General features: G+C 37.4%; 1 protein-coding gene across 1 annotated transcript; it reads right to left on the reverse strand.

Moving 5' to 3' along the window:
- Positions 1-5,967: 5,967 nt before the first annotated feature.
- SGPP1 (sphingosine-1-phosphate phosphatase 1) lies at positions 5,968-58,619 on the reverse strand. The gene is made up of 3 exons (XM_036735191.1): positions 57,766-58,619; positions 21,607-21,696; positions 5,968-11,294 (listed from the first exon to the last, which is right to left on the reverse strand). Exons 1-3 carry the CDS (start codon positions 58,435-58,437, stop codon positions 10,743-10,745), a joined length of 1,314 nt encoding a protein of 437 aa, XP_036591086.1. The 5' UTR covers positions 58,438-58,619; the 3' UTR covers positions 5,968-10,742.
- Positions 58,620-72,089: the final 13,470 nt, after the last annotated feature.

Consider the following 72,089-nt stretch of genomic DNA (forward strand, 5'->3'; position numbering starts at 1 on the left):
GCAATGCATTATTTTCCCCATACTGTTTTCCCATAGCCCCTCCAGCATTTGCCATTTTCTATTTTTACCACTTTGTCAGCCTGAAAGGTATGAAGGAGAATCTGAGAATTGTTTCAATCTGCATTTGTCTGTTAATGATTTAACGCATTTTTGCATATGATTATTGATAATTTGGATTTCTTCAGCTGAATACTGTCTATTCATATCCTTTGATCATTATCAATTAAGGTCCCCCATGTATCTTAGAAATAAAACCATTATGAGAAAAGTTGCTGCAAAGATTTGTTTCTTACCAGTCCTAGTTAAGTGCATACCATCCCGTCAGGAATTGGTCACTGATATATTTTAAGCTGTGTTCCATAAGTCCAAATTCCTTTATTTTTATTTTAAATATATTTTCCAATTACATGTAAAAACAGTTTTAAACATTTTTTTAAAATTTTGAGTCCCCAATTCTCTCCCTCCCTCCTTTCCCACTCTCCCTGAGATGACAAGCAATTAGATATGGGTTATACATATGCAATCATGCAAAACATATTTCCATAATAGTCATTTTGTAAAAGAAAACACAGACCACTCCCCACCCCCCCCCAACACACACACACAAATAAAGCGAAAAATAGTATCCTTCAATCTGTGTTCAGATGCCACCAGTTCTTTCTCTGGAGGTGGATAGCATTTTTCATCATGAGTCCTTGGAATTGTCTTGGATCATTGTATTGCTGAGAATAGCCAAGTCATTAACAGTTCCTGGTTCTGCTCCCTTCATTTTGCAATAATTCGTCTAATTCTTTCCAGGTTTTTCTGAAAACATCCTGCTCTTCATTTCTTATAGCACGTAGTATTCCATTACAATCATATACCAATTATAAACAACTTGTTCAGCCATTCCCCAGCTGATGGGCATCCCCTCAGTTTCCAATTCTTTGCTACCACAAAAAGAGCTGCTATAAGTATTTTTGCTCAAATATGTCCTTTCCTTTTTTTTTAATCTCTTTGGGATACAGACCTAGTAGTGGTATTGCTGGGTCAAAGGGTATACACAGATGTATAGCTCTTTGGGCCTCATTCCAAATTGTTCTCCAGAATGGGTGGATCAGTTTACAACTCCACCAACAGTGCATTAGTGTTTTACCACTAATGTTTACCATTAAGTTTTACCACATTACCATACCAAACAGTTATCTTTTCTTCTTCTGTTACATTAACCAATCTGATAGATATGAGGTAGTACCCTTGGACCTGTTTTAATTTACATTTCTTTAGTCAATAGTGATTTAGAGCACTTTTTATATGACTACAGATAGCTTTGGTTTCTTCATCTAAAAACTGTTCATATCCCTTGACCATTTATCAATTGGGGAATGACTTGTATTCTTACAAATTTGACTAAGTTCTCTGTATATATGAGCAATGAGGCCTTTATCAGAGACACTTGGCTGGAAAAAAAATTTACCCAGTTTTCTATTTTCCTTACAATCTTGGTTTTGTTTGTGCAAAAACTTTTAAAGTTAATATAATCAAAATTATACATTTTACATCCTGTAATATTCTCTCTCTTGTTTGGTCATAAATTCTTCCCTTATCCATAGATCTGGGAGGTAAACTATTCCATATGAATTTGCTTATGATACCACCCTTTATATCTAAATCATGTACCCATTTTAACCTTATCTTGGAATGTGGTGTGATGTTGGTCTCTCCCTAGTTTCTGCAAACTGTTTTCTAGTTTTCCAGCAGTTTTTGTCAAATAGTTCTTGTCCCAAAAGTTTAGATCTTTCGGTTTACCAAACACCAGATTACTACGGTCATTACTTACTGTGTCTTATGTACCCAATCTATTCCACTGAGCCACTACACAGCTTCTTAGCCACTACCAGATCATTTTGATGATTACCACTTTATGATACAGTTTGAGATCTGGTATGGCTAGCCCACCTTCCTTCACATTTTTTTTTCATTAATTCTCTTGATACTCTTGATCTTTTGTTCCTCCACATTAATTTTGTTATTATTTCTTCTAGCTTTATAAAAGTTTTTGGTAATTTTGTATAGCACTGAATAAATTAATTTGGGTAGAATTGTCATTTTATTATATTGGCTTGGCCTACCCATGAGCAATTAATATTTTTCCAATTGTTTGGATCTGATTTTGTGTGAAAAGTGTTTTGTAATTGTGTTCATGTAGTTCCTGAGTTTGTCTTGGCAGGTAGACTCCTAAGCATTTCATACTGTCTACAGTTATTTTAAGTGGAATTTTTCTGTCTCTTGCTGTTGGACTTTGTTGGTGATATATAGAAATGCTGTGATTTAGGTGGGTTTATTTTATATCCTGCAACTTTGCTAAAGTTGTTAATTATTTCAACTGGTTTTTTTAGTTGATTCTCTAAGTATGCCATCATATTATCTGCAAAGAGTGATAGCTTTGTTTCATTTGTTGGTGTTGTTCAATTGTTTCAATCATGTCCGACTCTTCATGACCCCATTTGGGATTTTCTTAGCAAAGATACTGGGAGTGATTTGCCATTTCCTTCTCCAGCTCACCTGACAGATGATAAAACTGAGATAAACAGGGTTAAGTGATTTGCCCAAGGACACACAACTAGTGTCCGATGCCAGATTTGAACTCACAAAGATATCTTTCTGACTTTAGGTCCTGCACTCTATCCACTGTACCACCTAGCTGCAGTTTTCTCATTGCCTATTCTAGTTCTTTCAATCTCTTTTTCTTCTTTTATTGCTAAAGCTAGCATTATTTCCCCCAAGATTTTTAAAAATAGTATTTTTTTCTCTAGTTACAGGTAAAGACAATTTTAACATTCAATTTTTTAAAAATTTTAATTCCAAATTTTTTCTCCCTTCCTCCCCTCCCCCTGAGACAGTAAACAATTTGATATATTCAATTATGAAAACATATTACCACATTGGCCATGTTGTGAAAGAAGACACAGACCCAAAGGAAAATAAACCATGGAAAAATACAGAAAGTGAAAAATATGTATGCTTTGATCTGCATTCAGATCCTATCAGTTTTTAGGAAGTGGATAGCATTTTTCATCATGAGGTCGTTGGAATTGTCTTGGATTGTATTGCTGAGAATAGGTAAGTCTTTCACAGTTGATCATTGTATGGTATTGATGTTTCTGTGTACAATGTTCTCCTAGTTCTGTATAGCTAGTATTTCTAATACATTATTGAATAATAGTGGTAATAATGGACATCCTTGCTTCACCCTTTATCTTATTGGGAAGGCTTCTAGCTTATCCGCATTACAAATAATGCTTGCTTATGGTTTTAGATAGATACTACTTATCATATTAAGGAAAGCTCCATTTATTCCTATGCTCTCCAGTATTTTTTAATAGGAATGGATGTTGTATTTTGTCAAAAGCTTTTTCTGCATCTCTTGAAATAATTATATGATTTTTATTTGTTTCGTCATTGATATGGTCAATTATGCTGTTTTCCTAATATTGAACCAGACCTGCATTCCTGGTATAAATACCACCTGGTCATAGTGTATTATCTTTGTTTTGTTGCTATAATCTCCTTCTTGATATTTAAATTTTTTTGCATCAATATTCATTAGGGAAATTGGTCTATAGTTTTCTTTTTGTTTTTGCTCTTCCTAGTTTAGGTATCAGCACCATATTTGTGTTGTGAAAAGGAATTTGGAAGGACTTCTTTGCCTATTTTTCCAAATAGTTCAATATTGTAATGAATTGTTCTTTAAATGTTTGGTACAATCCACTTGGTTCTGGGAATATCACTTGGTCCATCTGGTCCTTAGGATTTTTTTTAGGGAGCTCATTGATGGCTTGTTCAATTTATTTTTCTAAGTTAGAGTTAAGTATTCTATTTCCTCTTCTGTTAATCCAGGCAACGTATATTTTTGTAAATATTCATTTCACTTAGATGGTTTGATTTATTGGCATATAATTGCAAGGCAACTCCTAATAATTGCTTTATTTCATCCTCATTGGTGGTGAATTTGCTCTTTTCATTTTTTGTACTGGTAATTGTTTTCTTCTTTTCTTAAATCAAATTACCAATGGTTTATCTGTTTTACCAAATCCCTTTCACAGATACAACATTCTCAGTCAGTCATGCAGGAAACAAAACCTGGGCCCCTGTCAGTTTCTTGCCTAAGACTTCACAATCTTTGGTGATCTTCAAAATTCTCTTTGAACAGTATCATTTGTGAATCATTGGAAGTTGGTAATAAGTTATCTGTTTTGAAAATTCTTGGAAGTTTCTCTATTATGTCTTTGATATAAGCCCTGTTATTATCAGGCTGACAAGTAGTTGCCTCCATACCTCAGAGTAGAGCATCTCCAATAAGCACCTACTCCTCTCTTCTTCCTCTGTTCCTTACTGAATGATGCTCTGTGGCTTTACTCTGTCACTTCTCAGAGGACAAGCAGCTGCTTCTTCCTTAGAGCTTCCAGTTCATTCTTTTTCAAAAACCTCAAATTTTTTTTCTTAAAAATTCCAAATATATAGTTGCCCTTTTATTATCCTTCTTACTCTGTGACATTCTTCTGTTCTCTAGCTGGCTAACAAATGTTTTCCCCAGCACCAGTCTTGATCTATCCCACTCCTCCCCCATTGAAGTCCTGCTACCATTTCTTTCAATTAAATGTCATGCTACCTTTCACCCTGCGGTGGGGAGTGGCTTTGTCTTCTCTAGAAGGAAAACTAGCCTACATTTATTTAGACCTCAGATAGCTGATGGAACTCTCTAACAGAGGAACAAGTTGCCTTCAAAACTGAGTACCCTGCTACTGGAAGTATGCCCCCAAAAAAAGCCATATGGCTTACTATCTGTCAGTGATACTATAAGTTATTCCTGCATTGGGTGGAAAAATGAATCACATGACCTCTAAGATCCCTTCCAGTACCTAAAATTCTGTGATTACTCAGGACCTAAAGACTGAGCTAGAAAGAAAAGGCATTCAAATGGAAATTTCACATAAGCATAAGAAAAAAATAAAATTTAATTTGATTTCTTAAATTGGAGACAATAATTATTCCTGTAGCATTTAAATTATTCTCTACATTGCCAGAAAGATTGGTCTTTGGAAATTTATATTTCTTAAAGTTACAAAATGCATAGAAAATAGTGAGGGATTGATTAGAAGTGCAGTTTCTTCATATCTGTTATTTAGGTTTACCACATTTCTATTAAAAATCCAAATTCTAATTAAGCTGGATTTTCATGGAACATTTGCTTGTTATTTTCTGAGAATATGAGATATCCTTTTTGAAATTAAAGAAAAATACAGAATGTGGTTTAAGGAAATCTCTTAACTATTGATATTCACAATGAGGATAAAATTTGAAGCTCTTAGGGATTTAGCATTCATTTTGTCTCCATTTACTTAAGTATAGAGATAAAATAGCATAGGAGAAAGAATAGTGGAGTAGGTCAGGAGATCTGGATTTTATTGCTGGCTCTTATCAACACGTCATAATGAAATACTGGGAAAGTCACCTTTTCAAGGCACTTTAGTCTATAAGATGAAGGGAACTGAACTAGATGAGCTCTAGAGTTCCAATGACCTTTGGGGTCATTTTTTCCCTGTGACTCATCTTAGGTATCCTTTCTATTAGCCTCCTTATGACATTAAGAAAGTCGCCAGTCTAGTATTAGGGGAAACTGTAGCCTACTAAAGAAAAGTCCCACCTGTGGATCCTTCTCTATTACTTTTCAAACTCAAAAAAGCCAAACCAAGTTCCAAAAGTAGTGTCTAAAGACAGGATTAATGTTGCTTTAGGGTCCTAGAAGCCTTTGACTTTGCATGGGACCACAAAAGAGGGAAAAAAAACCTCAACCTGGCACCCAAGTTTTGAATTATTATTGCTAACCCTATATATTTTCTGTATAGTTTTGGTCTTCACTAAAAATTCAAGTCTGAATTGTATAGGATTGACATAATTAGTTTTAAAATGACACACTAACCAAAATTTTAGTTTATATTAAGTAGCTAGTTTATTGCATATTGGTCAATCCCATAAGATTTTATTTTCAATTCAATTCAACAAAGGGACTTAGAAGACTTACGTTGAAGTTGAACAGCTGTATTCCCGTATGAGTTGAATGTATTTTTCTTCTGTAGATCTGATTTAAACGTTGAAGTAAATAGGCAACTTAAAACTGATTTGGATACAAATCACACTTTGTACAATAGATCTATTGTACTTAGTACATGCAAAGCTTATTTTTAAGTACCTGAATCACTGTCAGCCCTTAAATATTTACATACCCAAAATGACAAAAATCTTAAAGATACAGAATCTGAAGTATTTGTTTACAAATTGCAAATCAGAAAAAGTCAACTGTTTAGACTAATGAATAAAGAAAACTCAAATCTGAAAAATAAATACTGCTGTGGTTATTTTTTTTAAACCTCCCTAGTATATAGCAAAACCACTCAGATCCGCAACAGAAAAATAGCAGAGTACATTAAACAAACTTGAGAGAAATCAAAACACTCTGGTTGGTTAATTACCTTGAATTTCTTTCTTAGTTTGTTATTATTAAAGTGTGAGCAATGAATTATCTTATACATATTACAGAAATTTCTTAAAAGTTTAAGCTGCTGTACAACTTTTAAAGAAGAAACATAATGAGATTATAGACAATATGAAACTAGTTATCAGAATTCATTTTTGAAAAAAAAAATCTTGTTCCCATAAGGAAAGTGGCTGGGAAAAACAATTATAGAATTCCCGTACAATTCCTAGAGGATATGTCCTAGAGATTCCTGAGAATATAGTGCTGAATAGAATTCTGCAAGGGCAAATAGCTAAAGCCCCTTAAGAAAGATTTTAAAAAGCAGAAAGCGTCTAGTCTACTTAATAGGAAACTTTAAGCAAAAATAACTTTCCAGCAAGGAGATTCAAAAATGAATCAAAGAAATAAAATGGTAGTTATTATAATAGCAAAATTAAGCTTCTGCTTGTCTGTACCTTTTACCTACTAGTTGTTTGGTCCCTATGGAAGAAAAGTATAGGTAGCAACCATGAGGAAGCTGGTCCTAGGGCTTAATAGGAGACAAAAGTATCAGGTGCTATCTCTCCAACAGCAGATGTGTCTCAAGTAGCTAGGAGAAGAGCCTTCAAGTAGGTACTTTTTAATATGCAGAAGCTCTATGTACAGGCAGTTTTGAAGAGGGAGAAAGGAAAGCATTCTAGTCTGTAGTCCCACAGTACAAAAACAATCACATTCTTCGTATGTTATAAAAAGTAATATAACAATGCAATGTACAGTAGAGTCTAGTGAATGTAAAAGTATCCAAAGTTAATTTTTTAAGAGGTCTCATTACAGTGAATGGGAAAAGAATATAACACACCGAAATTATTTGAAACCCCAGAGGGCTTTCTATACAGGGTTCTATAGACCTTTCCAAAAGTGCCCCTTAAAATAGCATGTTAATGCCTTTTCTTTTTGCTGTGCTAAATTATTTACATTTTATGTAATCATTAAAATTAGGTGCAAAAACTCATTTCAGTTTAAGAAACTAAAAACAAACTATTTTACTCTGAATGGAGTTGTAATAGTTTAAAAACTTGACAAACTGTCCAGTTTAGCAACCTGGAAATCTTTCAGATTGCCTCACAAGTTTCTTCAATTTTTCTTAAAAAGTCCTCTAATCGTGTTTTTAAAAACTATTCATTAGCAAGAAGGCCTAGAGCACTACTTCACCTTTAAAGCTATATTTAAAACATTTTTGGTATAAGCTGACCATATATGTTCATTAACAGGGATAAAAAGGCTTTGAGTAATTAAAAAAAAAAGCTCAATGTATTTCTAGTGATAAGAATTAATTACACACAGCATTTACCAAGTAATTTATGATGTTTGGTTGTGATTGAATTAGGTTCACTATTTGTCAAATACTTTGTTACAGATTTTCATTTTAATTCTGTACAGATCGTTGGATCACTGGCTGTACATTGTTATTCTGTCCTTAAAAGATATATGTTATCTTTTATAAAAGATCTTATAATTTCACTTGTTATGAAGTAGACATAATTAATAATTTACATAAGATCTTAATTTAAGTTTTCTGCATTTCTTCAAAAAACACAGGTTCTAGAGTCATAAGATATGAGTCTGAATCCCAGCTTTGCCATTAGTAAATGGGAATAATACAATTTATATATCTATTTTCACAGGGTTATTATTGTGAAGAAAGTGCTTTGTAAACCTTAAAGGCCTACTTTGCATTGAGTTATCATTTTTCAATGATACCCTTGTAAAACTAACATTTTTTCCAACTCCTCTAAAAATCCCTCTCATTATAGCTTCGTTCTATTTGCAAAAACTATCTTTTCTCAGCATGCTGATTAAATTGGGGCATTCATAGAATGCTAGTAATATCAACTACAAATACCAAAAATCACAATTTTGGAAATAAATCCATATTCTTTACTCCTGTAACTGTTAGCCAAAGATCTAACAATTTTTTTAAAGAGAGGCTTTGAAACAATGCATTTCACTACAATACAAGGCTATTACAAAAGAATAAAAGGGAAACTCATTGGATTGCTAAAGGAAGTCCTTCACTTCCCATCAAAAAGATGGTTACTACTTCTGAAACCAAGACAAGTTCATCCACTCTTAAGGGCCTCAGTTAGGCCCTCCAGTGCTTAGCATAGTGCCTGGCCTATTGGCAGGTGCCATATGAATGCTAATTAACTAATTGACTAACTTAGTTTCCTTATCAATAAAAGGAGTTGGACTAGATCACCAGAGATCTCTTCTAGGTATAGAACTACGATGTGACAATGACAAAAACTAACGGTTTAATCTTGAATGAGCTACATATGGACTGTTTAGGGAAAAAGCCTTTACCATCCATTCAAGATGTCTACCAAATAGCACAGAAACAAATCTGTAGAAGGAAGAAAATCTTAAATTTGGTTTTTATTTTTAGATACATTCAGCATAGGATAGAAAAAATAAAACACAATGAGTATGTTGAATCTAATATTGTTTTAAACTCGATATAAATGCATAGCATAGTACAGAACTGAATCGTGGAAAATATTCCCTTGAATTCATTTTCTGAACTCCAATTTGGAAAAGAAAAGTTACTTTCTCATCTTTAAAAGAACAGATATCAATCAGTGCCTATAAATTTTAATGCCTGAATTGTAGTTAACAGATTGATTTTTAGGCCAGTTGCCATAAACCCAAGTTTTCAACTGGAAAACTCTTAAGTGTTAGCTGTCAAAGTGTTATCTGTCAAAACAAAAAACATTTTTAAGGCTACACTCCTGGGTCTACAGTACAAATACTGCAATAAAATCACCAATACGTTATCCTGATGTTTATGTAGTAATTTTCTCATATTTGAAATTTAGTCCTAGGAAATAACTGTTAACCTAATTTCAAAGGAAATTAAACTTCAAACTATAAAAAGTAAACAGAATAAATGACAGTCTAATACTGTATCCACATTTTATAAAGAGGAAAAAATAAAACTGAAAAATTATAAGATCTGGAGATACTGGCAACTAGTTTCTTTTAACTTATTTATTCCATCTTAAGTCACTAGTAAATGGTTAAACCAGAAAAATCAACATTGTCAACTATAGACCTTTGGAAATAATTTAAGAATGTTATAAATGCACACTGAGTTCATGTTCCATTGCCCCAGTCTAGATTTCAATTATATTTCCACCTGCTAGAAATACTAACCTGCAATACAATCAAGACAACGTGCAGAAAAATAATCTTCTTCCTGTAACTTATAATGCAACAACAACCAAAAAACCCTATAGACTACATAGTCCATTAGCTGTTAAGTCACTGAGAAAGTTTAGTTCATTCTATTTATTAATATGCAAGCTACAGTGTAAAGCACAGTTTACTTCTAAACTCCTCAGAATTTTCTCAACATAAGTTTAAAAAAATATTTCCCTAATTATGGGTCATTGAAGATAAATTATCAGTCCTATTTTTTTACATCACAGCATACATGGCATTTCTTAATTCAGCAACAAAAAGGCACAATTAATAAGCAGTAAAATACAGTACCTGAATCATTATAGAGATATCTAGAATGAATGCAAACCAAAGTATTTTACATTGTACACAGAACTAAAAGAAAAAAAAACCAAAAAATTTTGAATGCAAAAGTTAATTTTACTTCAAATTTGGTCCATTAAATGCCTCCTAATATAGATCAACAAGCATAGCAATTAAAGTAGTAGGAGGAGGCAATAAACAGATAAGTGGTTTGCATACTAATTTTGTTTTCATTAACTATGTAATTAAATTAGGAAATGGCTCACATTCTAGACAAAGGAAATTTTTTTCTCAGGTTATCACAACATACCTGGGGTTAAATCCAAATACAAAGGCATAATTGTATGCATATTATTTATGTTTATTTATACAGTCCCATAGTTTATTAAGACTCATGTAATATATATTAGGTACATGATATTATGTACCTAATATATATTATATATAGGATCCATAACCCAAATTATACAATAGCAATAAAACACTCCAAAACATCATACCTAAGGGGTATCTAGAACTTTCTCTGTGTTGAAATTGCTCAGCATTCTCCAAAACAATATCTAGATGCAGTGGTAAGAAGCATTGTCCGTTTTACATTCACTTAAATACTTATTTAAGTAAAATTCCTGCAAAAGCATTGATCTGACTTTTGCCTTAGAATTATTCTCACATATTGCCATCCTTTCCCATAAGTGATAGGCCATCAAGAAAGGCCAATAAAGTAAAATAAGCAAGGAACCAGAAATGTGATAGAGAGGCCAACCATTCCATAGGTTATATAACGATAAGTAAGTTCAATTTCCATGTACTGTCTTGCTTTTCGAATATCATCACTTTTAATACCAAACATTTTACAGGCCAATGGAATGGTGATCTTTTTCATTACAATTCTCATCAGCAGCAAAAATACCATTCCTATTAGAATCCGTAATATGACTTTTCCAAAACGAGTCACAGTGATGGAGGGAATAGTTAAAGGTAACATATCAAGAGGAGGATCTGACACGAGACCAAGCTGGTAAGCAACATGAGATCCACATGCAATTCCTGCACCACTGCCCAAGATCTCAGCTGTGTCTCCTCGTGATGTACTCCAAGTGTCAAGTGTGAAGGAAAAGATGCCCAGGGCTAAATGCAAACTGATGATAATTAGTGGAGAATATTTATAAATTTGGTTGAAGTTATCAATCAGCTCCACATATGGATAGAAGACAGCTAAGATAAAAATAGCATACAGGAATCCAGCAATAATGTCCTGAAGATAGAAAGAAAAAATAGTTTTAGTCAGGTGTAATTTTGCTCTTTTAAAGATAAGACTTTTTTAAAATTCAGAAAACTGAAGGGCTTTTAACTTTAAGAAAACAATAAAATGCACAAAACAAAATCTACATAATGATTGTAAAGAAGAATAAAAAAAAAGAATTCTGCCATTTTTATAATTAACTAAAGCTTGATAGACACAATCTCAAATAAATGAAATTATTTCTAAAATTTAGGATAAGTTGACATAATAAAAGGAAAGTCATAGATACATGAAGTGTTAAAGGATTTCAAAGAAAATTTCATTTTCATGTTTCAAATATAAGTGTGAACATAGTAAAATCATATAACCAAATAGGTCTTGTTTTTACTGTTATTGGGGCAGAGGGGAAGATGATGTTTAGAACATCCCCACAAAACTTCAACTGATATTAGTCTGGACAATGCAGTAACAAATGAGGGACTGAATCTTTGAGCTATGGGCTGTCTGGAGGAGGGATCTGGTTCCTTCTTTGTCAGACCTGTTCTGAGGTTCAGGCCAGCTATGCTTGTGGACAGTCTTAATCTCACTAAAAAATGTTAAGAGTTAAGAGGTAAGAGAAAGAGGGAATAATTACCATAGTTATTCATCATTTTATATTAGAATGATGATTTCTGCCATAATTTTTTTCTTAAAAATATATCAAAATTTCCTTTTTTTAGACATCACTCTCAAATTCCAGTGATCCTCCTCGCCCTGTCCCCCCTCCCCAACTCTCCCTCGTATAGCTGAATAAAACAAGTCAAACATATGGCTCATCATTCCCCAAATGATAAATGGTTAAGGAATATGAACTGCAGTTTTCAGAGAAAGAAATCCAAACTATCAATAACCATAAGAAAAAAAATGCTTTAAGTCACTAATAATTAGATAAATAAAAATTAAAACAATTCTGAGATTCCACTTCATACCTTTCATTCAATAAACATTTATTAAGTGCCTACTATTTGCCAGGCACTGTGCTGAGATCTGAAGATAAAAAAAGAAGCAAGAGAAAGTCCCTGCCTTCAAGGAGCTTACTATTAGATTGGCAAAGGTGACCAAACAAAGGAAGAAAAATAACAAATGCTGGTGGGGCTGTGGGAGAATAGATACAATAATGTACTGCTCGTCTGACCATTTGGAAACAGGCCCAAAAAGCTATTGAATTATGCATACCCTTTGACCTAGCAATACCACCACCATTAATAATAATATACAGGGGCAGCTAGGTGGCACAGTAAGTAGAGCAGTGGCCCTGGAGTCAGGAGGACCTGAGTTCAAATCCAGCCTCAGACACTTGACACACTTACTAGCTGTGTGACCCTGGGTTAGTCACTTAACCCCAACTGCCCTGCCTCCTCCCCTCAAAAAACAACAAAATCAACAACAACAAAAAAACAAAAAAAGAAATGGAACAGTAGAGATGAATGAAAATAGCAAGTTAACAGCCAACTTTTAAAAGGCTGGTTCTTTAAAAATAATTTTAAAGAATGAAAAATTGTGAAAAATTCACACATGTGCCTACCCTTAAATTGCCCAAGAGTTTTATATGATTAAATTCCAGAGCTAAAGATTCCACTGTTATAATTGCAAACACTCCTAAGTTTAATCCTATAAAGTGCTTTACCTACATTATCTCATTTGTTCCTAATGACAACTCTGTAAGGAAAGTAGGGCAAATATTAAGAGGATGAGTGGTCAATGTTATCCAATTCTATTTTGTGGAGGAGGAAACTGAGGCTCAAAGAAATAAAGGTGACCTGTCCTAAGGCACACAGCTAGTTGCTTGTCCTACCTGCAATTTTGAGGCTTCCAAGTTCAATGGTCCGGTTTCCACTCTACCATGCTCTCTATCTATTCTGTTTCAAACAAAACTTTACCTGCCTGCTTCAGCAGTCTGAGAAGGAAATACTGGTAATATGAAGCTCTAGCTCTATTCTTTAAATCTCAGACTCCAAATACTAAAAACAAACACATAAACAAAAACCCCAAAATTTACTCTTTCACAAACCCACATGTGACTGTCCTTTGTTTACCACAGTATCCTCTCCTACCCACTATGTGATTTTCTATGGGAGAAAAAGAGACAGGCAAATGTGTCTGAATATTTGGTTATAGCAACAGAAAGCTGTTAGTTACTTTTTCTTCTCAACTTTGATGATGTTTTAGATTTTAAAAACATATACTGTGCTGAAAAATTTAGTGACCTAATTTTCATACGGAGACACTGTGTGCTTGTGGTCTCAAAATCAAGAAAACCTGGGAATATGTCCTGACTGATGCATTCCACTTTGTGACCCTGGCTTAGTTACCCAGCAATCAGCTCAGAACACAAAGAGTTCTAAACACGTCTCTTAAGGCTCTAAGGTACAGAGCAGCTGCACATCTGTACTTAGAGGCAGTATTTCCTTACCTAAATTTTATATAGCAGATATCTAATATCTAGTTCAGGGGTGGGGAACCTGCAGCCTCAAGGCCACATGTGGCCTTCTAGGTCCTTGGGTGTGGCCTTTTGCCTGAGTCCAGGTTTTACAGAACAAATCCTTTTATTAAAGGTATTTGTTCTGTGAAGTTTGGATTCAATTGAGCCTAGGTCCTAGTTCATTCTTCACATATTAGCCATCACAAGGATTTATACTTCCATGAAACTACACATATTACAAAATACATGTTTTATAAGGTTAATACAAATGAAATTAACCTACATTAAGAATTTTTTTTAAACTAAATGCCTATCTTAGGTAGTATGTATTTCCTCTAAGGTTTGTTTCATATTACCTTAGTAAAAGTTTTTTTAAAAACCAGACTTATTGAAATGTCTTAAAAAATTTTTTTTAATCAGTGAACTTTCCATTAGAAACTTTCAAAACTGAAAGCTAGTCAGCTGATTCAATTTGTACTTTTACAACTGTATTTTTCAATATGACAAAATTCCTTATTTTTTTATGGTTCCACGAAAAATTTTCACAACGAAATGTTATATTCATTATGCTACAAAAGCATTTTACATAAAAATATTGTCTGGTGGCTCTACTGGTTAAAGTATTTAATTATTTAAGACAGTGTCCTTGCCTGTGGGAACAAAGTAAGCTTTGATAAAATTGGCCTAAAACCAAGGAACAATCAAGTTCATATGATGAATATGAGGGACTCTGTATTTGAGCCAGTAAAAAGTCCATCTGACATCAAAAACTGGCCAGAAAGCATAAGCTAATAATAAAAAAAAACTCTCTATTTTAGTTAATAAGATTTCTACAAATAACCCAACAATTAAGTTTATAATTTTAAAAAAGTTTTTAAAAAAGTGAAATTTACTGTATATAGTTAAGTAATATGGAAAACTCTTAACCTCTAAATATGATCAGAGGGAGTCCCAGAATGAATGAGCTGGAAAGCTTTAGAAATCATTTGTCCAAATAGTAAATCATAAACCTTCTGTATGATTTTTCCGACAAATTATTCATCCAGCCTCTGTTCAAATACCTTCAGAACACTATTTATCCCTATAAAATGCATGGTATGATACTGTTTCCAAAAATGTCATATCATAGATCTCCAGAAGATTCATGGAATGTTAGGGCAGGGAAGGACCTAAGAATCATCTTATTTTACAGATAAGGAAATTGAAGCCCAGCAAGATTTATATATTACTTTTTTTCTGTCTCTATGAATGAAATTTCTGATAATAAAGTATATTGTTAGAAGATAGCTCCTTTATTATGAGGTACTACCACAGCTTGACAATTCCAATATCCATAGCTATTTTCCTAAAACATTTTTCTCTCTTGCGTAACCATATAAAACTTTTAATATGCTATACTTGTAGGCCCAATGTAGAATACATTAACATTCAGTCATAATGTCACAAATGCAGAAGTACAAAATGATTCTTTGGAGATGACTCAATTCAAATAATTTTAAAATAAGGTTTGATTTTTTTTTTTTTTTAGGAAATTAAAGTTTGAAAGCTTGCTTTAAAAAGTTATACTAAAGCTCTTCTATTATTTTCCTGTAGACCATGGGAATGGTTACAATTATCAGCAACAGTGAGGAAATACAATAAATGATTATATGTTGTTTCCTCTCAAAAAATGTCCTTCAGGACAAGAATTTCTTCATTTTTGTCTTTGTATTTCCAGTGAGCAGCAGTACCCCTTAGTAAGAGCTCAGTAAATACTTGTTCATTATATTTTAATAAAAAATAGAGCACAAAATAAATTCTGCATAAAGTTGCCACTGTGGAATTTAGAGAAGACTGTTACAGCTCTTTAACCATCTAATGTAGCTCAGATGACTCCTCTAAATAGTCACGTAGCCATTCATTAATAAATTATAGAAAAACCCCTGCTTGCTCTTCTGAGCAAATTTTAGAGTAAACACTGAGGAAAGTTTAAAAATATATTAATGAAATTGGTTTGAATTAGGAAAGATGTTAAAATTTAAAGTATTAGCAATTTAGGAAAAGTTATCATTTGTGGTTCTATCAAGTGCCATAATGTAAAAATAAAAGAGCTTATCAGTAATAACTCAAATATCCAGTTATAAAAGTGGTAAGATGCGGAACCTTAGTGATTTTGCACAGTCATGTATGCACAACTATTATTCTTAATATTTTCAACTTCCCTTGATCTAAACTTTTTAAAGTCAAGAAAATAAAGGACATGTTCCATTGGCAATAACACACAAAAGCCCAATAGTAGCTCTCACTGATATGCTGTTCTGCAGAACTGACAGTCAAAGGGAGAAGACAGTCAGAACCATGGGTGATGCTATCATACATGTGCTTTATTCATACATCTTTTTCAACTTGTTCAGAAACTTAAGATCATTGAAAACAGGAAAAAAAAAGATCTTGGATCATAGGATCAGAAATGTCTCATTACTTCACTAGAGGAAGTACACACAAAGCATAATCTTAGAGAACTATGTCAACGTCAATTTATATTTTCTTTCTTTCTACTAGCTGTTGACCATGTCTGAGTCTCAGTTTTGCCACTTGAAAATTGGGGATGGGGAGGGGCAGAGCCAAGACGGCAGCTGGAAAGCAGGGACTTGCATGAGCTCCCCCCCAGCCAGGTCCCTCCAAAAACCTATGAAAATGGCTCTGAACAAATTCTAGAGTTGCAGAACCCATGGAATAGCAGAGGGAAGCAGGGCTCCAGCCCAGGACAGCCTGGATGGTTGCTGGGTAAGGTCTATCGCATGGAACTGGGAATGGAGCAGAGCAGAGCCTAGTGTGGGCTGTGCCTGGACCAACCAGACCGGGAGCCTGGTGGAACAGGCCCTAGCGCCCTGAATCAGCGAGCTGTGGCAGTTACCAGACTTCTCGACCCACAAACACCAAAGACAACAGAGAAGGTTAGTGGGAAAAGCTGCAGGGGACAGAGTGAAAGGAGTTCGAGGTTCAGCCACCACCCCGGGGGCAACTCTGAGAACAGAACTACAGCTGCAGCTGCTTTGGGCCCCAGGCCCACCTGGTGGGAGGCATTAAGTGGCAGATCAGAGCAGGAGTTCAAAGCCTGCTTAAGATCTGAGTCTGGTCCAGGCTGGTGGTTCTTGGGGAAGGAGGAGCGCTGGTGTGGCAGAGCTTCCTGTGTAGAAATAGCTCTGAAAACAACAGCGCAACCCCTCAAGCTTGGGACAAAGTACTGTCTACTCTACAAGCAGTCATACCCCAATGAAAACCTCAAGGGTCAAGTAGTTGGCTGCGAATATGGCCAGGTAGCGAAAACAGACTCAGATTCAGACTCAGACTTTGGAATCTTTCTTTGGTGACAAAGAAAACCAAAACATACAGCCAGAAGTCAACAAAGTTGAAGAGCCTGCATCAAAAGCCTCCAAGAAAAACGTGAACTGGTCTCAGGTCATGGAAGAGCTCAAAAAGGATTTGGAAAAGCAAGTTAGAGAAGTAAAGGAAAAATTGGGATGAGAAACAAGAGTGATGCAAGAAAACCATGAAAAACAAGTCAATGATTGGCTAAAAGAGACCCAAAAAAATACTGAAGAAAATAACACCTCAAAAAATAGACTAACTCAAATGACAAAAGAGCTCCAAAAAGCTAATGAGGAGAAGAATGCCTTGAAAGGCAGAATTAGCCAAATGGAAAAGGAGGTCCAAAAGACCACTGAAGAAAATACTACCTTAAAAATTAGATTGGAGCAAGTGGAAGTTAGTGACTTTATGAGTAATCAAGATATTATAAAACAGAACCAAAGGAATGAAAAAATGGAAGACTGTGAAATATCTCATTAGAAAAACCACTGACCTGGAAAATAGGTCCAGGAGAGATAATTTAAAAATTATTGGAATACCTGAAATCCATAATCAAAATAAGAGCCTAGATATCATCTTTCAAGAAATTATCAAGGAGAACTGCCCTGATATTCTAGAGCCAGAGGGTAAAATAGAAATTGAAAGAATCCACAGATCTCCTCCTCAAAAAGATCTCAAAAAGAAAACTCCTAGGAACATTGTCACCAAATTCCAGAGCTCCCAGATCAAGGAGAAAATTTTGCAAGCAGCCAGAAAGAAATGATTTGAGTATTGTGGAAACACAATCAGAATAACACAAGATCTAGCAGCTTCTACATTAAGGGATCGAAGAGCTCAGAATATGATATTCTGGAGGTCAAAGGAGCTAGGATTAAAACCAAGAATCACCTACCCAGCAAAACTGAGTATCATGCTCCAAGGCAAAATATGGACTTTCAATAAAATAGATGACTTTCAAGCTTTCTCAGTGAAAAGAACAGAGCTGAATAGAAAATCTGACTTTCAAACACAAGAATCAAGGGAAGCATAAAAAGGTAATCAAGAAAGAGAAATCATAAGGAACTTACTAAAGTGGAACTGTTTTGTTTACATTCCTACATGGGAAGATGATGTATATAATTCATGAGACCTCAGTATTAGGGTAGCTGAAGGGAATATACATATATACATACATACACATATATATATAGACAGAGGGCACAGGGCACAGAGGGCACAGTTAAATATGAAGGGATGATATCTAAAAAAAATAAAATCAAATTAAGGGATGAGAGAGGAATATATTGAGAGAGGGAGAAAGGGAGAGACAGAGTGGGGTAAATTATTTCTCATAAAAGTGGCAAGAAAAAGCAGTTGTGTTGGGAGGGAAGAGGTGGCAGGTGAGGGGGAATGAGTGAATCTTGCTCTCATCAGATTTGACCTGAGGAGAGAATAACATACACACTCAATTGGGTATCTTACCCCACAGGAAAGAAGAAGGAAGGAGATAAATAAGGGGGGATGATAGAAGGGAGGGCAGGTAGGGGAGGAGGTAATCAAAAGCAAACACTTTTGAAAAGGGACAGGGTCAAGGGAGAAAACTGGATAAGGGGGGATAGGATAGGAAGAAGCAAAATATAGTTAGTCTTTCACAACATGAGTATTGTAGAAGGGTTTTACATAATGATACATATGTGGCCTATGCTGAATTGCTTGCCTTCTTAGGGAGGGTGGGTGGGGAGGGAAGAGGGGAGAGAATTTGAAACTCAAAGTTAGCAGATGTTCAAAAAAAAAGTTTTTGCATGCAACTAGGAAATAAGATGTAATGGCAATGGGGCATAAAAATCTATCTTGCCCTTCAAGAAAGGGAAAAGGGGATGGGGGGGAGTGGGGTGACAGAAGGGAGGGTTGACTGGGAACGGGGCAATCAGAATATATGCCATCTTGGAGTGGGGGGGAGGGTAGAAATGGGGAGAAAATTTGTAATTCAAACTTTTCTGAAAATTAATGCTAAAAACTAAAAATATTAAATAAATAAATAATGATTTAAAAAAAAAGAAAATCGGGGATGAGATTTACATGACCTACTTCACGCAAATTGGTTATTATAATTCCTACCTTTTGATTCAAAATTTAAAGGAGAACGTAAACTCCTTGAGGACAGAGATCATTTAATTTTCATAGTCCCAGTGTCCAGAATGGGACCTACCACATAATAGGTGCTTAATAAATGTCCATTAAATTTAAAGAAATATTACAACCACTCAATCAACAAACATTTAGAAGCACCTACTATATGCCAAGCACTGAGCTAGGTGCCTGGGAAACAAAAACAAAAATGAAGCAGTCCCTACCCTCATGGATTTTATAATCTAAGTCAGGGAGACATGTACACAGACAGGTAGATGAAAAATACATGCAAAACAGAAGGTAGTTTGGAATGAAGTCACTAGCAGCTGGGGGAATCAGGAAAGGCTTCATGTAGAAGTTGGCATTTGAGCCAAGGCTGGAAGAAAACAAGTAATTCTAAGAGGCAGAGGAAAAAATGAGTACACTTCACAGGCATGGGAAATGGCCAGTGCCAAGGCACAGAGATGGATTTACCTGAAGGTAAGTAATATGTTATAAAGCTTGAAAGGTTAACTTGTAAAGGGCTTTAAAAACTAAACAGAGGAATTTCTGTTTATGGCTTAAAGTAACAGGTAATCACTTGAGTTTATCAAGTTGAGGAGTGACATGGTGAGACTGTGCTTTAGGAAAATCACTTTGGCAGTTATGTATGTGGAAGTTGGATTGGTGGGGAGAAATTACACTTAAAAGTGGCAGTTATCCTTGAGAATATGCAAGTTTCAAAACCAGATTTCTTACTACTTTGGGCATGTTCTAAAAATAACTGTCAAATCATCAATTTAAAAAAGAAAGAGCCCTATTAGTCATTTAATCCCACATGCTACCCAAGAAATGCCTAAAACACTACCTACCCACCTACCTATTCTATTATAAAAAATAAAAAAAACTTTCTATACTTGATTTTCTAGAAATCCGTTATATGCAAACTTTGCTAATTTTCAGAGAAAAACTAAAATAAGGCACACAGGGTATCCAGATTACACATTCACCAGCTGAAACATACATACATGATAAAAATTATTCTGACCATAAGCTTAAGGGAGAAAAATCAGGAAGAAAAAAAGTATACCTAAAACAAAATGGCAATTTAGAGGATTTATAAATATTATTTATAAATAATTTATAAATAAATAAATTATTTATAAATAATTAAAAACAAACAAGTTTGTCATTAAAGTAGGGTTTGATGCCTTCTAGAGATCCCTAAGTGATAGTAAATGCCACCTGGGAGTAAGGAATCTGAATGAGAATTGTGATTGAAAGAGACATTTTTAAAGGAAAAAAAGTATTAGAAAGTATTTTTTTTAAAAAGAGCAGTATTAGATTGTTAAAGCAAAGAAACACTGATTGTGGCAAATAAAATGTCAAGGATAATATATTTAAGAAAACTAGAACTCCTCGGAACATAATCTCTTCATCTGCAAAATGAAGGAGATGAACTAACTCTAAAGTCCCTTTCATTTCTAATGTTTTATGATTCTAAGCACAGCCACAATGCCTGAACCCTTCCTGTGATTACTGCTACAGAAGCTGAAAACCATGTGCCCACTAATTACCTGATGCTCTGTCTGACTGATAGATAGCATGCAGTTGCAAAGTCACATAAAAGTTCTCACCTACTAGAGAAAGTACTATTGCCAATTAGCAGTACCTGAAATGAGATTTTTAAAAGTATCCTGATACTTGGGGCTCACTTTTTCAGCTAATCACTGAGATCAGAGCTTCCCTTACATTGCAATTGTCAGTCAACTGGACCAGGGTGAGGCTTGAATAAAAAAGAGAAATAAAATCTGGAAGATTTAGGGGATATCTGTAGGGGGAGGGGAATGTGAAAATTTCTTCTTCATTCACTGGGATTACCCTTCCCCAACTGATACTGGCTAATTGTTACTAACAAATACTTGAGTATCCATAACATATAAAAAGCTAAAGTCTTTACCTTTGAGAAGTTTATATTCTAAATGAGACAAGGCAGATACACAAGTATCAAAAAAGTGCTTTTTCTTCTGTTCCTATTTTTTCTTTTCACTTTAAATTTTCATTCAGTTGCTTTAACCTACAAAAAAATTTGGATATCCAAGGATATGTTCCCATTAGATTTATCTTAAAATTATGTAAGTCAAATTTTCTTTAAAACTTTGGCACAATTAAAGTGTAACTATTGATTGACTTCAAAAGTATTTCCATCACTGATTCAGAAACCTATTTAGTGAAGGTGAAAGATTTTAATTACTGTATACAAATCTTGGCAAGCTGCTCTACATGTTGATATTTTTGGAAAACAAAATTAGAAGAATTACAAATTATTTTCTCATTTAGATTTCATATGAGTTTATCATCATAATAAAATTACTTGTTAACTTTACAAAACATAAGAGGTATGAAGGGCAACATTTTCCTTACCAGAACGGAGTGCATTCCCAAGTAAATTCTACTTAGGCAAACCAGAGAACACCAGCAGGTGGCAATAACCAGTCCATACATAAGAGGATACTAAAGAGGAAAAAAAGAAAAAAGATTTATATTTGAACTGAGCTTAATATAATAAATATTCTGATATTCTAAGATGTAAATTAACTAGAATCCAACTACTTTTTAACATTTGTTCCTAGGAAGGGCTCCAGACAGGGGGACAGGAAAAATTAACAGGCAGGCACAATAACAAGACTGGACTTTGGGGAATCTTGTAGAGATATGACATAAAAGTGCCTCAGTTCCTTAGTACTCTTGGCATCTTGGCTTCCTTTGATTTCCCAGGTCTGAATTTTTACTGACTAACAAGTCTATGTGCCCATCTCTCACTCAGCCTTTGGATCCTAGTGCTCTCCAGATAATCTGGCCTGGCTTCTCAGTTTATACTTTCTTTTCTTTTAACGCAGATGCTTTCTCCTTGGTTCCAGGCACAGATGGGCCCTCCTCTTACCTCTGGGATTTGCCTAATGACAAACACTTGTCTATAATGCCTTAGGTGGGATATGACATAAGTAGAATATAGATATCATCCATGATTAGTTGTACAACTTATGAATCATAAAAAACATCATTAAAGAGGTGTAGGGACTGATTAGAGCAGTCCTCATTCAATGTGATGAGCTTCCCAATCAATCTGATGAAACTTGTTAACTGAATCTGTGTAACTATGTCTGAAAGTGAGTATCAGCTATAGGAACTCTGGATCTTCAAAAATCCTGTTAATTTGAATTGAGGAGTTCCTAAGAACTGAGTATCTTATAGACTATGGGGAAGGCAATCAAGAAGAAGACAACTGCTGGAGCCTCATCAAGTTAATTAATAATAGCTAGCATTTCTAAAGCCCTTTAAAGTGTGCAAAGCACCTTACCAATATTTTCTCATTTGACCCTCACAATACTGGAAAGCAGGTACTAGTATTATCCCTGTTTTACAGATGCAGAAACTGAGGCAGACAGAGGTTAAATGACTTGCCAGGGTCACAAAGCTAATAAATTTCTGAGGCCCGATTTGAATTTAGATCTTCCTGATTGCAGGTTGAAAATTTATCCAACTCCATCACCAAAGGTCAAAGAGAGCTATTCCAAATTGTCTCCCTCATGGACCACTGTGCCCCAAAACACCAAAGTTTGATATTCTGCAACAGCAACTATTTAACAGAAATGAGAATATAAAGTGTAGTGGGGGAAGGGTGTGTTAATCAGTGGAGAGGGCTGCTTTAGAAGTGATGAGATGCCTGAGGGTTAGGAGAATGAACTCTCATCAGAGGAAACCCCCTCAACTTCCTGTGCTCTATATAAGTGAGCTAACACTTGGTTCCTCTCTCTAGACCGCTTCAATGAGGGTAGAAGAATCAGAAGGTGGAGGTTTAGGATTTATGCCAAAGTGGTGCCTTGCAACAGAAGTACATGTCTGAGAGGAAAGATCCTGACAACAGACTTTCCCAGCTCAATAGCTGGTAGCAACTGGAAACATGGTTCTCCTACAGAAGCACATGGCAGACACAAACAGATGTGTGGTCTTTTAACATATGAGAAATGCATGAACTATGTTTGTAGTAACCAAAGATGGAGGTGGGGGCTTTTCAATTCCCTAGCCAGTATGATTCTAGAAGCAACAATTTTAGCAGAGGAGGGAAATTTTTTGAATAGCACTAGTTTTGGTAATTACCTTGTGGGCAACCCCAAGTTCAAGAGTTGGAAGATCTTATATTCAAGAGAGAAGATAATATTTGATTCAGAATGCACCTCAGAAAAAAGGGAAACATCCAGAGTTACAGCATGGCATCCAAGGTGGGTGGCAAAATCCTTGTGTTACTCTGACAATGCAGTCCAATGAGAAGGGAATTGTTCGGCAGTCCCTCAAAACATGTTTATCATGTGGTATAACACCTGGCGAGACTGTATATGTTGGACTTCGTGGGAATCAAGACTTCACTGGAATGTCACCCTTCTCATCCTTGATACTTTCTTCTCTCTCTTGATTTTTAGAACACCATTCTCTCCTGCTTCTCCTTCTGCCTAACTGACCACTCCTCTGTGCCCTTTGCTGGATCCTCATTCAGATTACACTCTCTAACACTCTCAGTTGTCTCTCTGGGTTCTGCCCTGGGCCCTCTTCTCACCTTCCTCTATATGTCTTGACTTGGTAATCTCATCAACTCCCATCGATTTAAATCTACCTATCTTGCCCCTACCTAACTCTGCTAACCTCCAATCTTGGATCTCCAACTGCCTTTTTAAGACATCTGAAACTGGATGTCCAGTAGACATCTTAAATTCAATGAGTCCAAAACAGAACTCATTTATGTTTCCCTCTAAACCCTTCCCTCCTCCTAACTTCTCTATTACAAGGGCAACACAACATTCTCCCAGGTCCTCACAGGCTCACAACCTCCATGTCACCCTGGACTCATTATCTCTCATCCCCCATATCCAATCTGTTACCAAGACCTGTCACTTTCACCTTTGTAACATCTCTCAAATACACTCCCTTCTCAACTCTTATCACCTCACGCTTAGACTACTGCAAGTGCTACTCGTGGGTCTACCTGCCTCAAATCTCTTACCAATTTAATCCATCCTACATTCAGCCACCAAAGTGATTTTCCTAATGTTTAGGTCTGATCATTTTCCCTTGCCTCCACTCAATAAATTCCAGTGGGTCTCTATGGCCCTTAGGATCAAATACAAAATCCTGCATTTGGTATTCAAAACCCTTCATAACCTAGCCACCCCCCCACCCCCCACCTTTCCAGTCTTCTTACACCTTACTCCCAGCCACAAACTATTTGATCCAGAGACTCTGGCCTCCTGGCTGTTCCAAAAATACGACACTCTTGGCTATGGGCTGTGGGCATTTTCTCTGGTTATCCCCTATGCTTTCAATGTTCTCCTTCTTCTACTCCACTTACTGACTTCCCTGGCTTCCTATAAGTCTTCATATCTCTTTCCCAACTCTTCTTAATTCTGACACCTTCCCTTTTAATTATTTCTTATTTACGCTGCATGTAGCTTATTCGTATATATTTGTTTGCATGTTATATCCTCCATTAGATTGTAAGCTTTTTGAAGACAGGGGCATTCTTTTGCCTGTTTTTTTTTCATCCCCAGAACCTAGCACAATGCCTGGTACATAGAATGGGCTTAGGAAATGCTGATTAATTGGTTGGTATCAGAGGGATGTCCCAATAGCAACCTAAATTCAATTCCTTTCTTGGGGGAACTCATGGGTTGAGTACCATATATGTTTTCCATATCTCTTCTTGGACTTCTGTAGGTCTTCTGCATTTTATGCTTTCTCTGCAGGATAAAATAGATACTATGCCATGGTATTTGTAATAACAATGTTGCTAGCAGATAAGACCAATAACACCAGCACACAGAATGGCTGCTTTTCTATGGAAAGCAACTTTAAGGGGTTAACAATATCAGTTTTATTAAACATACATATATCATTCACTTAGTTCAGGGGGAAAAGATCAGCCCCCAAACTTCAGAGCCAAATACAAACAGAAATTACAAGCATTCATTTTAAACAGAGCAAATAACACAAACCAGTCCAGAGAAGCACCAACATCTGGGTTATCAAAGCGGGGGTGGAGGGTGGGGGGAGGAGAGAAAGAGGTGTGTGTGTGTTTCAATGGCTTGCCCAGAGTCTGTCACCAACACTCTTTCAATGAATGTACCCCCAAAAGTCAAATGCCAACCTTCCAGGACATGTACGTTGTTCAGGACCCTGAGGGCCGGGGCCAACTTAGCATTTTAGGGTGTAGGAAAGTTCCTCAACTACCAGCACCATATCATATACAAATCCCAATTGCCTTAGCGCTGAGAAACACTCCAAGACAAAAAGATCCCATTTTACCTGCCCCATTCAAACAACAGCCAGACTCATTAAAGGCACTTGATAGCCTTAGCATCCCAAAAGAGAAGAACGGCAAAAAGTCCTGCCCTAATTACCATTACACACCCAATATCTTTACTGTAACTTGGTTGTTTGTATGGGAGCTAGAGGTCCCTTCTATCCACATTTGGAGAAAACTAGAAATGAGCTATGTATCCTGAGCAAGCCTCCAGTGAATTCAGTAGCTCTTTTATGAAGACTTTACAGAAATAGATGGATAAAAATTTAAACAGGATAAGAGAGAATGAATGGATTATGAGATGCACCTGTGGGAAATGGAGCTATTCCAATGAAATCATTAAACAAATTATTTGTATACATGTTTATATATATATATATATACACTCTAATTGCTCTCCAAAGGTAAATTAGGCTCTAAGAAACCTTACCATATGAGAGGCTATACAGTCCAGTGGATGAAAGCTTGCAGCCACAGGGTCTGTTGAATAAAAACCAGCTATGTGATTTTAGACAAATGACTGCTTCTTTGCCTCCACAGAAGTAGGTAGTGCAGTGGATAGTACAGAATTTGGGAGTCAGGAAGACCTGAGTTCAAATCCTGCATTAAGCACATATTAGGTATATGGGCCTCTGACTGCCTCAGTTTCCTCACCTGTGAAATGGGGGGGAAATAGCACCTAACCTCCCAGGGTTGTTGTGAAGATCGAATGAGTTAACATATATAATGTATTACACAAACCCTAAAGTGTTACATATTATTATTTTAGCTATTCATATTATTACCTACCTGACAGGATAAAACATAATAGTTAAGATAAAATATAATAATACATGTAAAAGTATTTTATTAAATATAACCAAGATGAGAGATAGCTCCAATAACTTTGTCATTCAAGAAGGAACTTTTGATACTTCAAAGATTTGAAATGATCTATACTAAATGACTTTATACAGATCTTTGTCTGAGAAGATCTTGCTGTTCCTAGTCTAGGGCAGTTAAACTAGAAATGAAATAGACAAGGAGCATGTTTGCTCTATTATATCACTTACAAAAAAAAACCCTATTACTCTATGGTCTGATGCCAATCTAGAAGCAACTTTAACAAAAAACTAATTGCAATAATTCAATTTTAGCTACACAGTTTTACTTTAATGCTCCTTTTACTTATTCTTCGGGTCAATTAGAAATTGGATCTTCTCTAAAAATGTATTTAATCATGTAAGACGTTGTTCAAAGCAAGGAGAGCTGTAAATTCCACAGAAGGAGATTTAGGACTCAGAGGAAAAGGAAACAAGGGTAAAAAGCCAAACTTGAATTAATATCAGTTAATTTTTCTTCAGAGTTTCTGTATTTATGTAAGACAACCAATCACTACTAAAGGATGGTTTTCCATCATAAGCAATCAAGTGGCAACCTCTTAGTGAACTCATCGGAACTTTCTGCTGTTTCTTCTACTACATCTGTGTACCAGTTTTGTTGATCAGGTGATAGAAGGGGGAAATCTCAGCATATGCTAAACAGACATCATTCCTTAGTGTAAGGAACGACTGAAGTTTTGCTGCCACAGAAATCACGTGATACATGGTTTTCAATACTTAGGATGGATAATGCAGGAAATAAACTGATTGTAGAGAGAGAGTAGTTGGGGAAGTTGAGAGTAGACATCCCCCCGACCCCCCCCCCCCCCCCCCCGCCTCTTTTTTTGTTCTCTGAGAATGCAGGTGAAGCTCCATTAAGGATGAGGCTCATCAAATGATGGGACTTTTCTTATGTTAATAATAGGGGAAACACAGTTCAAGGTCAGGATTGTCCAGAAAAGTATTTAGGGCTTGAAATGTGGGGAATGGGAAAAGTAAACGGAGGAGGGGTGTGTCTCCAGTACCAAACCAAGGGGGAACCAGGGGAAGGATTTGTGTTAGGGATAGAGAAAAAAAGATTTTGTGTTTGCACCACAAGTATGTGCTTGCTAGTCACCAGTTCTCTTGCAAAAGAACATTAAATAAAAGTTCTTCCTGAATTTACTAATAGCCACGTAGAATTCTCGGTACGGCACTTGTTTCTTATATTAGGAACCACTGTTTGCAGGAAACTAAAAATGAAATACAGAACATTTTTGCATACAACAAAGATTAACCATGAAGAAAGTCTAAGAAATGTGTCTCATTAATTGTAAAAGCAACTGAATCAACTTGAATAAATGTTTGATTACGTATCAATTTCTCTCCCATCAGTTTGTCCCTTCCTGATTTTCCCCTAGATTTTTACTTGAGTGATATATTTCTGGGCTTACTGGTCCAGGTTTATATTTAATAAAGAAATTTGGCTTTTTTTAGTTGCTGGTCTCATACTCGAAGACATTCCATGTAGTCAGAAATGTATCCAAACTTGTGTTATACCAGTTTAAGTTTTCAAGAATCCAGGGTCCACCCCTTACGGCACAGAGCATGGTCCCAAGAACAGAATATGTCTGCTTTCTGATGGCCAACACAAAAAAGTATAGAAAGGCTCATTACCAATAGGCTATTCATGACACCTTACAAAATAAGGAAAAATACCAGAGAGCTCACCCTGAGGGTAAAGTGTGCTTAGAATCACATCTACAAATATTAATTTAGCTGTTGTTGGTACTCTCAGTGTGAGATTCTTGTCTGATGATATAACATGGCATTGCAATCTTATCAAACTTGACATTTTCAGTATAAATGAAAGCAATCAATTGATCAGTATTAAGTGCTTACTATGTGCCAGGCACTCTGCTTAGTGCAGAAGAAAAAGGGAGCTAAATGGAAAGTTGGTTCACAGATTCTAGAGAGGTAAATAAAGGACTTGGTAGAGCTTTTTTTTAATGTGTCCAAAGATAACAAGGAACAATTTCATTGATCACTTGGTTATCTCATTTTGTGATGTTTCTTATGATAAGCAACTGCATAAAGACCACCACCAAGATAACTGTAACTTGAAGATGATTACCAGTATCTATGGCAGAGGATGAAGAGGTAAAGAAACACTATGAAGAAATCAATAAGACCTTCCAAATTAAACTAACAGATACTTCAATACTTGATGATTTTAGGGGACATTTGGCAAAGGGAGGAAAGCAAAACATAACAATAATCATCATTTATACAGTGCCTTAAGGTTTGCAAAGAGCTTTATACACGTTATCTCATTTGATCCTCACAACAACCCTGTGAAATAAGTGCTTATCCCCATTTTACGAATGAGGAACTGAGATAGCCAGAGATTAAGCTACCTGCCCCTGGTCACAGAGCTGAGGCAGAATTTGAACTCAGGTCTTCCTAACTCCAAATCCAACACTCTATTTACTGTACCACCTAGGTGCCCCATAGTGCATGAAAAAGGAACCAGAGTCCAATGACTTGTAAATTATATCACACAATTATAACAGGAATATTTTCTATAAAAGGAAAGTCAGGAAGTTCTAGACATGGTGGGCACCAAGTAACAGCCTCCTTCCCTGTCATGAGTTTATATTTTATTTCATAAGCAACAACTGGTTACTAATATAGGAGTCATTTCTTCGTGAATTCATTCTTCAAACATTTATTATGAGCCTGCTATATGCCAGGAATTATGCTATACTGCTAGGGCCACAGAGACAAAAGTGAAGTAATCCCTCTTCTCAAGAATCCTACATTCTAATGGTAGAAACAATACATACAAAGAAAAGTAAACATAACATACATACAATGAAAGGAAGTAATTTCTTGGAGCATTGGTACCTGGGATGGCGTGGGAGGTGGTACTTGAACTGAGGCTGGAAGGAAGCTAGGAATCGTTTTTTTAAATAAGCTATTCATGTAACATTCACCCACTGAGCTGTTAGAGCAAAAACCACAATCAATAAGAAAGAATAAAAATTAGAACCTATGGCACACAACTGATGCAACTCCAATATGACCTATTTAAACAAGCTCCTGAGGCTGAAAAACTGTAAATTGTTAATATAACAAAATACACAAATGACCACTTCACCATTTTCTAAAGAAATTTAGTCTATATTAGTCAACTGCCACAACAAAGACAGCATTGATGACAGAGTCCTTATCTAGCAAACATCTGGTCTTCCTGCCAAGCAGAGTGATGTATATAGCCAGAGCAATATTGGTTCAGAATAATGGAAGAAGTATGGGTGAAGTTAATTACCTCATGAATAAAGCAAGAAGCAATGGATGAAAAAACAAGTCCAAAGAAAGCTTGATGAGAAACTCAACTATACCAAAACATCTCTAAATCACTGAAAATTTAAGCCAGAAGGCAGAAAATGAACAGACAAAAAATGGCAAAGACTTAAAATATTCCTAACGCAAACATTTTTCATCATCAATGACAATAGAGGTACCACATCTGGACTTTAAGACCACAATCTCTGTTGTGCTATGTGAGGAAGAAAAATAAGACTGGAAGAATAGCAGAATTAGACAAAATATATACAGAAGAGGTCCATGCAGGTAACAGAATCATTGTGAAGGTGTCAGGGGATCAATTCTCAAAGTACTATAGAGGAGACTAAAAAGTTGGAGAAAAAAATATTTTACCTAATTGATGCCACACACACACACACACACACACACACACACAGCAAAAATTCCTAAAGAGAAAGAGACAGAGAGAACAAGCATACCATATGAGGATTTCTTCAATACTTTGATTGATTATGATATAGAGAGGTACTTCCTACAACAATGCAAAACACAACCTACCCTGCCTTGTCTCAGTCCCCCCACACAGAGGGTCCACTCAACGTTCTGGGGGCCTTTTCCTGGATCCCTTAACATTATGTACATACCACTAATAGCACATGTGACCTTGGCTATCTCTTGCTTTCACTAGCCCATCTTCTTTTCTGGTCATAAACCTGTGACAACATCTTTTATGTCTTCTCTTGCATAACCTGTGCAGGCACACGCACGTGCACGCACACACACACACACACACACACACACACACACTGAGCATGGTACAATGGAGGGCTTACCATGTGTAGCATTAATACTACTGCAGGTGCTGTGGAGGTGTAAGACCACTAACACCAGCATACAGGAGGGCTGCTAGCACAGTTTGATCTGCTTTTCTGAAGGAAACACAACTTTTTAAAGGGGTCAACAACCTTGCTTTAATTACAAGTAGAAAAAACAAGCAGAGAAATTAGCACAGAGACTCAACATACAGGGCTCCAACTCTCTGAACAAAGTAATACAACCACCTACAAACCACCACCAGATGGGGGAGCACCAACATCTGGGGGAAGAGGGGCTCTTAACAAACAGCTACTCAGAGTCTGGTCCAGGAAATCAAAAGGTCCTTTTCATGAACAAGCCCCCAAAGCAAAATCTCACCTCAGAATATACATATATTTTTGGCTAATAGGCTCAGAGCTAGAAGGCATCACAACCCTCATGACTCAGTGCCTAATTAGCTTAGTACTAAAACGTGTGAAAGCCTTCCTACAAGCAAGCTCCTCCCCATAAGCAAACCTCCCCCTAAGCAAGCTCCTCCCCTAAAGGGCTCTATGTGACTCAAGATGTATCATAGCTGGGCCAGAGTTCAAAGCAGCAAGACATCCGTGATTGAACACATGTGGTCGTGTAGGTCTATTAATGGACAGAGAAAATCTTCATATTCCATTAACATTACACCATGGAGTCAGGAAACATGGATCAAGTCCTACCTCTAATCCAGTGAGCTATATATATAACTATGAACAAAACACTTAACTTTAGAGTGCTCCCAGCAACTTAAGAGTTCTAACTCCCAGAGCTGCCTTGCTGAGTAATATTAGTGATGCCTTGTTGAGTAGTATTAGTGAAGCAAGCCATTTCCCATACCAATGGAATCTCAGATCCATAACAGAACCCTTTCCCCACCAAAAAGAAGTTATTGAATGTATTTATTACTTGTTCATTAAATTCTAGACTTTATAAAAGAAAGAAATGGGTTGATTTTCTATGCCAAGATAAACCTTTAAAATATTAAATAAAGAAAAATCATCTTTTAAAATTCTCAAAAAATGCAATTACATTTTTAAAATTGTGTTAAAACAAAACAAACTTGCAATCTTATGTATTTGTATTTGGCTACCTTGATATAAAACTAAGGAAAATAAAATGAATACAAAGATCAGAACAAAGGAGATCTCAAATTTTGGATCTCTTCTTTTGACTTTAAGTCTTCAAATGGATAATGAAAATATAGATATTGACAGCTCTAAGTTATAACTATTTTAAAGAAATGCTTAATGTTATGAAAACTGGAGTACAATTTGATTCACGTTTCCAATTAGCATCATTTTTATTCCTTTATTTTTTGAGGGAAATTAAGCAAATACCAGAGTTTCTTCTGTGAAGATTTTTTTTCTAAATCACATCTTTAAACAATCCTTCATTTATTCCATAAATACATTAAAAAGTCCCAAGTGGTCCTTAGTATAGATTTATGAGCTCTGATGTATTTATTAAGATTTTACCTAATAGATGAAAATGAAGAACTATTACTTGTCACTTTTAGTTCTATTCAAAACTTTTTTTAAGTCCAGATCTGTGATTTAATTTTTGTTGAGAGTTCTCAGTGAGGAAACTTCTTTAAACAAAGTGCAGATCTACAAACTTAAAAGTTGTTAGAAAGCTACAAAACTAATATATGCAAAACTATAGAGCTTTAGTTACTTGCATAAGGTCTTACAGTCAGTATATGCCAACTTTAATCTAGTTCTAAATCTAGGCTAACTCTCTAATCATATCCCTGTAATGACAATGTGGCTAGCAGCTACTGTGGCTGTGTAAGACCAACAAGAGCACACAGAAGGGCTGCCAACACAGGTCCTTTGATATGCTTTTCTAAGGAAAGCAACTTTAGGGGTTAACAATCTCAATTTAATTAAACATACATACATCATTCATTTAGTTCAAGGGGAAAAGATCAGCCCCCTGAACTTCAGGGCAAATACAAACAGAAATTACAAATCATATACATTATGTAAACAGATTAATAACATGAACCAGTCTATCCATAGCAATACATAGTTACCAGGGAAGCACCAATATCTGGATTACAAAACTGGGGGGAGGGCTGGTTCAACGGCTTGCCCAGAGTCTCATCACTCTTTCAATGAGTGTACCCCCAAACAAAATGCTAACCTCTGAGTTTATACACCTTTCTTAGGGCCCAAAGGCTTCATACCTAATCAGGAAAAGGGTGTAGGCTTGGGGCTTAGCACCTAGTTAGCAAAAGGGTATGGGCCTGGGGCTTTGAACCTAGTAAGACTTAATCAAAGGCACTTGATTACTTTAGCATTCTAAAAGAGAAAACAGTAAAAAAAAAAAAAGTCCCACCCTAATTACCCATACAACCCCATGCATGGTATGCAGAAATATTTTCTTGATTAAGAAAATCAAGTACTTATTACATAGATTCTAAAAAGATTAACTAGCATGATGTAGCTTTTGGGGAAGAACTGATTAAAAAAACTGTTAATAAAAGAGCTTTGCAATTTCCTTCAATTGCATGAAATCTATGAAACTAACAATAATAAATAATCTTATCTTTTTAAAAAAAATTAGAGATACTTTATCTTCTCATCATTTTATTCTTATCTCTAGTGTTCTTATGAACATAATGGAGGGGAGGAGGGTGTGCTATTTTCTGTAACAAATTTTAAAATCTGGTTAGGTTTTCCACAGCAATATCTGACAATAGAGCACATTATTGCCAACACACAACTGACTGAAAGATGTAAAGAAACAAGATCCCACTGTAATTATTAATTTTTAAAAAAAAAGCTTTAGATTTAGTAGAGCAAAATGCCATCTTAAAAATTTGCTTCTAAAAAATTTTCTTCATTCAGATATCAATATCATTCAAAATTCCTTGAAAGATATAAACAAAGAACCTCATTCACTAACTTTGATTATAAGCACCAGGTGAGGTATAAAACAAAGAGACAAGTTTGTCAAAAAGCATTCACTATTGTGATATTCTTATTTGCAGATGACATCTGGCTGATCTCATCAAGCCCTGAAAATCTGCAGAACCTCAAGGAAAGATAACCACAACCACTCAAAAGAGTTTAATATAATTTTCCACAAAGGAAAAAAACCAAGCAGATAAAGAATGTCCATTGCCTAGGTGGATGCAGTTATGAGGACAACCAATAGAGCAGTATTATATCTGGGAAAAAAAGTACAAATGGCAATGAACAGAGCAGGCTGGATTGCCTTCGGGAAATTGCAGAGCTCTTTTATTAACTCCAAACTTCTCCCAGAAATGAAGGGCCATCTTTTTAGTGGCAATATTCTAGCAGTGTTCATTGATGGTTGTGGGACATGAAACATAATGGTTTCTAAAGAACTGAAACTTAGCATTACATAAGAGGGGAGAGGAATGCTACACGGTGGGTAGAAGCAGGTAGAAATGTATTATAAAGAAATCTGATAAAGAACAGCATATTAAAGGATGTCATCAGGGAAAGTATGATTGAGAAAGATGGGTGGGTCACACTGGGTAGAATGACAGGTAGACAGTTTGAATGCTCCACTGTTCACCTGTAAGGTAAACTAGTCAGGAGAAAACTAGTATGGCCTCCAGCATGTTGGGTCTATCTCCTGGGATGAATTTACAGGAGGATGTGGGCAAGTACTGGACAAGGAAGTGGCAAACTACAACGGTATCTTTCCCAAGAAAACCCCAAATGGGGTCATGAAGAGTCGACCACAACTGAAAAATGACTGAATGATAAGTGCAGAAGAATACACAGGCTGGGCAGACATGGTTGGGTTGCGATCTGCATCCCAATCTATTAGATCACATGTCCACTTGAATATACCATGTTGCACCACAGCCCATTCAAATATTAATTTTGTCACTTTATTTTAAAAGCACTAAGATAAAGTGGGAAAAAAAGTAGAATTCATGAATGAAACAAAACCTGTCGCCACAGTAACTGTAGTCTTTGGGCCATAATTGCAAAGCTGCCAAAGCCCAAGCTCATTTTTAGCCAACTCTCTGCTTTAAGCAGCTTGTTCACTTTCAGTACCTGACCCACTTTTCAAAACTTTCTTTTCAATTTCACAATCTGAGAATAAATAAATGACATTTAAAGAGCCCCTCTAACAACATCTACAGAATTCTTCTCAAAAGTAAATGAGTAAGAATTTGTTTTTTCAGGGTATGACACATAAAATCATATAATTACATAGCAAGAGGTTTTAGTATAATAATTTTACAGCTGAGAAGGGCATTAGAGATCATCTAGTCTAACTCAGTCATTTTATAGCTGAGGAAACTGAGACCCAATGACTTTCCCAAAGTCAAACAGACAAGTGGCAAAGTTTGGACTAGAGGTAGAATTTGTGATTCCAGCACTGGTCCTCTGATTTCAAATCTAGTGCTTTCAAGGTTTTAGTTGCTGAATAAATTCTGGTTTCTAGATTATTCTAATACTCCCAACATCTAGGAGTAATCCTACTATGAGCATGGCACAGGAAAAACAAGGGCAGGATCTTGGATATGGAATAACTGTGAGAATTTCTTTAGTTAATTCCTATTGGTGAAATAATTCTCCTGGATATAACAGTCTTCTAGTGGGGCTACAGGAGCACACAAGGCCCAAAGTAAAGGAAAAAAAAAATCTAAGACTCCTTAATTCAGGCTGGGGCTCCCAGATCTACAATGGATGCTCATAGCTTCAGGGTAAGAAAGTCAAAGCCTAGCACTTCCTTGTAGGCCTACTGAAATAAAGTTAAACCAATGGGACTTTCAGCCACTAGAGGGGGCGTTGGGGGTCGGGGGTGCAACCGGGAATGGGACAAAAGCCCCTCAGGACCTTTGATTCCTTGACTCAAGCTTGTTAAGTTTTATTTCCAACAATAAAGAAACATAACATCACAGAATGTTAGTACTGGAAGGGATCTTATAAGGATCTTTATTAGCCATAACTAATTACAGTTCAAAATAACTTCCAACAAATTCAGAAAAAATTCTTAATTATTGTTGTTGTGTTTGTCCTTCATTCTGGAAGAAGACTATGACATTAGGGAAATGATGATATGACTTGCAGTTGACTTTGATTTGAGTGAGGGAGGGCTGTGCAAGGTAACCAGCCTCACTTTCTCCTCCAGAGCCACGTGGGTCCAGTGGCCAGATATTCACCAGGCCGACCAGAGATGGCCCAGGGTGCATTTAGAGACCCTGGCCCTTTCTGGCTAAGGTCTTTTCAGGTTCTCAATATGAGCGATGCAACGCCTATTCAGTGAATAGGCCTCTTTAAGAAGTTAATCAAGGGATGGCCGCTTTAATCAAAATTTAAGAAAAAAAATCAAACTGGGAGGGGAGACCCTTAGGGTTCCTGGCCAAAAGAGAAAGTTACTATTTGGTATTTACATTAATTATTGTAAAGTTGTACTAGATAGTAGCAAAAGATTTTTAGAATTAACATTTCCAGGTAGGATTCAAATTTACAGTGATTTTAAAACATATTCATCCTATGCATTTAAGAAAAAAATGAATCCTGGTTACTGTGTATTAGTGAAAACAGAGAATTTCCTTGAATATTACAGAGTAAATACTTACCTGTTTATAGATTTTAGAGGTTCCTATTAGAATGCAAGCTCCTTCAAGGAATGGACTTTTTAATTTTGTTTCTGTGCCCTGGCACCTACCTGAAAGTGCCCCTCACTTATTAAGTAGATTAAATTATGTCAAATATTACCAAATTTCCCATACTAAAAGCATAAAACAAGTGAAATCAAAACAAGATATAATCACAATTGAAACTTTTGCTGAACGTATACTTTCTATGTCACTAAACTCAGACATTACAGTTTTCCATTATATTTAACAGAATTGGCTGGCTCCCCTTAGATCAAGTGAAAAAAAAAAGACCCAAACTATTAGCCAAGTAGTAGATTAGATTCTGCAGGAATATACAATATAATTTTTTATGAACTCTACAACGTAATGTTATACATTAGTAAGTATTAGTCTAGCAGTGATACCTGTTGATATAGGTCAGCCCTACTGAGTGACTCTGGGTACTATATCTGTTGACACAATATAGAGTAAAGCCCTTGAAACAGAGAAGGAAGAAATAAGGAGACAGTAGATCAGATCTGGGTTCTTACAGATACCTACAAAATTTGATTCTTTAGTATTATGAAGATATACAACTAAAGATGGCTAGAGGTAAGAGGTGGAAAAGTTTTAAAAAACACAATCTCCATTCCACTTGCTGCCCCATCCCCACCCCCATCCTCACCAGTAAGAAGTTAAAAGAGTATTTATAAGGTGAAAATTAGAGGGGGAGGCATATCTACAACAATTGGTAGTGTCAAAAAAAAAAAACTACGTAATGTAAATGTAGCCACAAAAAATTAATGAAAAGCCTATAGTTGACGCCAGCAACTTTAGAAGAAAAAATTCTATCCATTTATTACACAAGGCTCATCGTTTGAGAGTTTGAATTTACATGAACAAGACACACCTCGCTCTCCAGTCAGTCAATAAATAAACATTTATTAAGCTTACTTAGCTAAGTGTTAGAGATAGAAAGGCAAAAGATGGTTCCTGCCCTTGAGGAGCTCACAATCTCATAGGGGAGACAACAAACAACCAAATATGTACAAACAAGCTATATGTAGGATAAATTGGAAATAACTAACTGAAGGAAGCCATTTAAGGGATTGGGAAAGGCTTCCTGTAGAAAATGGGATTTTAGTTGGTTTTTGAAGGAAAACAGGGAAGTCAGGAAGTAGAGATGAAGAGAAATAGAATTCCAGGCATGAGGAAAAGCCAAAGAAAATACCTAGAGCCAAGAGATTGTGTCCTTTTTCTGAAACAGCAAGGTCAGTGTTACTGGATTGTGTGAGGTAAATAAAATGTAAAGACTTCACAGGGAAGATATGTATAAATATATATCTATATCTGTACTAAGAAATGTTTAAAAATCAAGAACTACGGAAATAGGGGAGTGGAAAAATTCTGAGGCCATGAGAGTCTGATGGCTCAGCCTCTGGGAAAGTTTACCCTGAAACTTTTTGTTCTTTCTTCTGATTCTGGTTTAAAGATTTGCTCAGTAAGAATAGGGTCACTGTGACCAGCTTTCCTATACTGTAAAACTACTGGAGAAAAATGGAGAGGGTCCTCCCCTCCCCTTATCCTATTCTCCTCCTTTAGATTTATAGATGTCACCTCAGTTGTAATCATTAACTAAGGGAATGGGAAGTGGCGTTAATGTGCCTCGATTTCCCAGTTCTTTGTCTAGCTTTCATGCTCAGATTGTAAGCCCGCCTCCCAGCCAATGGTGAGAAGGGTCAGAGGTGGGCGGGAATTCTCTTGTGTTAGGTATAATTATCGATACTTTGCCTCTTGTAAAGCGCTTCCCTTGCTAGATCTGTTCTGGCAGAGGAAGCCCTATTCTCGAGAATTGAATAAAATTTATTTCTGTTCCCACCCTGAGATGGCTCCTTATTATAAATTAACTTTTTAATTGGTGAGGGTCTTTCATCCCACACGTGGATCAAAAAGTAAGAAGGGAAGAAAGTAAGGTATAAGAAGATATGAAAGGCTGGGAGGAGGGGTAGGTTATGGAGGGCTTTAAATGCCAAATAGATGATTTTGTGTTTGATCCTAGAGGTGACAGGAAGCCACTAGAATTGAGTATGGGGGTAACATGCTTTAGGAAAACAGAACATTGCCTGGTAGAATATCCTCTTATATATGTTCTAGACTCTTTATTACAGCTCTTTGAGGAGCTTCATAGTACTGTACTTAAAAGTCCTTGATTCAAAAAATGATTCACTTTCTCCTATGTTTCTTTCATAATCATGTCATGACTCTGTGGCAAATATATTTTAATACATCTTCCAAGACATCATTAACTTTCTTCATCCATACTATAAATTCTTAAACTTCACAATGTACTTAATATACATAAGTTTGCATGAACATTTTAAAAACTGTATATCCATCCATTATGCTGTTCTTGTTGAAAGGAAAAAAAAAATATATATATATATATATAAAACTCATTAAAGTATACTGCTCCTCAGTATATAACTTCAGAGATTTATTATTTCATTGGCATAGGCATGCCACTATTCAGATGGTAACCCCTCTATAATTTAGTAGTTGGTCTTTTTTTAAGAGTTGCTAGGGTAGAAAAATTCATCACAATGCAGCCAACTTGGGGACTCACCTTAGCTAGACTAGTCCTCAGACAACACACATACAATCCATTACTGGAATTATGCCCAAAGCCTTTCCCCTTTGGTAGCACCTGAGAGAGATCATAGCCCACAGGCATAGCCTTCCAGAACCCAGGAACACCTCTGTGCCACAATGAGACAATGGTGTAACCCACACTGGGAGCTTGGGAGAAAAACTTGACGTTAAAATTATAAGGTCTACAGAAGTATAAATCAGTATCCACAGTACTCACAATGGCTATGTTGCTCAAAATGCTGTAGAAGGGGAACAGATTACAGAACTCTGGATAAGACCTCTTTTTAAACATACTTTTCCCATCTACTCCAAAGTAATTCAAGAAGCATTTTATTAAGTGCAAGGTAGACAAAAAAAAAAATTGATTCCTGATCCAGAGGAACTTAAGTTCTACAGGGGATGAGGGGCAGAAGGGGGATACAAGTAAAAAGGTAAGTTACACACATGGAAATCTGAGAAGGAGAGCACTAACAGCTATGGGGAACAGGAAAGGCTTCCCATACTACATGGCACATGACCTGACACTTGAAGGAAGATTTGTTAGCTATTCTAAAAGGCAGAAAGGAGGAGGGAATGCATTCTAGGTATGAGGGATCTCTGGTGAAAGAGACAGAAATAATACATAGAGTGCTAAGCTGAAAGAACAAGTAGGCCAGTTTTTAAATACCTCATTCATTCTAACAGACAGTAAATAACCTTTATTAAATGTAAATAAGCCATACCTCTTTCCCTAAACTCTGAACTCATGCTTCCCCAACTGGCTGATATACTTATCCTGAGACTGCTACCAAGAGTCCAAAACAGTCTAGACATCCTCCCATTTCAACAGTTCATTACTGCAAATCACACCAGTCATGTCTTATTCCTAGCACCTCAGAACACCCTGCTGCACCTAAGCTAACCTACCTCATACTCACTCCAGCAACACCTTGTTACTTGTTGTTTAATAGTTAGTCGGTAAATTATAATTACTGTACTTCCCCTGAACTTTTTAAAAACATCTATAAAGTTTGCTTCTTTTTCTTTCCCAGGGCTGCCAATTTTCAGTGAAAATGTAATCAAATAAAAATCTGATTTGCAGTTTTAAAAATGTAACCTTAATTGCACCAATGTGGAAACAGTTACAGTTAAAGAGCAAATTGGCTTCCATGAATAGTGAAAACGAATGGTGGGTTGAGTCACTGTTCTACACTTAACAGACAGATTGCTACACTCAAAGAAAGCATAAAAGATGAAAATGCAAGGAGAGAAAAACCAATCCACTGGATTTCTTCTCAACTTCTGAAGCTCAACATTCCTAGTTGGGTGGTGAGGACTATTTAGTACTTAAAAACTGTCAACCAAAGAAGAGGGTCCAGAGACAGCTAGGTAGAGAAGTCAATTGAGCACAGGACTTGGAATCCAGAAGACCTGAGTTCAAATCCTACCTCAAACACTTATTAGCTATGTGACTGTAACCAGAATGGCCTTTGTTTTCTTTGAATGACTCAGCTTACCTCATTGAACCTCTGGACGCTGTGGCTTGCTCTTCCGGGGCAGGAAGCCCAGTGACCATGCCAGGAATCAGAGAACCTCCTGTGTGATGAGTCATGGGGCTGGCTGAGGGCCAGAGCCACGCCCTATCGGGTGTTAACCTGGTCTACGCTAGGGGGAGGGGCCAGCTCAAGAACCAGTCGGCTCTGGTCATTCAGGTGGGGCTTGATGATGTCAAAAACTCTATAAGAGGGGAGAGGACAGCTTGAAGATTCCTCTTTCCTTTTCCGGTTGGTGTGGGAGCAGCGGCAAGCAAGCGTGACTCTGGGCCAGCCCTTTCTCTCGGGCTGAGCCCAGATGTTGGTAACTATGAATTGTATTGGGTCTGTCTGTTGATATTTGTAATTTGTTTGTATTTTGGTTTTGAGGTTCGGGGTGTTGGTTTGTTTTCCCCCGAACTAAATGAATGTTTTGAACCTCAGGGTGCTGGCTTTTTCCCCTGAAGTACGTGAATGAATCTGTATTTGGTATGTCTCTTGATGCTTGTCTCTTTGCTCCCTTGAACTAACTGAATGCTGGCGTTTTTTCCCCTGAACTAAATGAATGTTGTCTGTGTGCTAACTGAATGCTGGATTAAAGTAAGCTGGTCAACCCTTCACCGTGCTCTCCTTGTTTAAGCAGATAAAAAGAACCTGTGCTTTCCCAGCGTCCTGGCAGCCTACTGGGTGCTGGCAGCCTCCTAAGTGCTGGCTGTGGGGGGGGGGGGGGAGATCTTACGCCCCCACAGAAGCTGCTGGCTGGGTTGTTAAAACAGTGACCTTGGGAAAGTCACAACCTCTGCCTGCTTCAGTTTCTCCATTTACAAAATGTGTATAATAATAACACTTACTGTACAGGGTTGTTAAGAAAAAAATGATTTAATATTTATAATGTACTTTGTAAACCTGAAAATGCTAGATAAATGCTAGTTATCTTTCTTGCTTCTCAAGCTGCTACTGTCTGGAAGAGAGATGGTAAAAATGGGAGTAAAGAGAGAGTAGGTTACGAGAGAGCAAAGGTGAATGAATAAAAGCAGGATGGAGAAGAAAGGAAATAGGAAAGAGCTCAACAATGAAAAATAAAGAAATAAGGGAAAGAAAATATGAGAGAAGAAAAATATGGGAAGGAAATATGGCAGTGAAGAAATGACAGAAAATGGGAAAAGATCCCTATATGTTGGCTTAAAAAACTGGCAAACTAAATTTTGAGTACGGTAAAATTTTCTCTTATATGAGCCAAAATGAAACAATTTATCAAAATTTCAATAATTATATTCTAGTTTTTAAAGGAGAAAACCAATAACCACTTGTCAAATAGAAACAATTACATACTTTAAACTTTTGATAAATTTTCTTAATTGACAGATGTTTTGTAACTATGTTTTTGCTCAGGGAATTGAATCCTTTTAGCCTGAGCAATTTATGTATGTACACTCAAGCTTTTACATAATGAGATTTTGGGGAGGTTAGGGAAAGAAAGGAGATTCAGGATCTGTGATTTTCATTGGCATAGGGAATTCCCAACAAGGTAACCAAGACCAGTGCAGATATGCAACCGCTTTGCAATTTACAGACTTGCACAGAATGCATGGACTGCTAAGGTCACATGACTTGCCCTGAGTCACAGTCAGTATGTGTCAGAGGTAGGTAAAAACTTGAATCCTGGACTTCTGACTTTGAGGCTTGCTTTCTACTTACTATGCCAGATCACTTCTCAATAGATTTTACTTCCCCCCCCCAACAAAAATTAAGCAAATCTTTGGTATAAATACAAAACTATTCAATTATTAATCCATGTTATATTGGATAATATAATAATTTAAAATTTGTAAAACATTGTCCAAAATGAAACCAAAATTGTCAATATCTTTTCCTGCCAATTAAAACCAGTTAAACCTAAATGAAATTAGTTGGATACTTTCAAATTTTTTTAATCACTATCTAATCTGCACAGAACATAGCCTATAAAGAGTGGGGACAAACTTATCAAAACATTTCCTTCAGTTATTGAACTAAAGTTTTCTTATCTGTATTCCAAAGTATGCTGTTTTCTACAAATATTTGCCATACATACTTAGAATTCACATAAACGGTTTCCATTTTTAAGTTTCAAGGTAATTGAAGGCGCTTCTTAATTTCTAATTATCTTTCTTGCATAATTATAAAGAAATTATTTAAAACATTTTAAATAATTATGATAAATAGCTGTATTTAACGAGGAATCCTTTGCACCTTGGCCCATATTGTACCGAAGCTTAGCTTACATACTGAGTGTTGTGTGAGATATGGGGAAACTTTTACCCATATCTACAGAAGCTTTTTAGAATGAATTTCCTGAATCTGTAATGATTCTAATATTAAAATAGCCCAGAATGTAAACTCCTTGTAAGTAAGGATAATTTCATTTTCTACTACTCTCCAGCACCTAGAACAGTGCTTACAGGTTGTTGCTTAATTAACCTATCCATTCCCATTCTATTTTTTAGTCTTTATGAATTACAGGAATGGATAATGTAGAAGTAACAGAAACTAAAAGAAATTATATTACCTTAAAAATGAGCATACTTTGAACAACAAAACAAAATAAATTTAAGCTTTTAGTGGAGATTTATTTCTGAATGGGACATCTGTCCCTCATTCACCTTTTAGCAGAGCTACCAAGGAAAGGCTAAAAGGCAAAAAGGTCAGAAACAAACAAAAAATAAAGAGTTTGGGTGATTCACAAAGTACAAGTGGTCAGAAAAAGCTGTTTAAGCTTTAGCTTAAAATTGCACTAAGACTTTTGGAAAACTATGTACATAAAGAGCCCACCAAGGGAGGTTAATCAAAGAAGCTGTGATTACAAGGCATAGAGATTTGTTGAAAGGGCACTTTCCATGGAGGTAGACGTGTGCCCTGGCATCCTACAAACTGACAGCAGATAGGGAATGCCTCTGATTGGCTTCTAGTGTCTGGTACCGCCTTCCAAGATGTTTGACAAGTGAAGCAGGGGAGAGAGATTCATTTCAGAAGAGCTGCCCCTCCATATGCTCTATAAAAGTAACCTGTGAAATTATTTGGCTCTGTTTCAGGTGCTCTCTTCCCTTGGACCTCCAGCAATGCTGGTGAGAGTTCTCCTTCCGTTACAGAAAAGAAAATGGTGATTTGTAAAAGAAGCATATGGTCAGCAATATGTGTTGCCTAAGTGGTCTGAGGTTCCTGGATCTCGGGTGCCTAGCCAGCTTCTATTTTTGCTTCCTTTCCTCAGAAGAGGTCAGAGAACTGAGTTCCTGAGATTGGGCTTCCCATGCCTTAGGAGTTACTTCATAATAAACCTCCAAGTTTGAAAGTTCTGGTACCAGGTGTCTAACTCAAGATTTCCTCAATGGTATTCTTGGAGAAAAAAGAGGAATACCAATATGGGCCATGGGGCTAGAGGACTTGAGTCATATCATGGCTGGGAGAGAGAAGCAGGAGTTACAGGCCTTGACAACCCTTCCCTGTGACAGCAGTAAGTTACACAAACAAAACAGGTCCAAGATAAATTGGGGGGGAAGGGGGAGAGGAGGGGGAACAACAGGGAAGGATTGCATTAGCTGCCTTTATATTCCAGAAGGAGTCTAATGGGCTAAATGCTTCATGTTTCTGTACTTATTCATGGGCTCCTGTGAGTGCTTTGTATCTTAAGCATTTTCTGTTATAATAAAGGCTGTTGCAAAGCCAAAGCCCATTTAGTACATTGAGTGTTGAAAGGGACCTGGAGAACCTTTTACCCACATCTGCAGAAGCCTAAACTTTGTTTTGGAGATTTACCCAAAACAAAGCTCTGGTGCTGCAGCAACAAACCAAAGACAGAATGTGACTCTTTGAAGTCTGGCTTCCAGGATCGGATACACCATTCATGACAGTCTATGGTTGGGGGAGGGGCTGGCTAGTCCTGTTACAAATATTTCCCACTAGAAGTTACCTTGCTTAATTTTGGTGACTTTGTTCTAATCACATTTTGTGACTTCTTTAAAAACACTTTATATCCAAATTTAAATACTCAAAGATTACATGTACTTCCCACTACAATAGCAAACTAATTGCCTCATAATTTCAGAGAAATATTAATTTAATAATAATTGTGAACAGAAATATAAATCTGCCAAGAAATAAATTTTTATATTGTGAATAATTTATCAATGGTGGGAATAATGGTTTAACTCTGAATATTACCTTCAAACTTATTAATATATCCAAATATACACATGGATCTATGAAGTCATCAATGTTGGTGGAGACTGCAGCTCATCTATGCCTGACCGTCTCGTCTACCTCCTCTCATGAATTAACTTCTCACTTTAGGATCACAGATTTAGGGCTAAAAGGAACCTTGGCAGTTATCTAGTTCACCTCCACCCTACTTTACAGAAAAGGAAATGGAAGATCGGAGAACTGAAATAATTTGCGTGATCACGAAGGTAGTAAGTGGGTAGAGCTGGGATCTGAACACAGGTCCTCTGACTCTGGGGAAAAAGTTCCTCATTCTCTCCTGATAATTGGAGCATAACAGTAAAGCACTTGGCCTGACCACCTGTCACTCCTCCCTCTCACCACATGACCAGATCATCTTTTTTGACCATCCATTACCCTAATGACATCCTTCATTCTAGTATTTTTTTTTCAAAAGTTCTCATTTGTTCTATGTTGCTACAACATAATCACTATGGCATTTTTTTGTAACACTTCAGAAACTGTAGTATTCCATGACGCAGCCATACTCTATTTGACACTGTAGAATAATGCTATTGTAATAAAAACATGAGCCTTTTTATATGCTGATGGAGGAGCTATACCAACATTTCAATTTCTAATTCAAATCAATATACATTTATGTGCTACTATGTGAAGGACATTAAGACAAAAGTGAAACTGTGCCTCAAGAAATTTAATTGGGGAGGAAGTGTTACAGCAAAGGTACCATATAGGAGGAGGCACCTGAACTGAGCCCTGAAGGAAGTCAAGGATTCCAAGAGGTAGAGGTAAGGTAAGAGAACATTCCAGACACAGCTGACGGAGAGTAGGAGATGGATAGGAGCTCAGGAGAAAGAAAGGGATAGAAATCTAGATTTGGGAGTCATCAGCATTGTTGGGGGAGGGGGAGGAAAGGAAAAGGAAAGGGGAGATAGAGAAGAGGGCACAGGACAGAAAGCTGGGCAACAGAACCTGGCTGATGACTCCACAAAAGAATCTGAGAAGTGGTTAAGTAGAACTGGGATCATAGGATCATAGATTGAGAGCTTCACGAGACCTTATCAGCCATGAGTCAAACTTCCTCTTTTTTACCAAAGAGGAAACGAGGGAACACATAAGTTAGGTCAGTAAGTGAACAAGCATTTATTAAGCATTTAGAAAGTGTCATGCATTGTACTAAGTGCTGGGGATACAAAGAAAGGAAAAAACAATCCCTGCCTTCAAGGAGCTCATATTCTAATGAGGAAAACTCCAAGATATACAGAGAATAAATCAGAGGTAGGTGACAACTTACACAGGGGCATACTGCTATTAAATGTCTAAAGTATATGTTGAACTCAGGTCTTCCTGACTCCAAGTCCAGCACTCTATCCTCTATACCAGCGTTGTCCAACCTTAGGTTATCTGAAGGCCACATTAAAATGAAATAATTATTCGAGGGCCACACCCAGAATAAAAAATACAGTACACTAATAGAAAGTGGGGGAACATGCGCCATCAATATGACAGGCGAAGGCGTGAAGCGCAAAAGCAAACACAAAACAAGAAAGCAACAACACAACAGTATAAAGGTAGGTGCATCCTGACTAGTCTGCATCATACAGACAGAACGCATCCCACAGATCGAGTGAAAATTCTGGATCAATTGAAAACTCCGTGCGATATGTTCCCTCTGTAATACTGCTTAAAGACACCAAAGAAAATTAACATCAATGAGATTAATGATATTAATAAATATTAATGATGGAATTAAAAAATCTAATATGCATCCCATGCAAATTATTATTCTATTGTTTTGTTCATGAATATTAAAACCCACAGGTGGGCTGCATAAAATCACACTGCGGGCCGCATGTGGCCCACGGGCCATATTTTGGACAGCCCTGCTCTATACTGGTTAGCTGCCTTCTAAAAATAAGAGTATCATGAAATCAAATGTAGGAGGAAGGGGTACAAAAAGCCATGGAAAGAGCAGGAAGGCTTAAGACTGAGAAAAGGTCTTGAATTTGTTAACTAAGAGAAAACTCATTAAACACTACAAACAAAACACGGATCTAGAGTAAAAGCTTGGGTGTGGGCTAGGATCTGGACAAAAGTTAAAATAAGGAGGGAGTATCAATTATGCTTCGAAGCAGAGTGGGGAGACCTGGAAGGAAAGGATACGCCTGCAGAGCACTAAGAGTTCAGCTGCCTCAGAAGACAATCTAGGGGAAAATGGGAAGACTGGATGGAAAAATATCTTGGACAGATTTTGAGAGAAGGAAACCTTGGACAGTCTTTTTCACATCCCTTACCAGCAAGTAAACCTTAAAGGACAGAATCGGATTGATTTTTAGGACCAGTCAGAGTGAGTCTATCATGAATTCTAGGGCTCCAAAATCCATAAAAATCTTCTACACGTTATGCTGATACCAGAAATTCTTTTAACAGGGGAAACAGTTTTTCATTATCTACCTAGAGATAAAAGACCTAAAATACAAATGCATGTTTGAGTTAACACTTGAGTGTGAATGACTGATAATTTAACTGAAGCTCAAGGACAGATTAAAAAAAATATCCTAATCACGTCAGATTCCTTCCCTTTTTTGACAGGGGGTGGAGAAGATAATATTAACAGAGAATAGGCTACAGTAAATGGAAAGGGGGATTCACATCATCATAGTAGTGCAATGATGAGAAAAAAGACACAACTTCACAGAAAGCAAGCTGGTCCAAGGTTAGCCTTTTACCTTCCATTTGGCACAGGGAAAATAGAAACTATGTACTTAAGTACTTTTTATCGCAGATGCACATGATTTATGAGGTTTTTACCTTTCTCTTAACACTTCAAATAAAGGGGTTTTGTTCCCAGGCAATCCATTAATCAAAATATCACTGTAGTGTAGCTGACTCTCATGAAGTCTATTACATATCTTAGTGATTCTTTCCCTTTTTTGTAGGGCCCAAGGATCTATTTTACTTCACAGAATGTAGATTGTCTTTCTATCTATTTATCTCCTTCTTTGAATGAGGTTAACAAGTAAATGGCAACATCTGAGATTTTTTTTTAGATATCAGAAACCTCTAGAATGGGAACTTTCTTGACCACTGCTAATAGGTACTTGCCAATAACTTTTATACTTGGAGAGTGGCCTGAGGCTGAGAGGCTGTCCTTTGCCCAAGGAAACTAGTTAAGTGTCAGAGGAAGAATATGAATCCTAATCTTCCTAACTATAAGTCTAGAACTATCACCCATGCCATACCGTCTCAAAACTTTATTTCCACTTTGTGTGAAATTAAAAGTTTTCTAAAATTTATCACAATCCTCCTAGTCCTATTAAGTGATGGCATAGCACTGGAGTACCAGACCTGGGGTATGGCTCAAATTCTGCCTCAGGCACTTGCTGGCTATGTGACCTTGGGCAAGTAACTTAGCCTCTCTCAGTATCTTCATCTGTAAAATGGGGATAATAATAGCATATACTTCACTCATAAGTGAAAATACAATGAGATATTTTAAAGCCCTTTGCAAACTTTAATATGCTATTTAAACGCTAGCTATTATTATGAGGATTGTAAGGGGGGGAGCAGTTTTGTTTCCACAGAGTTGAAAGCATACCTCCTCCTCCCCCCCCACCTCGGCATGACGTAGGCAGTCAGGGGGTTGTATCTGGCCAACGAAAAGCCTGGCAGGAGATTCGAAGGGAAAGTCAATAAAAGGATTGGCATCCATCCGAGTCCTTTGTACTCTCCTGTACTCTGTCAGACCGAATGAATGTAAAACATAATTAAAGTGCTCCTGCTTTCTCATGAGAAAGCAGTAAAATTCCTTTTTGCCTTCTCTCAAGAATGGTCTGTGTTTTTAATGTGAGTAGTGGTCTCAGACCCACACAGGATGAAATGAGAGCATATCTGTAAGGGGCTTTATGAACTTTTAAACACCATATCAATGTTAGCTTATTATTACTGGAAGATTCTTCCACTGTCTTCATCCTTTTAACTTCTTATCTTTCATCCCGGTTTTCCATGACTACCTAGCCCCATACCCTTCTCCCACTTTGGTAAGATCTGAATAGTGGTTAAATCAGCATAGATCTTAGAACTCTGCTTTGATATTTGAATGCTGTCACCATATTAAAATATGTGTACAGTCCTTGATTTGCATACATTTACATTATGCAAATTTGACTTTACAAAAAGAATTCTGAAAGAAATCCATATTCCAAAAAAAACACCTAAGTTAACTTTACTGTACAGAACTATGCCTCCTGCCCATTCACTTGGTACTCAAACCCTCCAAGTGAAGGCAGAGAGAGAGAGACCACCACTGCCAGATGGTTTGGCTTGAGACTCCTTCAGGGAAAGAGGAGACCTTTGCCCTGCCCTGCTCTGCCCACCCACCCATGTTCACCCCACCCTTCTAGTGTCTTTCTTCAGTCCCAGCTTGGGTTCTGGGCTTCCACTCTCCAGTCACCAGACCTCTCCTGTCTGTGTCTGGCCTAAGGTGGGTGGCCCCAACCCAGGCCCCACCCCATGTGGGTTCCTCCTCTGCCTCTGGCTCCTCTTTCCTTGCCCCTACCTCTCTCCCCCTCCCCAACCTTGTGCAGACCCCCTCTGTCCACCAGCTCCTGGATCCTCTTCTTACCTCCCCAATCCACTCTTCCCTACCTTAGCAGGTAAATTTGAATTATGTAAAAATCACTTTACATAGAGGTTTGTGGAACTGTCTATTTACATAAAGCAAGAACTGTCCTGCTATATAACCTATTATATGTTTTTACACTTGTACTTTACCACTCTGGGCCTCAATGTTTTCATCTATAAAACAAAAATATTTAGATAAATGATCTCCAAAGTCACCTTCAGCTCTAGATCCTATGGTCCTAGAACATGCTTAATGCCGTGCCTGCCCTTTATAAGGGAATGTAAGAACTGCTCTTGTATAACTGAAGCCACATGATAAAAATATACAGATACATACATGCATATGAGCTACATGTGATATGTGTATATGCATGCATATATATGTATATATGTGCATATAGATATCTCGCAATTACTAAAATTTATATATCTATGATACCTATGATGCCATTTGCCGTGGTTATACCTAATTAGATCCCAGTATTCCAGAGTTGGTAGGAATGTCCGGAGCTATTTAAATGGTTTAAAATATAAGGATGACTAATTCCTAGTGAAGGATGATGGAAAACCATTTTGGGAAGGAAAAAAGAAAACAGATACAATTTTCCTCTTTGGAGCATATACTAGAGACCACTTGAGCAGAAAAGGGAGGAAGACGAGGAGTTTGGAAAACAAATTACAAGCTTTGCACAGAGGCAAAGTATAACAATGATAGGAGACTCCAATGATACAGAGATATCCTGGAGTTCTTTCTCTGTCCAAAGGGTCTCGAGTTCATGTCACGTTAGGACCGGCTAAAAGAGCTGGTTATATTTAGCCCAGAGGTGACTCAAAGGAGAGTAAGGATCATGGTAATGATGATCAAGTAGTTGAAGAACTATTACATAGAAGGAGGACTGGACTTGCTCAATTTGGCCTTAACGTAATTACCAGAAACAATGGGTGAAAGTTACAAAAAAGAAAATTTAAGTTTAATGTTGGAAAAACCTTCCTAGTCACTGTTGTTCAGTCATTCAGCTGTGTCTGTCTCTTCGTGACCCCATGCACCATAACACACCAATACTGTCTGTGGGGTTTTCTTGGCAAAGATACTAGAGTGGTTTGCCATTTCCTTCTCCAGTGGATTAAGGCAAACAGAAATTTAATGACTTGCCCAAGGTCACACAGCTATCAAGTGTGTGAGGCCGAATTTGAATTCAGGTCTTCCTGACTCCAAGCCCAGCACTCTAGCCACTGAACCATCTAGCTGCCTCTTTCCTGTCATTAGAGCTATCCAAAACATGCATCCTGGGGAAAGGAGATCCTTTTCATTAGAAGTTTTCAAATAGAGGACAGATGCACACTTGCTATGTGTCAAGATGTCAGAAGACACTGTTTTCTGGAGCTAAGAGCCAGCAAGCAAGCTGTGCTCTGAGCCTGGCATAACAACAATCCTTTGCACTCGCCCTCTGATGGTCTCCAAGCTCAGGCAAGCACCAACAGGCCCAGAGGTGAAGCCCTGCTATGAATAGACTTTCTGTCACTAGACAACCTTGCTTTGCTGTTGCTGTTGTGCCTCACTATTCTTGCTACACTATGGTGTTTGACTCTCTGATTAGCCACAAGTACATACATCAAGGTTTAGCTCCACTGCCTCAGGTCCTCACTAGGGGCAGGGCTCCAGCACACATGTCTAAACCTGCCTCCTTGTTTGCAAGCCATTTCCCTCACTTCGAAATTAAACTTCTGTTTGCTTCCTGACTCTCCTGTCTCTAGCCTGCTTTGTTCCACTTGAGCCATCCACAGGTTAGAGGCCAGTTCAGTCCAGTTGACACTATGTTATAGGGGATTCCTTTCCAATTTGGGATTGTAGGATTTCAATCTAACCTATACCTGAGCAAGAACCTCCTCTACAATATAATGGGCAGTTACCTAGCTTTTGTGAGAAAATCTCTAGGCAGGGGGAAACTACTACTACTACAGCACATTCCACTTTTAAAAATATCTAATCATTTGGAAGTTTTTCCCCAGATGAAGCCTAAATCTGTTTTTCTGCAATTTCCACCCACCAAAATTAGTTGTTCCCTCTGGAGCGAGCAGAACTATTACAAACATTAGTACATTAGCACATGTATCTGTGACAGGCAGTTGGGTCCAGAAATGAATAGGAGAAAAATTCTTATGGACTGAATTTGAGAAAGTGCTTAACAATCCCAAATTCTTCACAAACAAAACCAATGCAGCCAAGATTAGAAGGAAAGCAGGAAACTGCGGGGAAATGTTTTACAAGTTTCTCTTATAAGGGCCTCATTTCTCAAATATATAGAGAAATTAGTTAAATTTGTAAGAATAATAAGTCTCCAATTGATAAATGGTCAAAAGATATGAATAGTCAGTTTTCAGAAGAAGAAATCAGAGCTATCTATAATCATGTAAAAAATGCTCTACATCACTATTAATAAGAGAAATGCAAATTAAAACAATTCTGAGATACCACCCCATACTTATCAGACTGGCTAATATGACAGAAAACGAAAATGACAAATGTTGGAAAGGGATGTGGAAAAATTGGGACACTAATGAACTGCTGTTGGAGTTGTGAACAGATCCATCCCTTCTGGAGAACAATAGGGAACTATGTCCAAAGGGCTATATGATATGAAAGGATATGATTAATTCATCCCTTTGACCCATAAGTACTACTACTAGATCTGTATCTCAAAGAGATCAAAGAAATAGGAAAAGGTCCTATAGGTACAAAAATATTTATAGCAGATCTTTTCGTGGTGGTAAAGAATTGGAAACTGAAGGGATGTCCCATCAATTGGAGACTGGCTAAACAAGTTGTGGTATATGACAAGCAGGATGATTTCAGAAAAACCTGGGAACTTAAATGGACTGATGGAAAGTAAAGTGAGCAGAGTCAGGAAACCACTGTATGCAGTAACAGCAATGTTGTATGATGATCAACTGTAAATGACTTAGCTAGTCTCAGCAATACAATGATACAAGACAATTCTGAAGGGCTTATGATGAAAAATGTTGTCCACCTCCAGAAAAAGAACTGATGGGGTCTAAATGCAGATTGAAGTATACTTTTTTACTTTCTTTGTTTTTCTTGCTTCTTTTTATGGCTAATATAGAAACACGCTTTGCATGACTGTACATGTATAATCTATATCAAAGTACTGGCCTTCTCAAGGAGGGAGAAGGGGAAGAAGGCAGGGAGAGAATCTGGAACTCAAAAATTATTAAAAATTGTTTTTATACAGAATTGAGAAAACAAAAACAAAATAAAAACCTCTTTCCTAGAACCAGAGAGAGACAGAAGAAAAAGACCCCTAACCCAATACACTGTTTTAGCACAAATGTTCTCCCAGTGATACTGTATAAATACATCTTCCCAAGAATCAAAGTTGTGGACACCTGAGGGATTAATGGCAGATAAAGTAGCCTGTAGTATATTTCCAAGGATTTAACTACTAGCATTAAAGATGTATTTGACATATGATTGGAAAAGGAAGTTATATAGTACAAATGGACAGTCTGGGTCCTACACTGATATCAATGACAGGTAATAAGACCCAGAGGAAGACCTTCAGTACACTGGGCAGATCCTCTGTAACAGAGTTATGGGAGAACATGACCCAGAATCACACAGGATGAGAAAACATGAATGTGTTACAGTATATGTATATGGAGGAAAAAGCCATGTTCATGAGACTGTAGAACTATTGAAGAATTTTAATTTTAACATTTATATGCTTTCAAGTTACAAAGTACTTTGTCACACATCATCCCAATTGATCTTACTGACCTTGTGAAGTTAATAGTTTGTTATTTTTATAATCACTACTTTAAGGGAGAAGTCATTACTGAAAAACCAAAAATAATCAACCTTTGCTACTTTTTGCATTTCCTTTCCACATATGGATCTCGAACTCTGTATTAAGTCAATTAATATGCTGACTCGCTTTTATGGTTAACTTCAGCTTTTTGTTTTGTTTCACTATTTTAATTTTCTATTTTTAAAACCTGTTGAAGTTGATGGGGTAAAAGCATGAATTTCTGAAAGAAGAAAAAACTGTTATTTACACTATCTTTTCTGGAATAACTGAAGAAATGTGATATGAGTGGGTTTCTTACATGTACCTATGGAAGGCAATGAATGTAGGTACAAAGGAGTTGGGAATAGTATGATTAAATATTGAATGAGGTCAGTAAAGAAATTTGAATTCATTTGTGAGGCTAGCTTAACCAAATGTTAAAAAGATATTAATGGAACTGGCTAGATTTCAGATTATTTAAAAATATTTATTTCATCATTCATACATACACATGCACACAATGATTTTTCAATCATTTCAGTGGTGTCTGACTGTGTGACCTCATTTGGAGTTTTCTTGGCAGAGGTACTGGAATGGTTTGCCATTTCCTTCTCTAGTTCATTTTACAGATGAGGAAACTGAGGCAAACTTGCCTCAGTGACTTGCCCAGGGTCACACAGCTAGTAAGTGTCTGAAGGTGGATTTGCACTCAGGAAAATGTGTCTTCCTGACTCCGGGCCCTGTACTATATCCACCTTGCCACCTAGCACATAAAAATCCACAATAAGCGCCTGGCAAAAGAAGATATTAAGTGACATGTTTACAAAGAGAAATGAGCTTTACAATTCATGATGCACACAAATCCAACTAATAAAATAAGAATAGTAATCACTAATATTAACATAAGGCAATGGCTCTCAAAATTGTTCATCCCAGAATCCACACCTCCCCACCACGACTGCAGCAAATGCACTAAAGCAAGAAATTTAAGAAAATACAAATAAATCCTGCCCTATTAACTGCTTGAGGCACTACAGTTTCAGTCTCTCATTTTGGTGTCACAAATAATTCTTAAAGGCTAACAAGTTAGGAAGGCAGACGTAAGTAGGAGGGCTGTCTAAATGACAGTAGAGGATTATTTCTAGAGCCAAGAGAAATTTTGCCATAGGATTGGGGGGGGGGGAGGGCGGCACCTCAGAGAGGAATACTGTTGCTTGGGAGAATCAACATTCTTTCCTCCAAATTTATTTTTGGAATATATCCACAGAGGAAATCATACAGGTAAATGGATACACATAAAAGTTCACAGTCATTTTGTGTACGAGTCAAGGATGTTCAATGAATATAAGATTAGGAAGGGCTAACCAAAAATACTTCAACAATTCAATCTTAAGCAGAATTTTGACAGCAGAAAGGATTGTTATTTCAAATATAGTAAAAAGGATGGTATTATGCTAACTCAACTTCTAGAGTACAGCCCATGGGAAATAGACATATAGAAACTGAAAATAAGAGCCCAGCTGATGGGCTCTCAAATCAAACTTGCGAGCTATGGGTTCTTAAGGCATTTTTTTTGGCTTCTGATTCCTATCTTAATATTTTCAAGGTAAGAATTCCCTTTATCATCCATCCCTAGAAATATGAAAACCTTGTGAGTAGTACAAAGGTAGCTGACCTATTGTAACATTTTAAGGAAAGACAGAGCAAGCATATGGCTTTTCACTTCACCTTTAGAAAGTTACAGAGATCAGGTAGGTTTTTTCTACTACAGTCACACATTGGTACTGGTAGAACTTTCATTAGATGAATTTTCAAAACGACTGAGAATTAAACTTTTCTTCAAATGCAAAGACATTTATTTTTGAATAGAGGTTTTTTTAATGTAGAGGTTTTAATACTAATTTTACAAGGTTTACTTTTAGTAATTTTAAAGTCAATAAGTCTTCATTATAACCACCCTCCCAAAAACTTAAAAAGGTCAACTTACAAATAAAGTATACTAGGTTAGATAAAAAAGCTGTACCTTGATTCAAAAAACCTGGTGTCAAAATATCAAGATTTACACTCCATATATGACTCATACTTCATGCAAGTATCTCAAGACCAGTGAACAGCATTTACTCTGCATGAATGGACAAAAACATAACTAGTCTTTCTTACCTACACTGTTAACATGAATAGAACACAATTATTGAATGACGGTGATTAAGAAGAGGTTCTTCATAGAAGTACTGTACATGATGGGCAGTAGGCTGGAAAAGAAAAGACTTAGGGTGGACATGAGGCCTATCTTTAAGAGTCTAAAGGGCTATAATGAACGTGGAAGAAGGGTTATACTTGTATCGTTTATCCCAGAAGCCAGAACTAGGATCAATAGGTGTAGTAGGGTAACAGTAAAATTTAGGCTTGATATTAGAAAAAACTGCCTAACAGAGCTATCCAAAAGAGGCTGTTTTAGGAGGTAGTTTGTTTTTCCTCACTAGAGGCCTTCAAAGACCAGATGATTACTTGAAGGCTATGTAGTAGAGGGGATTCCTGTTAAGTATGAGTAATTAACTAAATGGCCTCTGAGGTCCCTTCCACCTTAGAGTTTCTAGGATTCTGTGATGCAAAAATCTGAGTACTGCAAAAACAAAAGTAAAAGCCCATTAACAGATATAACTAGCATTCCAAGACACTTTAAAAGCCATTTTTCAAAGAGTAAGCTTGAATTATGAAGTGTTGATTTTACTTTGAAAGATTTACAGTGTTCACCTACACAAGCAAAAAGGCGTGAGTACCACTTTAAGATCTGAATTGTCACTTAAAACCTGCTACCTACATAGTGGAAATCTGTTGCTATGTGTAGTGGATAGATCATGTTATTACAGTAGAATCCTGTTACTAGCATAGTGAATGGAACTCTGTACTGGAAGTCAGAAGACCTAGATTCTAGTCCCAGCTCTGTCAAATATTAGCTTTGTTACTACTCTCTGTGTGGCCCTGGGTATGTGGTTCAACTTCTTCAGGCTTCTGTTTCCTTAAGTTTAAAATGAGGTTAGTTAGACTACATCTAAAATTCTGCAAATAAGTGATTAATGTTAAGAGAGTTTTATAAGCCATTGCTACATCAATAGAGATGTACTAGAATAAATAAGAGAAATTATTTCCTCTCCCAGGATTAACCAAATTTATAATAAGTGAGGCAGCTTTTAATGGGGATTTTAGTGAGAATGTATCTCTCAATTTTAAGTGGTTTATTTTTTGAAACAGCAAAGGAAAATAAAAGTTTTCATCCTTAGAAAGATCATCCCATAAGACATAATATGATGCATTTCACTGTTAAAGCTTGATTGGTTTGCAGTACCTCTTCTTTAAAGTTTAGGAAAGGACATATAAAGCAGACATAGCATCTTACACATGTACTTTGTGAGGGAAAAGGTTGGTTATAAAAAAAAAGAGCATTTATGAAGAAGGGAAAAGGGAATATAGGCGGGCAAATGAGATCATCAAAATTTTTAAAATCCACTCTTTGGAGAAGAGTTTGTCCATATTCTTAAGTATGCCTAATTAGAACCATATTTATTATCTAATCTGTGGATTCCTTAAAATTATCACAGCATAACTAGTCTGAAGTTGAAGGCACATCCTACTCAAAATACATTTTAAAAAATTACATTTTACAGATTCTGCAACAATAAAAAGTAGTTCAGCAAATGAAACTAGTGATCCAGAAAATGTTTTTTGCCCATAGGCAAGTAACAACCACACCCCTTGGAAAAAAAAATTCCCAAGTCTACTGTATTCTATTAACTCTAAGTGCATTTTTAGTCTGAATTATAGTCCTTCACAATATGCCTAGTATTAACATTCCTGACTTGTAGGGATACATTTTGAAATTATACTCAGGTTGTGTTGTCAAAGAAAAGAAAGACTTTGCATCTTAATTCATTTTATGGGCTGAGTTATACATTGCTTGAGTCTTAACTACATCAATTACCTTGAGCGCTGAGGTGATTTATGTGTCCTCCCTACGTAAACTTAAAACTAGCGTCAGAAATTTTAGTAAGAGCACCTCAAGCAGCAGCCCATTGACGCATTAATGTTCGATTCCCTGAGATCCAGGGGAAGATTTGTTCTTTTGATTTTGTGACCTAGAATAATTGCGCTCCTAGAACAATTATGTATCGACTGGCTGCTTAAAAGTGCAAACCTATGGGAAGGAGAGCATTTGGAAGGGGGCCTGTCAAAACTCAAACGGCCGAAGTAAGCAACTTAAAGCGGCTGGTTTCAACTAAGATCCCACTCTACGCCGCCCCCGCCTCTCCTCTACTTTATAGCCTCCAGGCTTTCCCGATTCCTCCAGTCTTCTAGGCTCAAGTCCCACCTCCTGCAAGAAACTTTTCCCAGTCCTTAATCTTCCCCCAGAGACCATCCCAAATTTATCCAGTGAAGATCTTTTTTGCACTGTAGTTTTCCTCTGCGAGACTGTGAGCTCCTCGAGAGCAGGGATTGTCTTTTCCTTTTCTCTGTATCCCCAGCCCTGAGCTCGGTGCCTGGCACCTTACTTTAATAAAAGCTTTAGTTGAATGACTTCTCAAACAGCATACGAACTCCTCCCCCAGTTCAACCTCAAACCATCCAGTCGGACACCAATCCGCCCCCAGGCAAATCTTGTCCTTCCGGGAAGGAAGAAGTAGATGGGAGGGAAAGGGATGAGAAGTGACGGGAAGGGAAAGGAAAAAAAAGGGAATGAAGAAGAGGGGAACGGGAAGGGAGGGAAAGGAAGAGAAGGGAAAAGGGGGGAAAAGAAAGGAAGGGGAAAGAAGGGAGGGAGAGGGAAGGGCACGCTTACCTGCCAGCGGCCGTAGGTGAGGAGGACAAGGGTGAGGGGAATGGCAGTGCCAGACATGGCATGGGTGGAGGGCATGCTGTACTCCGAGTTATAGAAAACCTCTAACTTGACCACGGGCGGCGAGGCGGGCCGGGGCCACCGGATGACGTCTTTGGCACACTGGCCCAGGTACATGACCAGGACCCACATGATCACGAGCCTCCGGCCCACCAAAGCATCCAGGTTCCAGATCCAGAAGGGGAAGAAGGTGATGTAGAAGAGCTCGTTGCCCAGCTCGGTGCCAAAGGAGAACAAGTAGAAGAGGGGCCAGTTCCGCACCCCGAACACTTCCCCTTCCTCCCCGGTGAGGGAGTTGCGCCGCAGACCCTGCACTCTATTCTGGAGGGTCGCCTCGCTCTCGCGCTCCCCCGCCTTGGCCGTGGCCGTGTCCCCGCCGGCCTCCGGCAGCCCATTTCGCACGCCGTTCCTGGCGCCGCAGCCTCGGAGCTTGCCCCCGCCGCCCTCCGGGTCGGCCGACCGGTCCGGATTGCGGCCGCCCCTCTCCTCCGGGGCCGCCGCGTCTGCCCCGTGCAGTCGCGGCTCTTCCACCCCGCACAGCCGCTGGAAGCTGGCCACTTTCTGCGGGTCCCGCAGGCAGACCAGCAGCGCGGCCAGGCGCTGGCTCAGCGACATGATAACGGGAACCCCCGGAGCTCTCGGCGCAGCCCCGCCGCCCTGCCCGGGGGTGGGGTGGGGGGCTCTGTCCCGGCGCCGCGGAGGCAGCGGCGTCAGCAGCAGCTGAATGGCGAGCCCGAGCGGCCGCAGTGCCTCCCCCTGTCTGCTCGGTTCCGCCGTGTGACGACGGCACCCCAGGCCTCAACGGCAGCCGCCCGCGCGCCCGCCCTCTCCCCCTCCCTCTCCTCGTCGACTCGGCCGCCGCCGGGCCTGCTCAGCCAGCACGCGCTCGCGCGCCTCCCGCCAGTTCTCGCCCCCACAAAAAGGGCGGGGGCGCGGAAAGGACTGGGTGAAAACTGGCGCGGGCCGGGGTGGGGGAGGAGGGCGTTCCGGCGCTGCGATTGGGGGAAGGGATTGCTGCTTTGCGTGGGAGGGGTGGAGGGAAAGGGTTGTTTGGTTGCTCTCTGTCTTTTGGTTTTTTGCTTTCCTTCCAAGCCCCGGAAGGCCACGCGGGGCCGGTCGGGATGTAATTGACCAAACTGTACTGGGATAATTTGTTTCGAAAAATAACTGTATCGCTTCTCCTTTCCTCGCGTCCCCTCCCGGCCCTCCTCCCCACGCTCATAGGCTTCTTTGGTTTCCTTTTGTAGGAGGCTTGGGAAGAGGAGTCGTAGCACCTTACTGCCAGGTTGGGGGTTGCCGATGGAAGCGGGAATGAGCCCTACCCTGACCTTACCGGCATACATCGAAGTGCACTTGTACCTCCTGCTGATGTCGAAACCAAGGCTACAAAGAACTAAGGAGAATAACAAACATGCACCTGCTACCTGCCGTTATTAAAAGAGGTGACTTGCAGTGGATGTCTCCAAAATACTGGTGTAACCGTGATGATGAATTGAGACTCTAGAATGTACTGGAACAGGAAGGCTCTTGTGGTGAACGCTTCATTTCAAACAGCTTCTGAATGGGGGAGGGGGGAATGACATCAAATTTTCAAAAAGTTCATTTCAAGAAAAGGAGCTTGTGGAAGTCTTAATACTTTTGGCCAGATGAAGCTTTGGTTCCACAAGTTTAAGTTTCATGGAATTGGCCGGTTGGCCCTGGCTGGAGTATATGATATGTACAATTTCCCTTTCAAAAAATTAATTTAGCTAAAGGCACTGCAGTGGTAACAGTAGCCCATATGTGACACCAAGTGCTTTAGTACTTTTGATCTCATTTGATCCAAGAGCCCTGTGAAGCTGAAGCTGAATATTAACCCCAGTTTACAGACGGGGAAACAGAGGCTGAGAGGTTAAATCGCTTGTCCAGGGTCAAACAGCCAGTAAGTATCTGGGGCAGGATTTGAACTCCCTCACCCTATCCACTGGGCCACCTAGCCACAATGATGGTATGCAGTATATGACTGAAACCTTTGAATAGAGTTTTAGATTTGCTAAATCTCTTTCAGAAACCATATGATAATTTTTACTTGAAAATCCCTGTCTTCTAAAATCCAAGAATATTAGTTCTCTTGCTTTAGTTGAGTAGCGAGAAAAACATTTTCCTGGAAAACTAAACCAATCTTTAGTCTGAGCTCTGCTATTAACTGGCTATGTTCTCTTGGGCAAATCCCTGAGCACTTCTGGACCTCAGTTCCATCATTTGTAAAATATGGAGTACATGTAATATTTTAAATTACAATTAGGGAGAGACAATCTGCATCCATTCATTTAATCACTGTGAGGAAGCTTGAGTGAACAACCCTAAGAAGCAAACAGAGAAAACAGCTTATTTGCTGAAGAAGTATAAAAGGCCTGTCAAAAATTTTAAGGTTGGAGTTGATAATCTCTGAGGTTTCTTCCACAGCTCATTTGAACAGATTTCCTTCTTTCTTCCCTTCCAAATATACAAAAATCTGATACTAACTCACCCAACAAATACTGGAATAGTCCGATTCCAATGGGAAAATATTGTCTTTGTAATTCAGTGGAATTAACAAAATGTAGAATAAAGATATGCAAAGACATAAAAGAAGCTATAAAGATAGGTGGAAAGACTGTATTAAATTGTCAATGAGGCAGAAGAGAATGAGATCACTAGATATGAGTGGGAATAGTTATGCCAGCGAGATAGGTGGCACCACAGATAGAGTGCTGGGCCAGGAGTCAGGAGGATTCATCTTCTGGAGTTCAAATCTGGCCTCACAAGCTTTGTGACCCTGGGCAAGTTGCTTAACTCTGCCTCAGTTTCCTCATCTGTAAAATGAGCTAGAAAAGGAAATGGCAAACCACTCCAGTGTCTTTGCCAAGAAAACCCCAAATAGGGCCACAAAGAGTTGGGCGGGATTGAATAACTGAAACAAGAAGTTATGCCTGACTTCATGAAGCAGATTAATTTGTGGACTAACTTTGGAAGAAGAAAAGGAAGAAAATTAGTTTGCTTGTGAGGTAAGGAAGGGCCCTTTACACAAGGCCTTTCTTTTCAAATTTTGCCCAAGGAATTTTCTATCACATGCACTTTTTAAAACCAAAGATGAGAGAGAAATAGGGAAAGACTTAATTTATAGTAGGCTGACCTATTCTGTCTCTTAGAGCTAAATTCAAGTTCTTTTTGTGCCAGCAGATTTTTTTCCAGAATGTAATGTTCTCTTTGAAGTTAATGGGGGCAGAAAATGAGGGGAGAAATGAGTATCTGGACCTATGAGTTAATTGAAGAGGAAAAATTACAAGCTCTGTACTTTCGATTTGCTTGATAAAGCTTGAAGTGCCTAGTATCCTCCTTTTGGTACCATAAATATTTGTAAATAATGATGACAGAGTTTTAACTATAAATAGCAGGAAGCCTGGGAAAAGAACAACGACTATTACTTTTACTTTTTTCACATTGAAATGTTCATAAAAATATATATTACAATTTAATTCAAATTGAAACATTTTATTGGATTCAAGTACATAGGCATTTTTTTTTGCAAGGACGAATTCATTTCTTATTTTTTTTTTTAAAGCAGTTTGTTTCTAATCTGTGTTTGATTTGGAGAGAGTCTTGGTGGAGAGATCCTAAGACTAAATGGATTTAAGTGTATTGGTCAGAAGGGCTGTATACTACCCAGAGGTCTACAACTAGTTGGTTAAATAACCTTTCACTAGTTGAAATGAAAACTAGTACATTTTTAAAAAAGCATTATTTTTGTTGTTATTACTTTGAATCCTCTGTGGATATTATTTGAAAGCAAAAGGCAAGTGTAAAAGAACCCCAGCACTTTTGGCCTTGAACATTTTTTCTTCTTAGGAAAGCAACTTGAAAAACTAAAATGTAAACTTATCTCACTTGACCTCTGAAGATCACTGTCTGTTCTACTACTGTACAACTATTTTTGCAAAATGAACTTAAGGAGTACCTTAACCACTAAAGTCATTCATAGGAAGTTCAAAAAGACATTATTCAATAGGAAAATATAAATATGCAATTTAAACAGAGTGTGAAGTTTAGTATTAATCTGTTACAGGCTGTTCAACAGGGAAACCTATCCTGTGATGGTTAAACTATAAACTTTCTTTTGTCATTGTGTCATTTTCAGTCATGTCCAACTCTTTGTGACCCCATTTGGGGGTTTTCTTGGCAAAGATCCTGGAGTGGTTTACCATTTCCTTCTACAGCTCATTTTATGGATGAGGAAACTGAGGCAAACAGGGTTAAGTGACTTACCCAGGGCCACACAGCTAGAAAGTATCTGACTTGAATTCAGGGCTTCCTGACTTCCAGGACCAGCACTCTATCCATTGCACCATCTAGCTGTCCATGAACTTTCTACTCTGAAAATAGTCCACTTCTATTCCCAGAATTTTTAAAAAGATAGTTGTCTTAGGGATGTACAAAATTGTGGGGATTAAAAGTATCTATGAAGAAATAAAAAATGACAATAGCTTGCATTTACATAGCACTTTATGATGAAAAAGCATTCCGTATACCTTATCATTTATTGTTGGAAGACCTTACCTATATCTACAAATTTAGTTAGTAACAGTTAACATTTTGATCCCAGTCCTTTGATTATGTTTTTACATTATTTTTCAAGATTTAGGATCACCCCTGAATTTTCTAATGATAGATTATTTTTAAATTGTCTTAATATAAAGCATAGATAAAATTGGGAGAAATTTGCATATAAATTTAGAATTAATGGGAAAAGACTAAATAAATGTAAATACCGTCATGCACTTAGCCCAAAGTTTTATGATTCTAATAAAATTTCTCATTTTTAAGTCACTGTAAGCTCCATCCTTCCAGCCTTCTTCCAGAGACAGATTCAATAAAGAAAATGGTCAAAACTATGTACAGACTTACAAGGTGTTCCCCTCACTTACTGTCACTGCTGTCCTATACAGAGAGAAACAACCGAGGAGCTGCTTCATTGCCTAACACACCATTTAAATCGTCCTTTATTCCTGTTCCTCTCACAGCTTCTTGTTTTGCTTTGGAACTGCTTTCCCCTTCATCCTTTTCATCTTTATCATTATCTCCTCAAGCCCCACTAAACTTCTTTTAAAACTCTGGCCATACTATTCTTCATAAAGAAAGGAAATGAACAAGTTCATTTTGTTTTCTATTACCTTTCGTATACTATTGCACAGATTTAAAGACATGTATCCTTGTCACAAGCGTTCCCATAAAAGTGTCCTAAAAGTCTTAGTGCTTTTTGGTGCTTAAAACTGCACTCAGACTTTTGGTACACCCCGAATTCCTAGAGAGATTTGAAGAGAGACTTGGAGAGTCACAAGCAATCCTTTTCTTCCAGCTCACACTATAAGCTTGAGCCCATAGTTAACCAGCCTTTGAAGAAGATAAACAAACTAGCTTCCTTCGAAGTTGAGCTCAGATCCCATATCCACTTGATGCCTTTTCTGGCTGCTCCATCTGCTGATGTCTCCCTCACAAATTACTTTGTATTTATTTGGTATGAGTGTTATATATACTTCTTTATGTGCATGCTATTTCCTTCAATAGAATGTAAATTCCTTGAGGGGAAGGACTATTTTTTTTTTGTCATACTATGTCTGGAGCCTAGCACAGTGGGCTGGCACACAGTGGATGCTTAGTAAATGCTTGTTGATATATGATAAATTGATTAATTCAGCTAAGGGCCTGAAATCTATTTTTATCTAATTTCTTCAGTCTGGTTAGGAATCAAATTGTTTCCGGTCTTTGTATTTATGATGATGATACACTGAAACTTGAATTAACTTGAATCCTTCAACAATGGAATATTCCATTTTTTTTTTTGTTTTAAGTCTTGTTAAAATATTTCTATACTTAAAGGAGTTTGTGTTATCAATGTGGTGTTCCCTCCATTAGCACAGATTACAGTCTATCCAGGCCTCCCCATTCTATCCCATTCTTTTTAATATTATCTTAATAATCTTCCACAAATGACCCACTTATTTTACAAGTACTCTTAGAACTTTTCACATTTTGTGGATACCAGCACCATACTAAGGCTACTTACTGGATTATTCTTTATTCTTGCCACACTCTCCATACATTTCCTTGATGATACTTTATGCTACTTTTCGTTAGAAAAAAATTCTAAAATGTATTGGTTGACTTTTCTAGTTAATAAGTACTTCATGATAAGCATAACTGAATTCTTTCTTTAGTAATTGAGAACTTTCAGTGCCTTCGTGGCAGCAATGGGAACAAAGAATCATAGAATTTGGGAATTAGAAGGAATCTTACAAATCATTTCAGTCAACCGTATCATCATACTCCAGTGATCACTGTAGAGTATCCTGTAATGTTATAATAATATTATTATAATAATTCTATCATGTGATGTTATAATAATAATAATTTTTTTGGTATCGCAAGATACCAAATGATGATTTCATCATTTCAACCTCCTACACAAAAATCTACTATAGCTTGCTGTTTCTTATTACGTCAAATCCAAACTACTCTTACTGGTTTTCAAGACTCTGACAATCTAGCCACACCCTATCCAAACTTCTTTCCTATCATTACCTAACATGTATCCTCTACGCCAAATAGGCTGGTCTAGATCATAGATTATAGAATAGTGTCATCAAAAGAACCTTCAAAGTTATCTAGACAAATCCCTATATTCTACAGAAACTGAGACCCATGGATGTGCAACAGTTTGCTCCAGATCACATCATTAATAAGTAGCAGAGGTCTCCTGACTTCTTGCCCAATGGACTTTCCACCCCATACCCCTCAGGCTCAATGCCATTCATTGCTCAGGCAACTTTCTCACACACCCATTTGCCTGCAATATCCTATCTTTTGTCCTCCATCTGAATCTTACTCATCTCTCAAGAATCAGGTCAAGTCCCGCAAAAGTCCCCCACGAAATATTCTCTCACTGCCTCAGTCCATGTTAATCTCTCTCTTCTTTGAATGCCTATTGAGATTAAAGTGCTAAATTGAGTCTCAGTAACTAAACTGTTGTATGTTTTCATAAATTTTTTTTCTCTCTCCAACTAGATTTTAAACTCCTTGTCGCCAGGGATCAAGTCTTGTTTTATATCCTCCATTTGGCCCTGCACAGTGCTCAGAACAAAGTAGCTTTAGAATAAAAACTCAACTGATTATAGAAGTGTTCATAATAGGTGTTTTTTAAAAATATTTTAAAAATATTAAATGTTTTGGGTCCCAGGATTGGGACCTTCAGATCTAGTGAGAAGAAGAGACTGGGATGCAGGCAATATAACAAGAGGTGCTTGGGGAGTGACTTGTCTGATTCCAATTTGTTATGGTACCTTTTAAAAGCATTTATATATTCAGTATTTGTGATGGGTACTCCCGGTTTCCCGGGTTTGGTGACCAGTGCTGTCTATATCAAACCATTTCCAGCAAGTGGGGTATTCTACTTTTGATTTGTTCTACAGTATCTTGCCTTCTTGTGGTACTGGGGCATGAAGGAATGCCAGTTGTTCCCCTTTCTTCCATGTCTTGTTTTTCGTTGCGACAGTTCTGAATAAGGCCAGACCATGACCTTATGCCATACCACTTATTTGGTGCTAATCCATTTAGGAGTATTGTGAGAGACCAAAGGGCCAATGCTTCAGAGTTTCTGCCAGACCTTCACAGATACCTTAATGGTCTCAGGGCACATAGTGTCTACATAGCATGTCACTGGCATTCTCTTACTTTTCCATTCCCTCCCCGCTCCACCTTCATTTTATGATGCTTATAAACTATGACTATGGGTTGGGTTTTGAGGGAATTATCATCATTAGTAACAGTGAATGATAGGAACAAGAACTGAACCTGTGGTTTCATTGTCATAGAGAATTCCTGATCAGAAAACTTCCTTCTCTGCAACTTATAGGCTTAGAGAATTGCCTAGAACACTGAGAGTTTTAAGTGACTTGACCAAGGTTATATGCTGTTGTTCAGTAGTTTCGGTTATGTCCAACTCTTCATGACCCCATTTGGGGTTTTCCTGGCACAGGTATTGGAGCCATTTCTTTCTCCAGCTCATCTTACAGATGAAGAAACTAGGGCCAAACAGAGTTAAGTGACTTGCGCAAGATTTCGTGACTAGTCAGTGTCTGAGGTCGAATTTGAACTCAGGTCTTCCTAACTCAAGACCTGACAGTCTATCCACTGTGCCACCTAGCTGCCCGAGATTACATAGCTAGGATGTTTTAGAGGCAGAACTTGACTTTGAGGTTTAGGCATCATGACATAATGGATAGAGAACTTGCCTCAAAGTTACACAGAAAACGCTGGCAATTTTAAAGTTTATTTAGAATGTTATCAATTTCTATCTAAACTAGGTTCATGGCAGTTCACTGCTTAGGGCTGGTCATGTGATGAGAATGGCTACTGAACGGCTGCCAGGATGCTCTAAGTTGTCCCTGAGGGGTAAACTGTCTTTAGAATTGTCATGCCCAATATAAGCAATTGATATGCTTCCAATCTGTCATTTTAAATACTGTTATGTTAATGTTCCTAACCCTGTAGCAAGGTGAGGTGATTGGTAAGAAGTACTCTTAGATCTTCTTATATTAGAGGGAAATAAAAGATGTTATGATAGCTATGAAGTTGAGACAAGCATAATAGCAACGGCAACAACAAAACATCCATGTAAGTATTCAGATGTTGAAAATAGCAGATTCATGATTCATATATAGTTGATTGTGGAATAAATATTTGTTTATCTTTAATATGCCTTATGAATACTTTACTCTCCAAAGGGAGAAAGTAATATTTTCTCTGTTCATTGCCAAAGGCAGAATTTGGACCATGGTCTTGCTTGTTCCAAGTCCAGCACTCTATCCACTATTCCTCAACTCTACTTTGATATGTGTCATTTGATATTCACTATACTGATGAAACTGATTGACTTCACATTTTCCATTTTAATGTCTTTTTAAGGAGGGCATTTGTGATGTAATAATGATTTATATTTGTAGAACACTTTAAAGTTTATAAAATGCTTTCTTCGTGTCCACCATATGAAGCAGATATTCTAGCACAAGTACTATTCTCATTTTTCAGATGCTAAAACCGAGGCATAGAGAATTGAAGGGACTTGCCTAAGGTCACAGAGATAATAAAGTGACAGAAGCAAGATTCAAATACAAGTCTTTAAACTCTTGGCATGGGGTGGTGGAAGGGGTGGTTTGTGTTCTAGATCTGACTGCTGTGTGACCATGTGGAAGTAACTTTCCCTCTCTAAGCCTCAGTTTCCTCATCTGTTAAACAAATGCAACTATGCTATCTATATACTATCTACCTCACAAGGTTATTGTGAGGATCAAAAAGAAAATGCAGAAAACACTTTGAATGTTGTAAAGTTTTATATAAATATGAGGCTTTTTATTTTAAAATTTAATCATGATTATTAAAATTTGTTGCAATGATAGTTTTGCTAAAAGGCTTTAATTAAAATAGAAGTTAAATTAAATAGGTTTATAGTATGGAGTTTTAAGAAAATTAGAATGTAAATAAAATTATGTTCATAATCAGAAAAATATTCTTGTGCAAGTGCAAGATCAGAATATCACAGAGACAGATTATTCTGCATGTTTTGCAGCCGTTCCATGAACTACATAATTTCCACATAATTCACAAATGCACACTTGCAGATAGTAGGTGGAGGTAGGAGTGTGCTGGCCTTAGCTCAAATTGGCTCCAGAGAGCCAATTGTTAAATTTTCAAGATGACCCTTTAAAACTTGGAAATCTTCAAATACTGCAAATCAGGGCTTGATTTATTGTCTTATTGATTGTCTAGACTTAAGAAAGTGATGGAGAAAATGGTAATAACGTAGATTAAATTTAATGGTGTATTGCGTATATCCCCCCCCAAATGGTTGTTAAACTTGTACCATCACGCCCCTGTTTTTTCCAAATGATTAGAATCTGGAGTACACTTGTTGGGGTACTATAGGAGATCTTCCCCTTTAGGTATGGATTGGACTAGATGACTTCTGAGATTCCTTAACCAATCCTGAGATTCTGTGAGTAACAATACTTTGCGCAGACAATTATATAAAAGATATGTGGACACTCCCTCCATAAATACAGTTCACAATATACCTATAGCCTAGTAGATAAGTCCTAGGGAATTACTTGCAGTAAAATGTACATTATGCTTGGCAGAATAGGGTATATTTAAGTAAGTGCCATTACAAAAGTTGTGACTTCCTCATGGTCATTCATCTGGTAATTGGCAAAAGCAAAATTTAAACCAAGGTCTTTCTGGTTCCAAGCCCAGCACTCTCCCCACTACTTGTCAGTTCTATTGTCACATGTGTCATTTGGCATTCTTGTACTTTTTTATGAATATATTAATGAAACTGACTGAAAGCTTCTCTTTGGATAGACTCCAACTATAAATTTGAATGCATTCTAGGAATGATTTTTATTTTTGGACTGGGCCTAGAATTTTGAGTTGACTGTGATTTCTATGGATGATGACATGAGACAATCAATGTTGTTAAAAGCTAAAATATTATTACCAGAAATATTACTTTGAATTTGAAGTGCTGTTTCCTCTGAGAGTCAGTATTATTCCTAGAACAATTAAAATTTAGAGACCTGAGACTATTATCTTTTGTAGGTAGCCTTAAATTTTTTTTTAGCTCATGATAAAAAGCAATTCCTGAAATGCTTTATTATTTGTTATTAATTAAAGCAAGACTTACAGTTTTGTGGCATTCATCAGAATGCAATTAAAATACAACAGAATTCTGCAAATTTATTGATTCAACAATTACTCAATGCTAAGTACACATATTTATTTATACATATATGTGCATATATATCTAGCAAATAGTTTCTGTATTCAAGAAGTTTATCATCTAGATCAATATCTAAGGAAAACACTGCTCTATCTCTTTTCAGTCATTCAGAGTTGAGGAATCCCTGACTATAGAGATTTTGCAGCTCCAGTTTTATTGAATCAATATGTCATTGAGAACATTTCCTAGAATAAGTATAGGCATCCAGCCTTCTGTGATTAAGTGTGAAATCGTGCCCACTAAAAGTGTGGGGTAAGAAAAAAATTTGTGTCATATGATGGTGCAGGGATTCCCAGAATTTCCTGGCTGGTTATTTCACTTGTATAAATAACTGTGTGGGGCTAGATATCGATTACATGAATTACAGTGTAATCTACCCTATCGGGTTGTCATTATACATACACATATATGTACACACACACACACACACACACACACACACACACACACACATATATATATATATATCTTTAAGTATAAGACCTTAAACTTCTTTTAAAAATCCAAAGCTTCTATCTTCTTATAGAAAATTACTATTATTATAGATAATATCACTGAATGTCTATTTGTGGTCCCTGAAGGGATTTTATAGTAAAATTTCATCATTTATATCAATCATAATAATTCCTGATTATCTAAAGCAGTTGGTAATGTTGATTCAGAAAAGTAAGCCAAGCAAGTACAGATCATTATTGAACACACTCTCTCTCTCTCTCTCTCTCTCTGTGTGTGTGTGTGTCTCTCTCTCTCTCTGTCTCTCTCTCCCCCTCCCATTTAGTTTTTCCCCATACATACATAATAGTATTATTATGTAGCTAAATATACATTATGCTTGACTGAATAAAATATATTTAAGCAAGTGTCATGTCGACATTATTTTAAGATTAGCATGAGTTTTCATACAAACAACCTTGTCTCATTTTTATTGATTTAAAACTAATTTTCTCTCTGGCAAACTATGACTTGACAAGCATCTGAGACGTAAATGCTAGGTATTCATAATGCAATGTTTGCTCCGTACACATAATCAAAATTAATAGTTCTTAGAGTCTTGGAGTCCTTTGAAATTCTGGGATACTTGGAGGCCCCATTTCATTTCAGAACTGCATTAATGTGCTCCAGCACATTCTAGGGGAGTTCTGACTAGTCGGAGATAGGCTCAGAGTATCTGGTTCAGTCCTTAAAGAGTTTCATACTTACAGGTTAAAGGAAGAGTCTAGAATCATCTCATAAATATGTCTCTGATCTTGTCCTTCCTCATACCTAATTTCCTAGGATCCTTTAGACCAAGTTAGAAGCATCCTAAGATTGAGCTGGAATAGATTACTAGGGCTATTCCAGATTAGCCCAAATCTCCTACTCTTAGGAAAAATAAATAATAATCCTCAGAGAAACTCTGGAGCATATAGGCAATATAAGAGTGCAAATGGTAAAGGTACATGTTTTAGTAGAATTAGACTTCAAAGACCTAACAGACTAACATTCTGTTAGTTCATCATTCTAATATTGGCTAGTTTAAGCCAAAGTCACTGAATGCTAATGTTTACCTAAGGGCTGCTTCTAGGGTTCATGTAATGATGCCTAGTGACATTCACCACAATATCTACTTGCAGTTGTTATGTTACTCAATCTTGACTTTTTCAGAAGACTTATGTATCTCCTATATAAGTTTAATAAATACTGTGCGGATGGAGTCATGGACTGCCTTGATCTCAGAGGGATGGAAATTGTCAGCAACTCAAGCAGCCATGCAAAAATATATGAGGAGGGCAAGCTGGTTGCAGTATATTACCAGCAATGACTTGCATTGCAGAAGTATGTAAAAAAACCCACATCATCAAGAATATTTTGGACTAAAAAAAGTGAGCTGGTCATTGAGCTAGTGGAAGGTATAATATATCCCGCATGCATTAGTAGGAGTGGCATATTAAAAACTCCAAAGAAGGCTTCCAATGTGTTGAGTAAATATTCTGTGAAGGATTTGTAAAAGAACAAAAATCAGCTGTATGGATGGATTTTGACCTGCACCCCCTGGAGTATCATCCACACTGAAGAAATCAAGGACCCTTCAAAGTGATTTCCTGAGAATAGTAATGAAAAGAAACAATTTCAGTGTTTATGCTTTTTTTATATCGTCCTTAAACTTTGTCTGCTCTGGTAAGCAGGGCAACATTTACTAAGAGCATGGAGCTGAGCATGATTCCTGGGGTACTTTGCTTGAGACTTCCTACCCTATTGACATTCAACTAGGGGTATGTCGAGGCCAGTTCTACCCAGAGAGAACTGACTGTTCAGTTTTCAGCGTGAGCATTTACATCTTGGAAATCCGCAAATGCTACATATCAGGACTTGATGTATTGTTTTGTTGATTTTGTAGGCTTAAGAAAGTGATGGAGAAAATATTAATAGTGCAGATTGAATCTAAAAGTGTGTATGGCAGGAGTATGGTTCATTGAACCTATTAACATCTATTATCCAACTAGTTCTGAATCTGATTGTATTGTCTTCTAATCCATATGCATTTTCTCCATAAGAATTCTGTTAGGTATCAAAAACTTCGCTAAAATCTAGGTAAACTATGGGACAGATAGGTGGCACAGTGGATAGAGTACTGGGCCTGAAGTCAAGAAGACTTGAGTTCAAATCTGGCCTCAGATGTTTACTAGCTGTGTGACCCTGGACAAGTCAGTTAACTTCGTTTGCCTCAGTTTGCTCATCTGTAAAATGAGCTGGAAAAGGAAGTGGCAAACCACTCCAGTTTCTTTGTGAAGAAAACCCCAAATGGGGCCACAAAGAGTGGGACAGGACTGAAATGACTCAACAAAGAGGTAAACTATATCCACAGCATTGCCCTCATATATTAGGTTAATAATCCTGTCAAAAAAGGAAATGAAGCTAGGTCTTGAAGCCATGCTTTCTTGTTGTAATTCTTGCCGTATTCTTTTCCTGATACTTGCCAACCATCTCTTTACAGACTTTTCCAAGGAATTGAACTCAAGTTCACCAGCTAAGAGTTTGTAGGTTCTGTTCTCTTTCTTTTTATGAAAATTAGAACAAAGTTACTAGTTTCCCAATCTTTTGACGCCTCTCCCATTTTTAGCGATCTTTCAGATACCATTGGCAGGAGCTTGGCAAATCTGGCGTACCTGATGCAGAGATTTTAATCATGTGAATCAGGTCACTTGTGTCCATCAAGAGCCACTTTTCTTCTTCCTGATCTTAGGAGCCACTCTCTGTTGGTCATTTTGTTGTTATTTGTGGTGCATAGGTTAATTCTCCTGTGCAGAGAAAACATTAACAAAGTAAAAACTGAATAGCTCTGCTTTCTCTATTGTCAGTATTTACCGTTCCATCTTCCACAAAGGTCTTATTCCTTTTTTTTTTCCTTCCCTTTTCTCTAAATATAACAACAAAAAAA

This window comes from Trichosurus vulpecula, chromosome 8 (assembly GCF_011100635.1).
Source record: "Trichosurus vulpecula isolate mTriVul1 chromosome 8, mTriVul1.pri, whole genome shotgun sequence".
In the NCBI taxonomy this organism is placed as follows: Eukaryota; Metazoa; Chordata; class Mammalia; order Diprotodontia; family Phalangeridae; genus Trichosurus; species Trichosurus vulpecula.

What these genes read in the sequence shown, in the direction of transcription:
- SGPP1 (XM_036735191.1), bottom strand. Translation starts at nt 58,437, where the DNA reads ATGTCGCTGAGCCAGCGCCTGGCCGCGCTGCTGGTCTGCCTGCGGGAC. An exon ending in TCACCTACGGCCGCTGGCAG is followed by an intron (nt 21,697 to 57,765) that starts GTAAGCGTGCCC and finishes TTTCCTCTTTAG; the next exon opens with TATCCTCTTATGTATGGACT. An exon ending in TGGGAATGCACTCCGTTCTG is followed by an intron (nt 11,295 to 21,606) that starts GTAAGGAAAATG and finishes TTCTATCTTCAG; the next exon opens with GACATTATTGCTGGATTCCT.